This window comes from Abramis brama (genome assembly GCF_963993115.1).
Source record: "Abramis brama genome assembly, chromosome: 6".
NCBI lineage: Eukaryota > Metazoa > Chordata > Actinopteri > Cypriniformes > Leuciscidae > Abramis > Abramis brama.
The window spans coordinates 45,729,099-45,801,187 of record NC_139968.1 but is presented as its reverse complement, the minus strand read 5'-3'; the positions used below and the strand labels follow the sequence as shown (position 1 = coordinate 45,801,187).

General features: G+C 42.6%; 2 protein-coding genes across 2 annotated transcripts; both read right to left on the bottom strand.

Moving 5' to 3' along the window:
• Positions 1 to 26,675: 26,675 nt before the first annotated feature.
• LOC311085320 (uncharacterized protein) lies at positions 26,676 to 53,633 on the bottom strand. The gene is made up of 4 exons (XM_084117795.1): positions 52,978 to 53,633; positions 30,613 to 31,242; positions 28,947 to 30,386; positions 26,676 to 28,604 (listed from the first exon to the last, which is right to left on the bottom strand). The coding sequence occupies exons 1-4, from the start codon at positions 53,522 to 53,524 to the stop codon at positions 26,737 to 26,739; spliced, it is 4,485 nt and encodes a 1,494-aa protein (XP_083973921.1). The 5' UTR covers positions 53,525 to 53,633; the 3' UTR covers positions 26,676 to 26,736.
• Positions 53,634 to 56,207: 2,574 nt separating this feature from the next.
• On the bottom strand, positions 56,208 to 57,029 carry LOC311085957 (GTPase IMAP family member 3-like; the record flags this gene model as incomplete). Its single annotated transcript, XM_084118577.1, has 2 exons — positions 56,208 to 56,857; positions 56,981 to 57,029. The coding sequence occupies 2 exons, from the start codon at positions 57,027 to 57,029 to the stop codon at positions 56,208 to 56,210; spliced, it is 699 nt and encodes a 232-aa protein (XP_083974703.1).
• Positions 57,030 to 72,089: the final 15,060 nt, after the last annotated feature.

Here is a 72,089-nt window from a genome sequence, read left to right as displayed (position 1 = left end):
CCTGTGAAAGGATTATTGATATCTTAGATACTGTTGCCGTGGCAACGCATCAAACTTTAATATTCTTTTCGGATGCTTTTGAGACTCTTCACATGCTTGAAAATGCATGAAACTCGACAGACACATCACATTTATTATCCAGTAGACATGTGCAAAGTTTCAGAAACAGGCGTGGTGAAATGGCTCAGTAGCGCCACCTTTAGTCAAAAGTGGGGGGGTTAGTTTTATCAACAGCAACAAAACTTGGTATGTGTATTGTTCTCATCAAGACGGACAACTTTCTAATTTACAGTAACTAGCTCGGACCAAGAGGAAGAGAGATATTTTGGTTTGAATGTGGATTTTCTGGAGAATTTTCTCTCCCTCTCTCTGTGTCTCTGTGTGTGTGAGGGGAGGGGGGGATTTGACTATTGCTTTTATATTGTTAATCAAGGTTTCAGGGGCTTTTGGGGTCCTTAACGTGCTCAAAAACTCTTGAAACTTTGCACACAAGTCAGAACCCCCTGGCATCAGGGCCGGGCTGAAGCTGGTACCCGGGCGTGGCAGGGGGGCTCAACAGCGCCCCCTTGAACTGGGTCTGAAAACTTGGTCCATAGATCAAACACGCTTGCATGAATTAACATGAAACTCGGTACACATATAGATCTCATCGGGCCGAACAACTTTTCCCCGGTCAAGTTTTACGCCAGCCCAACAGGAAGTCGGCTATTATGGGTTGTTTGGAAAACGCTTGCTGTGGAATGCGAAGTACTCCTCCTAGAGAATTCATCCAATCCCCATCAAACTCGGTGTGCATGAAGTCAAGTCATTGAGGATGCTAAATTGCGGAAGGATTTTTGATATCTCGAACGGTTTGGCCGTGGCGAGGAAACAAATTTATGGCGAGAAAAGAGAAACACGAAGCGGTATAACTTCTGCATACATTAACTGATCTTGATGAAACTTCACCAGTGTGTTCGTGGTAAGAGGCTGATCAGATGGATGTAACTATTGTGAGTCAAAGTTATAGCACCACCAACTGGCAGCAGGAAGTGTGTCACTTTCAAAATGCCTTTGACAAAAGTGGGGGGGTTAGTTGTATATACAGTAACAAAAATCAGTACGTACATTGGTCTCATCGAGCCGGACAACTTTCTAATTTAAAGTAATTTGCTCCGACCAACAGGAAGTCAGATATTTAGGTCTGAATGTGGATTTTTGGGATATTTCAGACTCTGAGTTAGCTACTCCTCCTAACTGGTTTATTTTTTTCACACCAAACTTTTTCAACACGATGAAAATACATTAAAGATGCTAAATTGTGAACGGATATTAAATATTTCAAACAGTTTTGATATAGTGAGGGATTAAAGTAATGTACAAAAAGGAAACGCTAAAAGCCTCATCTTCTAAAAATGTAATTATACACCATTTATTTCTATATAAAAGTATACAAATATCACAACTAAACCCATTTTATTCTTTTTTTTTTTCAATTTAAGAATTACTTATACGTTTAAAAATAGCAATTGTACTCTTTAGTCCCATAAAAGTCAAGTCATACATAGGGCTATACTGCCCTCTTGTGTTCAAAATCAGGTAGGCCTATTGTATCTATATAAAAATATACTAGGTATGTGACGGTGAGAATATTTTACCACCGGTTAATCAACGGGTTAATCAACGTTAATCAATGTTGTGGAATATTTTGAGTGTATCATAAAATCAGAATAAAGTAAGACAAGTAATATTTTCTGTCTTCTATATATATATATATATATATATATGTGTGTGTGTGTATGTGTATATATATATATATATATATATATATATATATATATATATATATATATATGTATGTATGTATGTATATATACTGTATATATATATATATAAATATAGCTGCGAGCAGCGATGAAGGGCCAAAGCCGGCGGCACCGCCACGGCACCGGGGTTGCGGTGCCACCGGCTTGGGCCCGTAATCGCTGCTCGCAGCTATATTTTTATTTTTATTTTTTATTTTTCTTCATTATTTTTTTTGTTGCCTTTTTGCCACTTTTGGGGCCCTTAACATGCTCAAAAACTCTTGAAACTTTGCACACAGGTCAGAACCCGCGGCCATCAGGGCCGGACTGAAGCTGGTACCCGGGCGTGGCAGGGGGGCTTGACAGCGCCCCCTGGAATGGGGTCCGAAATCTTGGTCCATATATCAAACACGCTTGCATGTAATAATATGAAACTCAGTACACATATAGATCTCATCGGGCCGCACAACTTTCGTGCTCTAAGTTTTACAAAAGCCCAACAGGAAGTCGGTTATTATACGTTGTTTGGAAAACGCATACAATGGAATGTGAAATACTCCTCCTAGGAAATTCATCCGATCGCCGCCAAACTCGGTGTGAATGAAGTCAACACATTGAGGATGAATTCTTGCGAACAGATTTTTGATATCTCGAACGGTTTGGCCGTGGCGAGGAAACGAATTTATGGCGAATAATGGGACACAGGAAGTGTGTTATAACTTCTGCATACATTATCTGATCTTGATTAAACTTCAGTAGTGTGTTCGTTGTAAGAAGCCGATCACATGGATGTGACATTTGTGAGTCAAAGTTATAGCGCCACCAACTGGCAACAGGAAGTGTGTCACTTTCAAAATGCTTTGAAATCACCCTCTTATTTTTACCCGATTTGCTTAAAACTTTATGGGCCCTATCTTGCACCCAGCGCAATTGACTTTGTACACTGACGCATGTATCATTCCTATTTTGCACCCGCGCAAAGCGCGCTTTTCCCTCCACAGAAGCACGTCGCTAAACTAGGGAATGAACTTGCGCTCCCTGGGCGGTTCAGCGCAAAAAAGGAGGCGTGTTCCGGCGCAAACGTTCCTTCATGCTATTTTGCAGGTTTAGAAAACAATTGCGCCACTAACCAGGAAAAAATAGTTTAAAGTCAGTGGCGCGTTGCGCATGTTATTCAGATGCTATTTTAAGGGCGCATGCTTGGCCATAATCAATGTAGCGTGTGCACAACGCGCATACACTTTGATTCTCTCATCTACACAGAAGCAGCAGTTTTCATTTTTGCAAATCATACATTATTATGATAGATAGATAGATAGATAGATAGATAGATAGACAATTTATTATAAAAGCATACATCTAGCTTACACATTTACCCAAATTATCATACGCCTTTTTAACCGAAGTTAATTTGGGTGGGTTTCTCCATCCCCAACGTCCCTGACGAGAGCGTTGCTCTCCTTGGCTGTGAACCGCTCCTGGCGCGCGTCTGGCAAATCCGCCGTTATAATAGGAATCCGCTTTAGAACAAAGCGCGTCTGCTCTTAAAGGGAATGTGAGATGACGCTCTGATTGGTTTATTTCACGTTACGCCCAAACCACACCTATGAATAATGAAGCTACTTCAGACCAACCCATTTTAGATTTGCGCCTGGCGCAAGAGTCATTTATCCCGCTGGGAAAATAGCAACAGCGCCAAGACCCGCCCACAAAGTTACTTGCGCTTTGCGCTTTGACACTTGCGTTTCAGATCGTTAAAATAGGGCCCTATGTGTATAATGTAGACTCTCAGCAGATGTAGACCTGTGAAAGGATTATTGATATCTTAGATACTGTTGCCGTGGCAACGCATCAAACTTTAATATTCTTTTCGGATGCTTTTGAGACTCTTCACATGCTTGAAAATGCATGAAACTCAACAGACACATCACATTTATTATCCAGTAGACATGTGCAGAGTTTCAGAAATGGGCGTGGTGGAATGGCTCAGTAGCGCCACCTTTAGTCAAAAATGGGGGCTTCGTTTTTCCTAGAATCACAAAACTTTGTAGGTGTATTGTCCACATCCAGCCGGACAACTCTCTAATTTACAGTCATTACCTCAGACCAAAAGGAAGTCAGATATTTTGGTTTGAATGTGGATTTTCTGGAGAATTTTCTCTCTCTCTCTGTGTGTCTGTGTGTGTGGGGGTGGGGGGATTTGTCTATTCCATTTAATTTTTGTTTTTCAAGGTTTCAGGGGCTTTTGGGGCCCTTAACGTGCTCAAAAAGTCTTGAAACTTTTCACACAGGTCAGAACCCACCCTCTTCAGGGCCGGGCTGAAGCTGGTACCCGGGCGTGGCAGGGGGGCTCAACAGCGCCCCCTTGGACACGGTCTGAAAACTTGGTCCATATATCAAACACGCTTGCATGAATTAATATGAAACTCGGTACACATATAGATCTCATCGGGCCGAACAACTTCCGCACTCTAAGTTATTAGCGCCGCCCAACAGGAAGTCGGCTATTATGGGTTGTTTGAAAAACGCATGCTGTGGAATTTGATGTAATCATCCTAGAGAATTCATCCAATCGCCTCCAACCTCGGTCAGCATGAAGTCAAGACATTGAGGATGCTAAATTGCGGACGGATTTTTGATATCTCGAACGGTTTGGCCGTGGCGAGGAAACGAATTTATGGCGAGAAAAGAGAAACACGAAGTAATATAACTTCTGCATACGTTAACTGATCTTGATGAAACTTCAGCAGTGTGTTCGTGGTAAGAGGCCGATCAGATGGATGTAACTATTGTGAGTCAAAGTTATAGCGCCACCAACTGGCAGCAGGAAGTGTGTCACTTTCAAAATGCTTTTGACAAAAGTGGGGGGGTTAGTTTTACCAACAGTTACAAAAATCAGTACGTATATTGGTCTCATTGAGCCGGACAACTTTCTAATTTACATTCATTAACTCTGACCAACAGGAAGTCAGATATTTTGGTTTGAATGTGGATTTCTTTGCAAAATCAGCCTCTGAATTTTTACCCACTCCTCTTAAGTGGTTTATTTTATTCCCACCAAACTTTTTCAACATGATAAAAATACATTAAAGATGCTAAATTGTGAACGGATAATACATATCTCAAACGGTATTGCTATGGCGAGGGATTAAAGTAATGTCAAAAATGGAAACACTTTTTTTTTTCAATTTAATAGTTGTTTTAGTTTAAAAACAGCCAGAATGTTTTTTTTAGTCCAAAAAATAAATAAATCATGTCATTCATAGTGCTATACTGCCCTCTTGTGTTCAAAATGAGGTAGGACTATTGTATCTATATAAAAATATACTAGGTATGTGATGGTGAGAATATTTTACCACCCGTTAATCAACGGGTTAATAACGTTAAAAGGTAAGACAAGTAATATTTTCTGTCTTTTATATATATATATATATATATATATATATATATATATATATATATATATATATATATATATATATAAATATAGCTGCGAGCAGCGATGAAGGGCCAAAGCCGGCGGCACCGAGGCACCGGGGTTGCGGTGCCACCGGCTTGGGCCCGTAATCGCTGCTCGCAGCTATATTTTACTTTGCATTCTGGGTCATTTTGATTGAGCAGGAATGTTTTACAGTATATTTTAGTCTTGCTGTAACCTAGCTGTAGTATGCCAGGCAATAATACCGGATTGCTGTATATTGCGCGCCACCTGGCGTCACATCACACTGACAGAACACAACTGATGGTGACTGGAGAAGCAGGACGCTGGATTTCTGGAAGTTTGGTAAGTTAATATTATTATTAGTTTTTAACATTATTATTGTGTACCTTGTTTTTAAAGTCCGCGTGAACCGGAAGTTGCAAACGACTTTTCTCCAGTGCTGTGACGTATTTCCCAGTGAAACGGAATATTGAACAGAGGGCAGGGATTTACTCTAGCGCTCCTCCTCTCCATCTCTCACTCATAGCAGACTAACGGTTTGAGGGGAGTGGTTAAGCGTTTCCCAAACCAATTCCTCAAACCTACGTCATCAGAGAAGGAACGCCATTCCAGACCGGAAGTAACTTTTCAGACTTTGATTAAAGATTACGACGGCAAACAATTTTTTTCTGTGTTTTAACTTGCACTGATTAATTGTTCACCACAAGACTAGTAATATGCACTAACAAAGTAAACAGGGTCAATTTTGATTTCAGTTGGACTTTAAGGTGGAATGAAACTGCAAATTTAGCCAGTGAAAGTTGCAAGCTCTTCCCTCGCCCTGTAATTTCTGGTCGAAAATACCGTTACAGAGTTAGACTGTCTACCCGCTGCTCTCCTGACATTTTCAAATCTAATAGTGAATTAGCTTAGCGTTTATTTCGACCAAACCAGAGTTGATGATAATTGGAACTGTGGAAAGACAAACCGAAACCTTTTTGGTTAATTTTTTGTTTCTGTTGAGTTTGAACAAAGTTTGTTTTACGATAGTGTGCGAGATAAAATTACTGTATGTCAATGGATTGAGGAGATTTGACAAATGGCCATTTGTGTTTAAACAAAAAAGATCTTACAATGAACAAAAATGTTTATATCTGTAGAGATCCTTTTAATAATGTTCCAAGTCTGTCATTGGCAAAAACAAGCACTTTTATAGACGTACATTGACAGTGCTTCGCAGAGAAAGCAGTTTCAGCGGTAGAGATACATAAATAATTATGGTGATCAGAGATATTGATTTCAGATTAAACTGTTTTAAAACCATACCAGTTAGTATCTTATAATCCAACAGTTTACAAAACAATAGACACAAAATGGCGGCAGCGTTTGTATCAAACGAGAGAGAGCGAGTCCACGATACTGGATGGCATAATTAAATAAAATAACAACAACAAAAACTGTACACAAAATATTGGTTCGACTGAGTTTTAATATTTTATTAGCTCACCAAACGCAAAACTTCCACAAAGAATTAATCAGATCAGAATCAAGTATTCCACAGAGCCGTGTAATAAAAATATATAAACAGGGTATAAATTAGCCTACTTTTAGTTCAGAATCACAGTTGCTAATCATCTATTATGCATCAACAACAAGTAAAATGCATGCCATGGCAAAATATTCAGCAAGGTCTAGCATAATGATTTTTATTAACCTAGATGTATTTGTCATGACGCACTGGAAAAAGGAAGCAAATGCAGGCGATCTCAAGAATGTATGTTTAATAAACACTTAAACACAGAAGTTCAGACTCAGGCAGATGGTGAGGGTCAGACGGCTGAAGCAGGGTGGCGCAGGGACTAGATGGTCGCGATGAATCCGGCGGTGAAACGGCGTGAAGGTGAAGACAGGATCCAGACACGAAGAACACACAGCACAGGACTCCAGGAAGAAACCAACTCACGGGAAACAGGAAACACAGCACAAACATCGACCAACGATCTGACAATGAGAGAAGAATTCAGTGAGTCTTTAAAGGAACTGGAGATGAGTGGCAGCTGGCGCCGAGCTGATTACAGATGAGATGATTGACTGATAATTGATCCCGTGACACCCACACACACACGCACATGGCACACAGACAACAATAACAAATGCACGAGACAAGCAGGAAGCAGCGCACTCATGAACCGTGACAGTATTGTTGGAGTGGATGAAATACATGTATAGACAATAGTGTATGTGTTACACATCCTCAACAAGTAACACATCACTGAAACAAATTTATTTTGATTTCTTTCAGGTCCACTTGTCTTTGCACCCTGGGAAGGGCATTGCTGTCACAAGGCAGTATATTCTTTTTTCTGTAAGTATTAGGCATAATAATACAGCTTTTTAAACTTTTAAAATTAGTCGCATTTTGTTTTGCTACAGAATTATGTTCACCATTTCTCCCTTATGTTGTCTGTACATCTTTATTGGTTTTGTCATACATGTCTCTGTGTGTATGTGTGTGTGTGTGTGTGTTGCGTGCGACATGACTTACAGTTGTTACAGTTTCACCACTGATGAGAAGAAACCCACTGCAGACAGGGATTGAGCAGAAGATCAGGACGGTGGTTCAGAGTGACGGTCATAAACCCGCATGTCAACAGCTTCATTCGGTCCACGATGGTGTTTAAATGGAAGATACACTGAGGGTCAGTTTGCCACCAACCACATGTCCTACAGTTATGGGTGAAGGTTGTGGGAATTTTTAAGATACGTAAAGCCTTGTCTTCAGACACTGGTTCCCAAACCAGCCCTCAAATTCCCTTCTCTTGCATGTGTTTGTCTATTTTATATTCTTGCACACTTAAGGCTTTCATGGCTGTAAATTGCAGATGCACTGTACTCTGGGTAACAAACACAGTACCAAACTATTTAGAACTGTTTTTAATAGTTTAAATATATTGATTGAATAAAAATATCTTTTGAAAATAACTCAAAGTATGGTAGTATTATAATATTACTAACTATCAGGGCCGGAGTGGGGCCACTTTTCAGCCCAGGAGTTTCAGGCCCAAGACCGGCCCTCTTTTTCCATGGTGGAATTCCAAATTAGCACTTTTTCCAAATTGGATAAATGAAGCAACAGTTCAGCTCTTACTATTGTGTAGTTTTTATTAATAACATGGTTCAACAAATAATGTAAAGGTTAAATAATAATTCACTTAAGCTGAGAAGTTAACAAAAAATGTTCCACTATTCCACAAGGATAGGTTGATAAATTAACAAAAGCAGAAAGAAAGAAAGAAAGAAAGAAAGATCCCACTCTTCCACAAAGAGGCATATTGAACTAATGTTTACAGATTTATTTGTATTCAAAAATATTCAAAAATAATGCTTTTTTAATCAAAAAACGTGATACCTAATGACATTTGAGGTTATTAAAACAGTAAGTCCCGCCCATCGACTGCCAAAAATAAAAGTGTTCGAGCGAGCAAAAGCAGGAGATCAAGAGCGTGGGGAATGATCATGCGCGTGCGAAGGCTTGTATTGCATGCAGAGGAGATGTCATGCGCGCGCGCAGGGTTTGAATGAGCTCGCGAGTTCCCGTTTCCTCGCTTGTAGATCTGTTATCCTCTCGCGAATGTCATTTACTGCGCGCGCGAAGCATCAGTTGTGCGCTCCGTTAATTTTGTCATTGATTTTCCGCCATAGGGCCGGCCCAGCTATCGTTAGGCGCTGGCGGTGCCGCGGTAGCCTACCTGAGAAAACGTTTTGGAAAAGACGGGCTATGGACCCAACCAACTCTATGGGAGGGGAGGGGAGAACTCCCTCTCATGGTACAACCCATGCAGAGGCTGCGCGCTGCGGTGTCAAAATGCGGAACGTGTGTAGCCTAATGTAACTAATGTAAAAAAAAAAAAAAAAAAAAAAAAACCTCGACCGGCCCAAAAGTGAAGCGGCCCAAAAGTGAAGCGGCCCACCGGGAATTCTCCCGATTCTCCCGATTACCCACCCCGGGCCTGCTAACTATAGATTCATGTCTACACTAGAGCTTAAACTCATTGAGAGTCATTGGCATGTGCTGGAGGAGACTTTACAGAGTGCTGGACTCTTGCATTGTCAATACAAGATCTTGACCAAAAATGTATGCACCTTATAATGGAAATAAATGTTCCCTTTCGTGGTCACTCCGAGTTACGTCGGATGACGACGATTGGGGTTTCGCTTAGAAGCCTATCACCTTCGAGTATATAAAACGAGCCAATGGCAATGAAATGCCATGGGTCTGCGGAATTTGCATAGCGTATCTCCGCCCACCGCAGGGGGTATATAAGGAAGTACGCTGCAATATTGCAGATATGTTTTCGCTTCGGAGCCGAGAACTTCTCCACTCCTGCAAGCCAAATATTCTGAGTTAGTCTTCTCATCCCTTCGAGACGAGCGAACTCTCCGGTGTTGGTGTGACGGCGATTTCAGCGAGTGCTCACTACCCTGCTGATCTGTTCAGTGATCTGACAGATAGTGTGATTTCTCCCTGTTCGCTTCAGCATCCGCAGAGTTTTTCCTCTCACAAAAAGAGCATTGCACGTGGCACGTCTTTTTAAAGATGCCTCGCCCGTGCACTTCTGGTTGCGGTCGCGACATATTTTTCTCTGATGGGCACGATCTCTGCTTAGCGTGTTTGGGTGTTGATCACGCTAGAGCAGCGTTTGTGGATGACTCATGTTCTCACTGCGGGAACATGACCATCTCCATGCTGCGGTCAAGACTCAATGAGCTCGTTAGAGTGAGAGTCCCCTCATCCACACCCCGATCTACGGTCTCCCCGGGAGGCTGTACTTCGGCTGGTGGCCAGGGTGACCTGAGGGTAACTGTGTGGGACATACCGCCGACACGTCCACGGTCCACACACCCCTCTTCAGCAGCGGGACCCGCGAGTGTCCAAACTGAAGCCGCTGGTCCCTCTACGGAGGCCCCGCGTGTTTCGTTTGGCGCTCCAGAGGAAGATACGATGTCGATCGCTGCATCACAAGGTGGGCGTGAGTCCTCGGGAAGTGAGGATTCGGCTGTGTTGCCGCCCTCGGGCGCGCCAGCATTGCCCGAGTCTGATCCCGAGCTGACTGCCATGCTGTCCCCGCCACCCGATCCAGTGCGCTGGATGATTGGTTTTTGAGGATTCGGCTGTGTTGCCGCCCTCGGGCGCGCCAGCATTGCCCGAGTCTGATCCCGAGCTGACTGCCATGCTGTCCCCGCCACCCGATCCAGTGCGCTCGCGGCTGGATGATTGGTTTTTGGGAGCGGCCGCTGACACTCGTCGCCGCCCAACCCCAATACCATTCTTCCCGGAAGTGCATGAGGAAGTCACGCGGTCCTGGAAGGCTCCCATGTCTTCCCGTGATCGTTCGTCGGCTTTCTCCGCCTTTCCTCCCCTCGATAAGGCTGATGCTTGTGGGTACACTGGGATTCCCACGGTTGAGCGTTCTGTCGCGATGCAGCTGTGTCCGGCAAGCGCTTCATCACGCGGTGATCCTAAGCACCCGTCCAAAGCCTGTAGATTCTCGTCCACCATGGTGGCGAAGTCTTACAGAGCGGCGGGACAGGCAGCTGCCTCTTTGCATGCCATGGCCATCTTACAGGTCTATCAGGCCAAGGTGCTCCGTGACATGCACGAGGGTAGGACAGACCCAGGGCTCTTCGATGAGCTGCGCGCCGCCACCGACCTCGCTCTCCGGGCGACGAAGGTGACCGCGCGCTCCCTGGGTCTGGTGATGTCCACAGCTGTGGTCCAGGAGCGACATCTCTGGCTGAACCTGGCTGATATGCGTGAGCCCGAGCGGACTCGTCTGCTCGACGCTCCCATATCCCAGGCCGGCCTTTTCGGCGGTGCGGTCGAGGACTTTGCCCAACAGTTCTCGACCGCCCAGAAGCAGACTGAGGCGATTAAGCACATTCTGCCCCGACGCTCCGCTGCTCAGCCGTCGGCACAGAATCCTCAGCTTGCTCGCCGCCGAGGGCGCCCTCCCGCGGCTCCCGCCCCTCCCGCACGGCCCCAGCAGCAGCCTTCATCTCGGCCGTGTCGTGGAGGAAGCCGCAGGAAGGCGCCACAGCCCTCTCCAGCCCCGCAGCCCGCTAAACGCCAGGCTAAGCGGCGCTCCTGAGACGGGCCGCTCAGGATTGGCTTTCCCTTCTGTTCAGGAGCTGGTAGCAGGGCCACTCCTTCCCCCGGTGGAGGGCCGGGGGAGAATCTTTTGTTCTCCACTCCCCGCTGCTCATCCAACGACGAGCAGTACCCTAATGTGGTTAAAGACAGAATCGAATTCCCCAATCCTGAGCCCACAGAGCCCGAGGGCCGCAGTGCGCGCCACCCTCGGGTCCCGCCACTGCCGCCCTCCTCTGTTCCAGAGGTGTGGGATGACAGCACGCGCCGCCCACGGGCCACGCTCCTCTCATCCCCCTCTGTCGCCAGACCCCTGCCAGAGCACGCCCCCGTGGGACGCGCGCCCTCCCCTGGTCTCCTTTGGCAGGACGCGGTTAATGACCGTGCCCCCGCACAGGGCCGCTATGCCACCCTCGCCGGTGCCGGTCATTCCGCCTCGCTGCCCCACCGACGGTACGTCTGTGGTTCGTATGACCCCGTTGGTGCACTTTCTGGAAGCCTGGCTAGAGCTTCCCAGACTGTCCCGCTGGGTCGCGAGAACCATCAGGCTTGGCTACGCGATTCAGTTCGCGCGATCTCCTCCCCTGAAGGGGAGTCCGCTTCACTATGGTCGGCGGCAATGCCCCTGTCATGAGAGCGGAGGTCGACACCCTACTGGCGAAGGGTGCGATCGAGATTGTCCCTCCAGCCGAGATGAAGTCCGGCTTCTACAGCCCTTACTTCATTGTACCCAAGAAGTCCGGTGGGTTACGGCCAATCCTCGACCTGCGCGTCTTGAACCGCTCCCTTCACAGGCTGCCGTTCAAGATGCTAACGGCCAAACACATCCTCCAGTGTGTGCGGCCGCAGGATTGGTTTGCAGCGATCGACCTGAAGGACGCCTACTTCCATGTCTCCATTTTACCTCGACACAGACCGTTTCTACGGTTTGCTTTCGAGGGGCAGGCATACCAGTACGCGGTTCTCCCTTTCGGGCTAGCCCTGTCTCCTCGCGTCTTTACGAAGGTCGTCGAGGCAGCCCTTGTTCCCCTCCGGGAACACGGGGTTCGCATCCTGAACTATCTCGACGACTGGCTGATCCTAGCTCACTCTCGAGATCAGGTTTGCGAACACAGGGACCTAGTGCTCCGGCACCTAGCTCGTCTGGGCCTTCGGGTCAACTGGGAGAAGAGCAAACTCTGTCCCGTGCAGAGGATCTCTTTTCTCGGTATGGAGATCGACTCGGTCGCCATGTGCGCGCAGCTTACGAGCGAGCGCGCGCAGTCACTGCTGACTTGTCTTCGCCAGTTCGAGGGCAAGAGTGCGGTTCCACTGAAATTATTTCAGAGGCTCCTGGGGCATATGGCATCCGCAGCCGCAGTAACGCCGCTGGGATTGCTTCATATGAGACCGCTTCAGCTTTGGCTTCGCGATCGAGTCCCGAGGTGGGCATGGCAACACGGCACGCTCCGAGTCCCAGTGACTCCAGCCTGCCGTCAGACCTTCACCCCGTGGACGAACCTCAATTTTCTACGGGCCGGAGTGCCCTTAGAACGAGTTTCCCGGCACATTGTTGTATCAACAGATGCCTCCACCACGGGCTGGGGCGCCATGTGCAATGGTCATGCTGCCGCGGGCTCCTGGACAGGACCCCAGCGCCTTTGGCATGTCAATTGCCTCGAGTTGCTGGCTGTACGTCTCGCCCTGCACCGCTTCCATGCGCTGCTCAGGGGTCAGCACGTACTAGTCCGATCAGACAATACCGCGACAGTAGCGTACATCAACCATCAGGGTGGTCTACGCTCCCGCCGTATGTCGCAACTCGCTCGCCACCTCCTCATATGGAGTCAGAAGCATCTGAGGTCGCTTCGAGCCATTTATATCCCGGGACACCTGAACCAGGCGGCCGACGAGCTGTCTCGAGTTCGGCCTCTCGCTGGAGAATGGCGACTCCATCCCCAGACGGTCCAGCTGATTTGGGATCAGTTCGGCGACGCACAGGTAGATCTGTTTGCCTCCCACGACTCGTCCCACTGCGACCTGTATTATTCCCTGACCGAGGGCACGCTCGGCACGGATGCACTGGCGCACAGCTGGCCGCGGGGCCTACGCAAGTACGCGTTTCCCCCAGTGAGCCTTCTTGCGCAGACCTTGCGCAAGATCAGGGAGGACGAGGAGCAGGTCATTTTGGTTGCCCCGTATTGGCACAACCGGACCTGGTTCTCCGAACTAGTACTCCTCGCGACAGCACCTCCCTGGCCAATTCCTCTGAGGAAGGACCTTCTTTCTCAGGGACGGGGCACCCTTTGGCACCCCCGTCACGATCTTTGGAACCTCCACGTGTGGCTCCTGGACGGGACGAGGCAGGTTTGAGTACCCTACCACCAGCGGTGGTGGCTACCATCACTTCCGCTAGAGCATCGTCCACGAGACATGCCTATGCGTTGAAGTGGAACCTCTTCGTCAACTGGTGTTCTTCTAAACATCAAGAACCCACGAAATGCCCCATCAGTGTCGTGCTTTCCTTCCTGCAAGAAGGGTTGGAGCGAAGGCTGTCTCCCTCCACCCTGAAAGTGTATGTTGCCGCCATTGCCGCACATCACGACGCAGTTGATGGTAAGTCTCTGGGAAAGCACGACCTGATCGTCAGGTTCCTGAGGGGAGCGAGAAGACTGAATCCTCCTCGTCCTCCCCTCGTACCCTCTTGGGACCTCTCAGTGGTTCTAACTGCCCTGCAGAGTGCTCCATTTGAGCCTTTGCAATCAGTAGAGCTTAAGTTCCTGTCTATGAAGACAGCGCTCCTGGTTGCATTGGCCTCCATCAAGAGGGTAGGGGACCTGCAGGCATTTTCGGTTGACGAAGCGTGCCTGGAATTCGGGCCGGCTAACTCTCACGTGATCCTGAGACCCCGGCTTGGATACGTGCCCAAGGTTCCTACCACACCCTTTCGAGACCAGGTAGTGAACCTGCAAGCGCTGCCCTTGGAGGAGGCAGACCCAGCCTTGGCACTGCTCTGTCCAGTACGCGCCCTTCGTGCTTACGTAGACAGGACGCAGTGTTTCAGGACCTCAGACCAGCTCTTTGTCTGTTTTGGTGGGAAGCTGAAGGGAAAGGCTCTCTCAAAGCAAAGGTTATCTCACTGGATAGTGGATACCATTGCTTTGGCATACTAGCAGCAAGGTCGTCAATGCCCCCTTGGTGTGAAAGCCCACTCCACTCGTAGTGTGGCTTCCTCTTGGGCTCTAGCGCATGGCGCCTCGCTAACAGACATTTGTAGAGCTGCAGGCTGGGCGACACCAAACACATTTGCGAGATTCTATAATCTCCGAGTAGAGCCAGTTTCTTCTCATGTACTCGCTTCAACCAGCCGGTACTAGATTCTGCTCAGGTGTCTTCGCTTGCTCGCCATTCCTCTCCACGGACGGGATACGTGCGATTATCTTCTCAGGTGAGTCTGATAAGCTCTGAGTTTCCTCCAGCACTGGTTACGTCAACGCCTGAGTTATGCCTATCTGCCATAACGCAGCTTTTGCACTTGACTAGGTGCCTCCATGTGCATGGTCCCTCCTCTAGCGACCCCCACATGTGTATTCCACTGTAAGTCTCTTTTGAGCGTGTGTCTTTCCCTTGGCAAGCCACCTTGCCACCCCTGGGGTTTAAATATTCCACCTGCGGCTGGACACCTCAGTGATACTCCATATGCATCCCTCCGGGTCATATGTGTCTTCCAAGTCCCTCCCTTACGGTTGGGCATAATTGCATATTTCCTCTGAGATATGCTTCCCAGTGTACCTTGGTATTCCTGTGTTAAGTAGGACAGACTTACGCAGGGCACTGGATGACAGCCGAGGTGGCGTGATTAGACTGGAACCCCAATCGTCGTCATCCGACGTAACTCGGAGTGACCACGAAAGGGAACGTCTCGGTTACGGATGTAACCCTCGTTCCCTGAGTAGGGAACGGAGACGTTACGTCTTCCTGCCACTTCCGCTGTATCGCTGAAAAACGCCTGGGTCCAGTCTCGACTCCTCAGCGAAGACATATCTGCAATATTGCAGCGTACTTCCTTATATACCCCCTGCGGTGGGCGGAGATACGCTATGCAAATTCCGCAGACCCATGGCATTTCATTGCCATTGGCTCGTTTTATATACTCGAAGGTGATAGGCTTCTAAGCGAAACCCCAATCGTCGTCATCCGACGTAACGTCTCCGTTCCCTACTCAGGGAACGAGGGTTACATCCGTAACCGAGACGTTATTTTTAAAAAAGTGTTATTTTCATGAAGAGGTACATACATTTTTGGACATTTTCTGCTCCGCGTGAGTAGCTTGTTTTGTGAGGAGAAACTTTTAATGGTGAATGAGTGATCAAATTCAAACACTATCCATCCTAAACAGTATGTGAGATTAAAATGAGTGTGTCCCAAAGCGTAGTATGTTGAAAAGAGTATGCCAGAAGTCCCTGGATAGTCTACTATTTCTGGTAGATTAAGTAGAGAGGTTAAGTAAAGAGATTTTCATAATATTAAACAATTCATCTAATTAAAAAATATATTTAATGTTATTCATGTTATATTTCATCTGCAACAACAGTGTGAACTTTTATAAAGATCTGTTTGGCCATTAACTTTAAAATGCATCATTATACAAAAAATATGAGGAGAGTTCTTCACATGAAACACCCAAAACTGGCTGAAAACATGCTACATCTTTTCTCTCCAATATGATTGGAAATTAAATGAAATATGGAGGATGTTAACTGTGACGATAGGCCAGTTCACGGTGACTGATGCGCGTAACGCAATTTAATGACATGATAGTTTGTCCCAAAACTTGTCTACTCTTCTGCTGCACACTCAAAAGTAAGTACTTTTTCCTCCACAAGGCCAATTGCATCAGCCGATCTAAACCCCTTCTTTCCACGTGTTGGACCAGTTCGAACGAAGAGACAAAAGGCTGAGGCTTTATTCTTTATTGTTTATTGTCTTTATTATTTATTCTTTGTTCTTTATTGTCGATCAGTAGAGAGAACAGAGTAGAAGAAAAGAAGAAGCAGAGAGAGTCTAAAGGTCCTTGCACACTGAGTCAGAAATTTTCGTATGCTTTTTTTATTCGTCATTCGGCGGCTCTGAATTGTCAAAACACCGGAGGTCGTATTTATTTTTTAACGTGCAAAAATTTCTGACGCAAATTTCTGATTCGGTGTGCAAGGACCTTAAAGGGGTGGTGGTTTAATGCCCTTTTCACAAGATGTAAAATAAGTCCCAGAGTGTGTATGTGAAGTTTTAGCTCAAAATACCCCACAGATATTTTTATATAGCATGTTAAAGCTACACTGTGTAATTTAAGTGATTCTTAGCAAAAAACACTTTCAAAAAGAATGTTCTTTCAAAATTATATGTGCTCATTCATGTGTAATTACTTAGACCAACTAATCAAGTATTCTCGTAAGCGTAGGGTCTGCCATTCAGAATACATACGAGCGAGTCGCTCGAATGACGGCAGCCATGTTGCGCCTCCATCTTGAAAATACATTAGCCAAAGAGGGACATACCTGGAAATTCAAGCTTCGCCTTTCAAGTTTTTACACTCAGTGGCACCGTGACGAATGCGAGGGGGAGATTACTCGCGACTGCCGGCAGATTTGAAAGCCTGTTGAAGATGGAGGATCACGCCTATTCTCAAGGACATGTAACAGAGTCGCCAAGGACACTACTAGGAGTCTATTTGTCACACATTTATGAGCCATATATCTTTATAAACATTTAAGTGTGTACTTTTAAATGATCTGATTCAAAGCAAAAAAAATAAAAAATTCTCTGTTTAAGTAATTTGTATAAAACCAACAAAATGTCCAGTTTCTCAAACCCTTGCTCATTAGTTTTAATGTGACCGTGACCACGCCCACGCGCGCAAAAGAGATTGACATGCAAATCGTCCATGCGTCACACGTACGCGCTCGTTACCTCAAACACAAAGCACCAAACTTCATCAGTCTCTGCTTTTCGTCGAGTTTGGAAGACACGCTGTGATCTTACATTGGATTTACCTCAGAAGAAGATGAACGCGATTTAAAGACAAGAAAGAGGTAAGGTAAGAAATGGATTCTGAATAATATAGACCAATTTTCAGTTGGTAAACATGGTGACTTTTTTTGTGGGCGGAGCTTAGGTGGTGGCAGAACGATCCCTCTGGCCGCTTTACTGACGTTAGTTTGCAAGTTTTGTTAGCTTGTTTTTTAATAATGACTGGAGAAAATCCGATTTTATCTTAATGTGCAAGGTCACTCACTGTCCAGGGCCGCGATTGTTATTTGCAAAAAAAAAACAGAATTAATGTTAACGCTGCCTCCGGTTGAGTGGCCTGACTTCTACACCTGCCCGATAGAGAAACTGAGCGTAAAGAGAAACTGAGGGCATATAAATCTTTAGATGCCTATAACTGTACTAAATGGTCACGTTACGTACAAGACTTGTGTGGTAAGTTAGCCTACGATCTGCATTTCTGCCTAGCCAGCGCCACGGCAAGGCACAAAGACGACAATGAATGTAAAGAGTGACATTACAGTGCAATTTTAACGATGTGAATATTTTCTAGAAATAAAAATTCCAGATACAGCATATTCATTTTTAAAACTATGTATTTGATTACCCTTTCTTACCAGGTTCCTCAAAAAGTAACTGTTATAGTCACAATCAGTCAAAACAATGAATGATGATTCTCAAATAATCACAATCATTTAGAAAACATTATGCGATAAAATTTCAAATTGGAGCCTGTACTCCGTCGATCTTGCACCCAACAACACAACAAGATGACATTTAATAACAATAATAATTTAAGCTCCTTATTATGTAGCCGAATCTGTGCTGGTTTGTATTGGCTGGCTCCAGTTTTCCATTCGTTTTGCCACCAGCTAACGCTGTGACGTAACTGTGACGTAGGCTCGAAATTGGTCTATTAGTTAATGTTATTGTTGCATAAACTTCACATTGCAGTTGAACTGTTGCTAGACTAAAATGTATGAAATCGACAGAAACATGTTGAAATATGAACTATAGACAGGCAGGCTACCTTTCAATGTGAAATTTATATTCATGTACGACACAAGGATGTTTTTATGTTCGATAATAAAACAGCATGATATAAAAGTAGGCTAGTGTTTACTGTTTAAAGTGTGAGTGTTTACTCTAATATGGTGAATATTATAATGTTTAGACCCGGGTTTACTGTTAAATACTGTGTTTGTGAATATCTGCTCAAACGTAGATATGTATAATATGGTAACCATAATGTTTCATAGTTTGGAGCGGCTCGATCGCTTCAGTAAATGTTCTCTGCACATTTGAAAAGCAAAATGCACCAAACATTTGGCTTCCATGTTTTTACTCCAATCTCATTTCATAACGTCATAATGATTGTAAACATTTGAAGTGACATATGATAATCAATATATTTTTCTCTAGTGTAGTGTTACTGAAGAGTTCCTTTTTAATGATTGATAGGCCACCTGCTATAAGCTATTGTTATTATTATTTTATGCAGCACTGCACGTAGCCTATGCCTACAACAAACCTGGTGTTCATTATATATATATGTGTGTGTGTGTATTTTGTCATTTTTAAAAAGCAATTTTAACCAGAAAAATCTAAAATATATTACCAAAATCGTGCAGCCCTATAGTTTCTCTTGATATCAGCATGTTCACAGGTGTTTTTTTGTTTTTTTACAGGGACCAGATGCCCCACTGATGAGTCCATGCTGACTTCAACAATTACATGAGTCTCTGTATATGAACATGGTAAAGTGAAAAATCAAACACCTTGGAAATGACAGGTATAAATGTCATTATCTCAAAACTACAAACTTTTACATACATGCTGCTGATATATTATTGTAGCAGAGTTTGTGCTGAATACAGTGTAATTAGACTTTAGCCATAAAAATGTCACAAGTAACAGAAATAACAACAGCGCCCCCTTGCACACGGTCTGAAAACTTGGTCCATATATCAAACACGCTTGCATGAATTAATATGAAACTCGGTACACATATAGATCTCATTGGGCGGAACAACTTCGGAACAAGTTATTAGCTCCGCCCAACAGGAAGTCGGCTATTATGGGTTGTTTGGAAAACGCATGCTGTGGAATTTGATGTACTCATCCTAGAGAATTCATCCAATCGCCTCCAAACTCAGTCAGCATGAAGTCAAGACATTGAGGATGCTAAATTCCGGACGGATTTTTGATATCTCGAACGGTTTGGCCGTGGTGAGGAAACGAATTTATGGCGAGAAAAGAGAAACACAATGTAATATAACTTCTGCATACGTGTAACTTAGTCCACTGAAGCAAGCGTATGTTGAACCCATATGCAGTTTAATGAAAATCAGAATCAGACATAGAAACAAAAAACATGGCAAGGCATGGCGAACACAAACTCAGGAACATGAACTTACTAAGTGGTTACATCAGCAATACAAGACCCCGACACACGGCAAACATGAGGGCTTAAATACACACAAGACTAATGACTAGACAAGGGACACCTGTGAACAATGATCAAACAATCAGACAATAAACTCATGACAAGACACATGGCAGGATCACATGACTACAAGGGATCACATGACAGACAAGGAAGCAAACACAAGAACAAAACCAGACCAAAACCGTGACAGAATCCCCCCCTCTAAGGGCGTCTCCCGACGCCCTGCAAAACATAAGTTCAGGTGGGTGGTGGAGCGGAGGCGGTCTTGGGGGAGGGATGGTGGGCCAGGTCCGTGCAGGGGGACAGGACATGGGACGTGGCATGGCGTGGACGGGCCTGGGTCGTGGCATGGCGTGGGCGGACCTGGGCCGTGACAAGGCGTGGGCGGACCTGGGCCTTGCGGACCTGGGCCGTGGCAAGGCGTGGGCGGACCTGGGCCGTGACGAAGCTTGGCCGGACTAGGGCCGTGACGAAGCTTGGGCGGACCAGGGCCGTGACGAAGCTTGGGCGGACCAGGGCCGTGACGAAGCTTGGGCGGACCAGGGCCGTGACGAAGCTTGGGCGGATCCGGCAGTGCAGGAAGCCAGGGTGGATCCGGCAGTGCAGGAAGCCAGGGTGGATCTGGTAGTGCAGGAAGCCAGGGCGGATCTGGCAGTGCAGGAAGCCAGGGTGGATCCGGCAGTGCAGGAAGCCAGGGTGGATCTGGTAGTGCAGGAAGCCAGGGTGGATCTGGTAGTGCAGGAAGCCAGGGTGGATCTGGTAGTGCAGGAAGCCAGGGCGGATCTGGCAGTGCAGGAAGCCAGGGCGGATCCGGCTGTGCTGGAGGCCAGGGCGGATCCGGCTGTGTGGGAGACCAGGGCGGATCCGGCTGTGTGGGAGACCATGGCGTTGCAGCCTCCATGGTCCCATCAATGACCCTATTACCCCCTCCCAAAATTTTCTTGGGGAGAGCCAGGGGGTATAGGACTGGCTCAGACGTGGTGAGATCAGGCACTGCCTGAGCAGACGAGGCGTGGTCAGGCGCTGCCTGAGCAGACGAGGCGTGGTCAGGCGCTGGCTGAGCTGACGAGGCGTGGTCAGGCGCTGGCTGAGCTGACGAGGCGTGGTCAGGCGCTGGCTGAGCTGACGAGGCGTGGTCAGGCGCTGGCTGAGCAGACGAGGCGTGGTCAGGCGCTGGCTGAGCTGACGAGGCGTGGTCAGGCGCTGGCTGGGCAGACGAGGCGTGGTCAGGCGCAGTATAGGCCGACCACACACACCAAATGGCTGTGGCAAAAATGGTGAGTGTGGCTGTCATTGAAGGCTCAGATGTAGCGGCAGCCATTTTGTCCGAAGACATGGCGTGGAGAGACTCAGGCATGGCGTGGAGAGACTCAGGCATGGCGTGGAGAGACTCAGGCATGGCGTGGAGAGACTCAGGCATGGCGTGGAGAGACTGAGGCTTGGTGAATATTGTGGAGTTGTGGGGTTCTTCATCAAACCTCACGTTCTCCACCTCACCCACTGTGTAATTAGAACCAGTTAAAAACAAAATAAAGTCTATTTGCTGGCATAGTGTAGAATGGTGATCAAATGAAGGCATTAACTCAGCAAGTTCATCATCCAATCCATTTTGAAAGCACCATTTTAAATAAGTCTCATCCCAAGATACCTGATCCGTGAAACATAGAAAATCCTTAATGTACGCTTCCAGGGGACGATTCCCCTGCCGTAGATTTAGGAGTGCAGCTGCTGGGTTCATGGTTGGTCTTGTATTATGTAACTTAGTCCACTGAAGCAAGCGTATGTAGAACCCATATGCAGTTTAATGAAAATCAGAATCAGACATAGAAACAAAAAACATGGCAAGGCATGGCGAACACAAACTCAGGAACATGAACTTACTAAGTGGTTACATCAGCAATACAAGACCCCGACACACGGCAAACATGAGGGCTTAAATACACACAAGACTAATGACTAGACAAGGGACACCTGTGAACAATGATCAAACAATCAGACAATAAACTCATGACAAGACACATGGCAGGATCACATGACTACAAGGGATCACATGACAGACAAGGAAGCAAACACAAGAACAAAACCAGACCAAAACCGTGACAATACGTTAACTGATCTTGATGAAACTTCAGCAGTGTGTTCGTGGTAAGAGGCCGATCAGATGGATGTAACTATTGTGAGTCAAAGTTATAGCGCCACCAACTGGCAGCAGGAAGTGTGTCACTTTCAAAATGCTTTTGACCGCACTGACATGGATAATGGTGCAGAGCGAGCGTTTTCAATGAATTCCTATGGAAGTAGGAATGAACTAAAAAACGTTCGCTCTTCTCTGCCCGTTCCCCGCCGTGGACGCACACCATATATATTATATGTATATAATGTGTATATATATATAAATATAGCTGCGAGCAGCGATGGAGGGCCCAAGCCGGTGACACCGCCACCCCGGTGGCTTTAGTGTAACTAAAGGCTCCAGGGTGGCAGTGCCACCGGCTTGGGCCCGCAATCGCTGCTCGCAGCTATATTTTTATTTTTTTCCCTTAAGTTCATTTAACATAATTCAATAATAAATAAACAAATAAAATCAAAATTACATGAATGAACACAAATAAATTAAAGGAGAATTTTAACATTGAGCTCATTTTTTTGCAAATTTGGAGTGCTGTCAGTACAGAGAACAACGACAAAAATCGGTGACAAAAACAAACCCTTCATACAAAAACTTCATTTTTATTCATATCTTTCACATCTACTGCAGTCAGATTCACCGTGTTTACTCTGAAGGAATCACTCACATGACCTGTGCACTTGTAATGACACAAGGATGTTAAGAGGCTAAAAGCAGGTTTAAAACTTGCCCTATTGAAGTCAACAGGGTGCAAATTTTAAAAAGAGGATAACAGGGTGTAGGCAACACCGATTTTTGTCGTTGTTCTCTGTACTGACAGCACTCCAAATTTGCAAAAAAATGAGCTCAATGTTAAAATTGACCGGAGTTCTCCTTTAAGGAATGAAAAATTACACTGCTGTATATGGACATTTTAAGTAGAGTACACTCTAAAAACTTTTTTTTGGTGAAACATTTTTACACTTAAAAATATTGATTAAATTTGAACACAATGAAACCAATTACATATACCATATGAACTGAGTAAATGTGAGTTAAAAAAAAAAAAAAATAATTGAGGAAAACATTTTTAAAAAACAATATTTATGAGTAATTTAACTTTTTATTTGAGTAATATTAACTTTTTTTAATTTCCTCTAAACCTGTAAAATACTCCACACAAACACAGGTAACGTTATACATGACATTGGCCTTTATTGTCGATGAGTACATAATATTTTATACTGTTTAAACATGTATACAACATTGCCTACATTTAAACTCATATAACAAACATATTAGAAGTAAAAACTTTAATTAAAAAAATTAAAATGTAATCAACCAGTCTGTTATCCAATTTCCACTGTGTCAGCAAACCTACAAGTGTATTTTTTATGATAGCAGTTTTGTTTTTATTTATTTTCATTTTAAGTTTAGTGAATTTAAATACCTCAAAAATCATTATTTTGTTTTTAGATTGCAATGTTACAGTGTTAAAATGTAATGTGATTTGACCCATTTTTTGCATAATAGACTGCAAGGTTACAGTCACTATGTTTGCTTTCATAGCCTTCAGTATGAACATTGTTTGTAGGACAATATTAATCAGGATATGATTTTTTTTTTTTTTATTAAATGCAGATTTTTTTTAATTTTAAATAGAAAAAAAATGAATAACTGAGATTATACAGTACATTGCCATTTAGCCCAAGAATACGTTTTTTTTTTTTTTGGCAATTGGTTATTGCGTATTGCCCAACCCTTATGGCATGCATTAAATGCTGAATTTTCTATTTTTAGCAAAGCAGTAATGATACATTATTATCACTGTTAAATGTTTTTTTAACAATTAGCCTACAGTCAGTCCTGCATTAATAATTCAGTTTGTTTGCGCCCACAAAAATGTTTTTAGCAGCAGCCACCACCAGTTAATATAGTAAATAAGCACGAATGAACTATATCTTGAAAGATACATTACAACTTGATGGAATGTATCATGTCTCATTTAATCGCTCAATCAGTGTTTCAAAAGTGGAATTAGGAAAATAAAACCACTTGAGAACAATATGTCTCCTAACAGGGTTTGAAATCAACTTTTTCACTCACCGGGCCAATTTGGCTACAAAAAAAGTTTTAAGTTACCGGCCATTCAGAACTTCTACTAGCCAAAAAAGAAAAGAAAAAGAAATTAACTAGATCAACTACGTCACAGCTTTTATATATATATATATATATATATATAGGGAGAGAGAGATTGTAATTAGTTAATCCGGTTCAATCTGGTTTATTTTTTTTGGCCAATTAATTAAATTTGGATTTCATACATTAATGTCTTATTCAAACACAATCGTGTCATCCAGCGTCTCCTAGTTCCTCTTTCATCCTCATAAATGTGTTTTAGGTGGACAGATTAATACAGGACAGAGAACATCAGAAATATGATGTTGTTTCTGTTCACCAAATGTGTTTTAATCTTCGCTGTTGCTTCAGTGCAAATGAACAAGCGCTGTTATTAGTTGTGTAGTGATGTGTGTGTTCAAGTGAGCAGATATGAGCAGATTCTGAGCAATACGCTGTATTTAATATATCATGATTGATTTACGAGTATTTGTGCTAAATCTGCACAGATTTGTCTTACACGAACTTCCCCAGTAAACTGAGTAAACATAATAACTAATGCGCCAGTGGCTCGTGATTTGACAGTGTTTCCCACCACAGTTCATTTTTACACACATTTGGCGGATGTTCAATTCAAACCCTGCATGTAAAGTAACATTTACCTCAGGAAAGCCATTTAATGACCACAACGTAACTAGAAAAATTAACTATTGCTAAATATATGCCCTATATTACACATTATAGTTTTACTCAATATTGTTATTATTTATTTATTACAACTAATATCTAACAAGAGGAATATAATTAATCTAATTATTATATTGTTATATCTATTATCAAATGCTATATTTTTATTTTTAATAATGAAAGTGTTGTTACAATTGTAATATTTCTTATATAGTTAATATTTTATTTAGCAATGATACAAAATAATCATAATTATTAATATTAGTCATATTAATAAATCAACACAGCATTTTTGGAATTTAAAATTTAAATTTTAACCAAGAAAAAAAAATATATATCGCAATTAGAAACTTTTCTTGGCCCCGGATCTCCGTAGAGGAACTGAAGTCCACCCCTCATAGTCTCACAAGATCATGTGGAAAACACTGGATGCATTGTTAACCATTAATGAGCAAACAGTGATCGTTTGATGTCACTAGTCTAGTGGTAATAGGTATTACAATCTGATCGGACCAGTCGTTTCGAGTGCTGTAGCTACTTAACTTTGGTTTGACCAATAAAAAAAAGAAAATCTGTAATTTCCAATATACACTCTGCTTAATTGCCTTTTTTTAATTTGAAGGTGCATCTTTTACAGTCGTTCAATAGAGTGAATGGTGTAAGTTCTTACGGTTCAAAAACAATGTTTTATGTTTTAAAATTTAGTCTCACTTCAATTAAAGTTATGTTGTAATAATAAATAGTTATTTTTTCAATACCTTTCACGCAAAGAGAGAAACTCAAAGAGTGGTTCAAATAAATGTAATTTTAAACAGGATGGGACTATAGTTCTAGAAGAGGTTTTGGGGCCTTCATATTCACATATGGCCAAACAGTAACAGAAGTTACAGGGGGCCCTCGTAGTTCTTTGTTTAAAATGCCCTGTATAGGCTATGGGACACATATATATTAGAGCAATAAGGACCCAGTTGGGTCCCACTTTATATTAAATGGCTTTAAGTACTATGTACTACCATTGAAATTAATAATTTGACAAAATGGACTTATTGTGTACATACATGCTTTTACATTGTACTTATATTTTGAAAATACCTGCATGCAATTAAAGCTGTAATTAATGTATGTAATTACATTTGTAATTACACTGTTGACCCTAACCTCATCTGTATCACACCTCAATAGCAGCACGAGTGTTTTACAATACAACATCAACGCAATAAGCACATTGTAACTGTACATATAATATAATATAAAGTGGGACCCACATTTGTTTTCATTGTTAATGGGTTTTCTGAACCAAACTGGATCGCGTGGCCTTAAACCCCATGCAGGGGTTTCTCTTGACGAGATAAAAGACGTAAAATACATTTGTATGTATTCTAAATAAAAGACACAGATTGTACTGAATTTCAGCTTGCTTATTTTGCTCACGATAAGGATTTATTGAGTCCACATGTGATGCAAACCAGAAACTAGAGCCGCCGCTCAAAACAAATTGCGAATGTTCGTTGGAATGACGGTTTCGGGAAACACCGACTCGTTGAACTGCTGATAACGACGGAGCTTGAGACCATAGTTGGTAACGATGCTTTCGGGAAACACCGCAGTTTAATTCTCCATTCTCAAATATTAGATAGAAATTTCACAAATATATTAAGTGTATTTTAAATAAATAATTGGTTTGTCAAATACTAAATTAACTGTTGGATTTTTAGTCAATTATTTTGGTTTGTTCAACTCAAACCATCAAGTAAATGATATTCGGAGACTTTATTAAGTTGATAAAGTTAAATAATACCGTTTTACTTTCTAAACCGCTGAATTATTTTTTAGAGTGTTAGAACAAAATGTGTGTGCATGTGTATGTGTGTGTATGTGTGTGTGTGTGTGTGTAAGCATGCTTAGTGTATTAAGTGTGATTTAACCCTTTCATTTCTGTATGTGTTTGTGTGTTAAGCATGTTCTCCATCGTGATTGTGTTATGGGAATGGGTCATTTTTAGCCCCATAACATTCTCCCAACGCCTTTAATAATAAGATTGAACCCCGATCTATTTTTCTCTTTATATAGTTGTTCAAGCCTCTCTTTGAGCTCCTGAACCTGCTGCTCTTTTCTCTCACTGAAATCATTCAATTCTTCTTCTTGTTTTCTGGCTTCATCTTGATGTTTCTTCTTCATCTTCTCGATTTCCTCTTCATGCTTCTGTTTCATTTCTTCACACTCTTTTTCTTTTGTTTTTATTATTTCTCTCTCCTCTCTTTCTCTTCTCTTGATCTCTTCTTCTTGCTCTCGTTTCAGATCCTCCATCATTTTCTCCCATCTCTTTCTCTTCTCCCCTCGTCTCTCTTCATCCTCTTGTTTTCTCCTCTTCCACTCCTCTTTTCTCTCTCCCTCCAGCTGCTCATAACGTCTCTTCATTTCAGTTTTCTTGTCTTCATATTCTTTCTTTTTTTCTTCTCTCTCTCTTATCTGTTTCTCTCTCTCCTCCTCTATCATCCGTTCTTCTTCTCTTTCAGTTTCAAATCTCTCTCTAATATTCTCCAGTTCTTCCTGTTTTTCTCTCAGTTGTTCCTTGTGTCTCGCTTTTATCTTTATTTCCTCTTCCTCTCGTTCTGTCATCTGTTGTTTCTTCTCTTCCTCCCATTTTCTCTGCTGTTGTTTAATTCCCTCTTTCCCTTCCTCTTTTATTTTTCTCATCCACTCTTCTCTCTCTTTCACTTCTTGTCCCTTCTTCATTTGTTCCTCTAAATCTCTCTTTTTTATCTCCTCTTCCTGTTTTCTTCTTAACTCTGCCATGATGTGTTCCTGCTCAGTTTTCATCTTTTCTTGAGCTTTTTTATAATCTTCTTCTCTCTTCTTATCTTCCTCTTCTCTTTCTTTTTGCTTTTTTTCATACTGTAATCTGTTATTTTCAATCTCTCTCTCCATCTCATCTATTGTTTGATCATATTCAGCTCTTCGCTGTTCTTCCTCTTCTGATCGTTTCTGATCCTCCTCCTCTTGTTTCTTCTGGTCTGATTTTTCTTTCTCCTCAAACTCTCTCCTCAGTGTTTCCTCTTGTCCTCTGAACTTGTTCTTCAGCCTCACTCTCTCCTCATCTATCTTTAGTTTCTTCTCCTCCAGTCTCTTTCTCATGAGTTTGATTTCCAGGTCATATCTGGCTTCTAATTCTTCAACTTGAGCCTGATTTTTTCTCTCATTCTCTTCTAGAATTTTCCTTCTCTTTTCAGTGGAGATCGCTGCCTCCTCAAACATCTCATTAGTGAAGTATCGGCCCTCATTAGATTTCTTCACCTCTTCTATCTTCTTTAACAGCTCAGTAACTTGCTTCCGGTCTTGTGTTTCTCTGTTGTTAAAAGCCAGGAATCTGTTTCCACATTCTCTGATCAGTTTCTTGAGTTCAGCATTTTTACTTTTCTCTACATATTCTTCTATTGTTTGTCCTCTCAGAGCATCTCCTCTAGTGAAGAGAACAATGCTGAAATCTGCTGCTTTTGGGCCAAAGATCATCTTTATCACGTCTAAAGTGTCTCTCTCCTCTTGAGTGATTCTTCCCAAACTCAACACAATGATGAACACATGAGGTCCAGGTGCGGACAGTGAAACACACTTCATCATTTCTTCAACCACTTGCTCTTTTGTCAGTGAGCTGTCAAAGAGTCCTGGAGTATCAACAACAGCTACTGATTTACCATCAACTTCAACATCTCCCTTCTTACAAGTAGTGGTCACCAAACGTTTCCTGGCTTCACTGTGAAACTGGTTGTTTCCGAGGATAGTGTTTCCTGTGGCGCTCTTTCCATTTCCTCTCCTCCCAAACAGCAAGATTCTCAAACATCCCGGATTTGATGATGAATCTCCGTTAACTGAAAATGACAATAATAGGGTTTAGAGATTAATAACAACTTAATCAATGTGAGACCCTGAGCAACTAATGTTAAACTTAAATCTAAAATTTAAACTATTTACAGTCCATCTCAGTGGTTCTCAACGTTTTTTGGTTCAACCCCCCACTCAATCCATTATCCAGGTCTCTTACCAACCTATTAAATAAAGTGTAGGTTACTCTCTTCCCTGAATATTCCCTGTGTTTAAAATAATAATAATAATGATAAATAGATTAAATACATTTTTTGTGATTTAAAAAAAAAATATCAAAAGGATAAACGATGCAGATTTATTTTCACAGCCATATTTATAATTCTGACCTTGAGGGTGTGTGTCTGTATTATGTGTTTCCTCTCTTCTTTGTCTTTCCTGTTGTTTCTGTTTGTTCCATTCCTCTCGTTCTCTCTTCATCTCCTCTCGTATCTTCCTCTCTTGATCCTCTATGTCTTTAATATCCCTTCTATATTGTTCTTCTCTTTTTATATATTCCTCTTCTCTTCTCTTTCTCTCTTCATCTTGATTCTGTCTTTCTTCCTCCATCTTCATCTTCACTCTCTTCATCTCTTCTTCATGTATGAACTGAAGATCTTCTTTCTCTCTCAGTCTTCTTTCTCTCTCTCTTTTGAGTTTCTGATAATATTCATCCCATGTTTCCTGTTCTATTTTTCTCCTTCTCTCATCCTCCTCTTCTCTTCTCTTTCTTTCTTTATCTCGAGTCTGTCTTTCTTCCTCTATCATCATCTTCAATCTCTCTTTCTCTTGATTATATTCATCCCTCATTGCCTGTTCTTTCTTTCTCCTTCTCTCATCCTCTTCATCTCTTCTTTGTCTTTCCTCTTGTTTCTGTTTCTCCCATTCCTCTCGTTCTCTCTTCATCTCCTCTCGTTCTGTCTTCATCTCCTCTCGCATCTTTCTCTCTTCGTCCTCTCTTTCTTTAATATCCCTTTTATATTGTTCTTCTCTCTTTCTAAACTCCTCTTCTCTTGTCTTGCTCTCTTTGTAATGATTTTGTATTTCTTCCTCCATCATCATCTTCATCTTCTTTTTCTCTTCTTTGTGTTTCTTCATCAGTTCTTCTTTCTCTCTGTTCAGTTTTTCCACTTCTTCCATTAGGATCTCCATCTGTTTTTCTTGTATTTCTCTTTCCATCTCTCTGAACATCTTACATGAGTAGTAACTGTCTCCGTTTTCTTTCACCATGTCGTCTATCTTCTGCAGTAGATCAGACACCTGTGTTGGGTCTCCAGTCTGATTATTATTGAACACATGGAATCTGTTTCCACACGCTTCAATCAGGTTTCTGATCACAGATCCAGGTTTTCCAAGCCATTGTTCAAAGGTTTTGTTCTTCAGATCGTCTCCTCTGGTGAAGAGCACAATAGTGAACATTAAAGATTTCTCACCGAATGTCTCTTGGATGATCTTCACTGCTGTTGCTTCTTCTTGAGTGAATCGTCCCACTGGTATCATTAGGAGAAACACATGTGGTCCAGGCAGGATCATGGAGATGCAGTTGCTGATTTCTCTCTGGATTTCCTCATTAGTAAGTTCAGTATCAAACAGTCCTGGAGTGTCGATCACAGTAACGTGTCGGCCGTTGATTTCAGCTCTTTCTCTCTGACACTCTTTAGTAATAGATTCATGAGATGTGTCTGATTTAAATGCTTCTCTTCCTAAGATGGTGTTTCCAGTTGCACTCTTCCCAACTCCAGTTTTTCCCAGCAGCACAATCCTCAGATCATCTGCTCTTTCTCTGGAATCTAAAGATAGATCAAATAAAAATTTAAAACAGTATATTGAATTTTAAGTCTAGATTGTTCATCATCCAGGTCATCAGAGAATATTGTGTATAATTTATACTGAAGCATCATGTGCCAATCATATTATTTTCTCTGAACTCTGCATGTAATGTTTTTCTGACATATCTTTGTAAACCTTTGCAGCCATGAAAATGTGTTTAATCCCTGCAGATTTTCTGATCATTACCTTTTGACTGAAACCACGTCTCTAATGAATGGATTTTTGTCTTAATTTCTTCAAATGTCTGCAGTTTTTCCATCTGTGCATCCAACAAAGTCTCTGTAGAGAAACAAACTCCATTATTTGCCTCCACCATCTGCTCTAGTTTCTCCATTAACATGGACACTTGTGTGTCGGGTTCAATGAAATTATGTCGTCCTCCAAAACTTTCAATGACAGACTGTGTTTCTTCATTCAGTTCTGCTGTCCTGTCTTCTGAATTCTGGTATATGAGGATCATGGTGTGTTTGTTGATTCTTGAGCTGAATATCTTCTGGATCTTCTCCATTTCTGCTCTGTCTTCATTATTAAGTGGAGCATCAGGAATGATGAGGATGAACACATGAACTCCAGGATCACAGAGAGACACACAGCGGAGCGTCTGACGCATCACTTCCTCCTCTGAGATCTGAGTGTTGAACAGAGCTGGAAGCTCCACCAGAGACACCAGACGTCCATGAAGCTCCACGTCTCTCCTCACACACCCTGAGCTGAGCTCTGATCTTCTGTCTCCCTGGTTCAGGATCAGGTTTGATATGAAGGATATTAATCCGTTACTCCCACACAGAACCAGATTCAGCTTCACACCCTCTGGATCTGTCAAAGGAATAAACTAGGTTAAAATTTGTGAATTTAACTGTTTTAAAAACCTTTCATGTCTTAGCTGAACTGAACTTAGTCCTGTGGAAACATTGAAGAGAAAGCTCTAACCTCTCCCATGTGATCGTTGTGAAATCAAGTAAAAACAGGTTAAATGGGTAGTGGCTTCGACAGGGAGTTCAATGGTCTTCATTTGAGATTTTCTACTTAAATGAAGGGGTCTCAGTCGGTCTGTGTTCTGTCATGAGCCTCTTGCGCTGATTACTCCAACTAAATCTACGATCAAAGTGCAGGCTGATTTCCAGCAGTGGTTCTCAATCTGAGAACAAATTGCTGTATTTTGCTGTTCATTTAATTCTACTCAATCTTAAAATGCTATAAATACACACCATCCAATCAAATTACCATATCTTTTGCAGTCAAAACTCACTGCATCCACACAAACCAGCAAATTGCACTACATTAGTGCTATTCTTGACAATATACCTTTGTAAAAGTGGGGATTTAGCACTTACTAACATGAACAAATATAGACACAGACCTAGACATAGACATAGATATCGATTAAAAGGTGCAGTGTGTAAAATGTATGAGGATCTATTGTCAGAAATCCATTAGAATACACATAACTATGTTTTGAGTGGTGTATAAAGACCTTACAAGATAAACTGTTCTGTTTTTAGAGGCAACTTGCATCGTCACTACGTTGAAGATGCACAATGAAGTAGTAGTAGTAACATTAGTAGTGAAATTTGAACAAATAAAGGACCACACGTATTATTTTGCACAAGAGCCGACTGAGCGTCAGTCTTCGTCTGCAAAGAAAAGCAAACATGATATAGCCAGACGAAGTCGGGACAAACGACTGCAATAATCCCGGATTAACAGCGGTGTGGCTTTTTCCAGATGGAATATGCTGGAGAAATGTTTTAAAAATGATGGCAAAGTTGCCTGTTTTCTGCTGGACAGGTAAATTAGTCCAACTTTAGCAATGTAACGTTAAGTGAAAAGTGTTGTTTGGTTTCTTTGGCTACAAAATGGACATAATCACCGCAAGAAGTAACGTTTCCCTATCATCTTCGAGTATCTACAGAATGAGCCAATGCACGTTAACATCGGTGTGGCTTTTTCCAGATGGAATATGCTGGAGAAATGTTTTAAAAATGATGGCAAAGTTGCCTGTTTTCTGCTGGACAGGTAAATTAGTCCAACTTTAGCAATGTAATGTTAAGTGAAATCTTCAAATATCTACAGAATGAGCCAATGAACATTGGCGTGCATGAATTGCGTCATGCAATTCTAAGAGGCTGATTACATTTTTGTTTGTATATCAGGTATGTTTATTGTTCTGTGATTTATTCCTCTTTGCATTGGTAACGCACTGAGAGAGTTAACGAAGGCGACATTCACTAAGAGGCTGATTACATTTTTGTTTGTATATCAGGAATAAAAGAACGGTGAAACTGCGAATGCTGTCTTGTTCTTCTCATACCAACCAAAACACAACGCAGACAACAGACCAGTTAATCGCTGGTTATCAGCGTTTTTTTTTATTTATTTTTTTTTTATTTATTATTATTACAGGGACAGTGCATATTATTAAACATTTCTGCCAATATGCCAGAGTTAGCCAGAAGGCTATTTTTCATCTGCAGTCCCCGGACAGATGTTAAAAGTCACCCTAAAAAAAAAAAAGAGTAAAATTTCATATAACAATAAAAAAATTGTACAATACATTTAGTAAGAAATCCTATTATGTTAAAAAATACAGTCGAAATACAGCAAACCAGCAATCAAGCAAACATCTGACAAAACATGACATATACACACACACAAGGCAAGAAGCCAGTGGATAGAGCAGGTCTAGAAATGTATTAATGTTGACAGATCTGAAATTCCTGCCCCGGCGGACTGCTGTTGCCTCCACCTCGACACTATGCCTTGTCACCCTCAGGCCCCTCTTCTATCGCCAGCAAGCAGCAGTGACTGTGTTCCGGACGCACTATCGCCTCCGCACACTCACTCTGCCCCTCGATGGAAGCAGGTACGTGTTGCACCACACTCTCTGACCCCACTTTGGGCCGCTATGGCGTCCGAGTCGGGTCCGTGCACAGTCACAGTCCTACTGGCGAAGGATGCAATCGAGCCGGTCACTCCAGCCGATATGAAAGTGGTGAAAGGTGGAGAGTTACGATCAATCTTGGACCTGCATGTCCTGAACTGGTCCCTTCACAGGCTGCCGTTCAAGATGCTAACGCAGTAACGCATTTTCTAGTGCATCCATCCCCAAGATTGGTTTGCAGCGATCGGCTTGAAGGACGCGTACTTTCATGTCTCGATTCTCCCTTGACACAGACCGTTTCTTCAGTACAAATTCTTACCCTTTGGGCTGGCCCTGTCACCCTGTGTCTTCACGAAAGTTGCGGAGGCAGCCATTGCTCCCATGTGCAACACCGCTCGAATTGCTTCATATGAGGCCGCTTCTCCATCACCCCGCACTGTCGCCAAACTCTCAGCCCATGGTCGGACCCTTCGTTTCTTTGGGCAGGTGTTCCCCTAGAACAAGTGTCCAGGCATGTTGTGGTCACCACAAATGCCTCTGCAACCGGCTGGGGGGCCACGTACAACGGGCATGCAGCTTCAGGTCTGTGGACGGGGCCTCAACTGCATTGGCACATCAACTGAGTCACATCAAAAGCATCTGAGGTCGCTTTGTGTCATTCATATTCCGGACCTGCTCAACCGTGTAGCCGACGAGCTCTCTCGGCAGCAGGTGCTACTGGGAAAGTGGAGACTCAATCTCCAGGTGGTCCAGCTGATTTGGAGGGGCTTCGGGACAACACAGGTAGATCTGTTTGCCGCTCCGGACACGTCCCACTGCCAGTTGATCTACTCCCTGACCGAGGGCACCCTCGGCACAGACGCACTGGCACACAGCTGGCCCTGGGGCCTACGCAACTATGCGTTTCCCCCAGTGAGCCTTCTTGCACAGACCCTGTGCAAAGTCAGGGAGGACGAGGAGCAGGTCTTGCTCGTTGCACCGTATTGGCCTAACCGGTCCTGGTTCCCCGAACTACTCCTCCTTGCGACAGCCCCTCCCTGGCCCATTCATCTTACAGAGAACCTCTCAGAGACGGGGCACCCTATTTGCATAAATAAAGTGTAACTTATTTGTTGGTATTGCTTCGCTACTGTGCACAAAAAGGTGTAATTTGATAATTCAAAGGTTAAATGCCTATTGAAAACATTTCATCGTCTTACCACAAACTCAAAGATGGCTATCAGTACTACAGTGGCAAACTAAAAAGACAATTAGGTAAGATTTGAGCAGATTGCTTATCTAATAGAACAATGTTGAGAGGACTCTTGATCCTCACCTGACTATTTCTATTATCTATTATGTCATTTATAATGGACTGTGGTACAAAAACAGTGACAATGTTTGTCTTGTTTTGGCCACTGTAGCTTCTTCAAAAGGGAGGGGTGAGCGGTGGGCTGAGCCGTTGAACTGCTAGGTGCCGCTAAAATCTACACACTGCACCTTTAAGACTTAAACTCTCACAGAAATATACCCTGTGCAAGTTCTTGTTTTTAATGTTGATCATATACAAGCAAGAATGCAATGCTTCCCGAATATCCACATGATTTAAAATATGACTTTGATTTTATACAACAGTTAAACAAACATAGGGTAATATTAAGTGATGTTCACTTTAAACACAGTATTGTCAGTATTTCTGCTCTATTTTGCAACGAAATAATAGTTGCAATGAAAGTAACATCTTAACTGCAGCACACAGGGGTGTTTCATGAATGAATCTGAGGCTTTGAACAAATCGTGAGAGCCAATGATTCAATGACCCATTCATAAATACAGACACTCGATGACTCACTCATAAAGACAGTGACCATTTAAAAGTATTACTTCGTTTTTACCATCATTGCATATTTCTCTATTGAATTTTTATTTTTATTTCAAGCATTCATTATTTTATAATGTGTTTATAAAAGCACTAGCATAGCCAGAAAATAGTCTCTGGGTGTGCATAAGAAAAACTGGGTGTGCCACATTTATTGTCAGATTAATGTGCAAAAAACCCAGACTCTGCGTATCACTAACTTTAAAGAATAGACTGGGCTGATGTGTAAAACTATACTCGGGCTCGGCACATAACCATAATACTATATAAAATATAACTCATGGCTCGACATTAAGCTTTTTCCTGTGCTTGTCCTTCGAACAAGTAAATCAATCATTAAATTTTTCAAGTAAAAAATCTTTTTTTTTTTGTCTTTTAAATATAATCTTATACAATAAATATATGCCTTATCTTTCATTTTAAATTCTTAAATTTGATCAATAAATTAAACTATATGGCTGTTACCAATCAAATTAAATAAGTTACACTGAAAAATTACAACTGCATTAAATAATGTTATGAGATATTTTTTGAATATACAAATATGAAATATTGGAAAGAATGATACTTTTAAACACAAACTAAACCACCAGTAGGTGACGGCAGGTGACCATCTTAATGAGTGAGTCATTGAGTCATTTATTGGGAGGATTCGTTCAAAAAGCTGAATCATTCAATAGTGAAAACAGCTTATGTGTTCCGGTGAGATGCAGTATGCTATGATCTTTGTTTGGAACAGTCAATATTGTGTCTAAAATGTAAGTGACTTAATATTAATTGCTTGTTCATTGAACTGTCATATGAAATCAGTGTCATATTTTCAATCGTGATGGTACGCAATCTTGGTCGTGTGATGTTGCTTAACTGTATCATATGTTATAAATATAAAAACTCCACATTCATTTTTACTGGTGTATGTTCACTGAGTTTCTTTGTGTGAGCTGTGCTCATTTGTTATAGCTTAAGCTTAATTGAATTGGTCTAAAGGGAAAAATTATAACTATTTTTGCCTAAAGACTACATATAAAATAGCTACCAAAATGAATATTGTTAACTGCAGTTTGACTGAAAGTTGACAATGCAATGACTTTTCGTCGACTAAATTATGAAAGACAAAAATGATTAAAATGTGACTTAGACTAATAAGCATTTTCGTCTGAAAATGAAGACTAAAGGCCCGTTCACACCAAGGACGATAACAATAAAGACTAAAAATCATTTTCAATATTAAAGAAAAGCAGAGTTCACACCTCTGTTATTACGATTATGATATAGAAAAACTATATTGTTGGGATCACTTTCGGAACGATTATTTTTCCCAGCTGTTGAACGATAAAACACTGACAGCCAATCAGAATCCATTCTAATTAAAAGGCTTGTGCATTTAAAATGGCCGACGACATTGCGGAGCAGTTAATCGCCAAGGTCCAGAAAAATCCACCACTGTTTGACAGTAAAGCTTCTTTTCAAGAAAATGGATATGGAAAACAATTGTTCATACCCTCTGAATAAACGACGAGAAGTATTACCTCAGGTATCCAACGCTCGTTTCAACATCATTGTCTTGCTTAGTTGCAGTGTAAAAGATTGTAGCTGTTGTTTTTATTCCACTATATCGACTACATCAGTTGTTAGATTATTAGATCGATTACACTAGCTCCACTCAAAACATAGCATGCTGAGGACATCTGCTGGTTAAAGCCTGTAAATGCAACAAGAACAGCAAAAACGTGTTCAATGACGTTGTACACACTTTGAAAACTGCAGAGCACAAGCTTAGAATAAACAGAACGTAATCGTTTGTTGGTGTGGACGCAAATATAGTTTCATTATAGTCATCGTTCTTGGTGTGAACGGCTCTTAAGACTAAATCAAAAATGGCTGTCAAAATTAACACTGACGGGCACTTTACAGTCTCTTGACTAATTATAAGGGACCTCTCTTAAAACCTCTGACACACTACTACACAATTTCTGTTAACTATAACTGTGCATTTAATGTCAATGTGAATTAATAACAACACAATAGAAATGTTCAGTTTACTCTTTTACCCATGCTATATGTATAACTTCAGTTAACCAGTAGTTGTCACTTGAATATAATCCACAGATGAACACAGGAGAAGCTCAGGGGAAAACCACAACTACGTTACATAGACGACACGGAACACAGAACTGAGTAAACTGAGGGCGTAAATACACACAGAGATCGTTAAAGTAACACACAACACCTGGCAACTGATTAGGCACACAGAAAACAATGAGGATTGAACTAAAACTCAATCGCAAACTAGACAGTGCATAACCCTGACAGTGGTAAACTTACTGAGACCACTTAGAATAAACAATCACTGTACTTATTAAAGCAAAACTGAATTTAAATGGGAAAAATTAAACCAGACAGATGTAAATAAACAATAAATGACTACTCTAAATGCACAATGAAAACAATTTAACTTTATATTCAATACCCTTTTCAGAATAGAAATAATAAATCATACTTTTCTTAAAGGGGTGGTATAATGCCCTTTTCACAAGATGTAAAATAAGTCTCCGATGTCCCCAGAGTTTTAGCTCAAAATACCACACAGATATTTTTAGCATGTTAAATTTGTCCTTTTTTGAGGGTGAGCAAAAATGCACCGTTTTGTGTCTGTCCCTTTAAATGCAAATGAGCTGCTGCTCCCGGCACAGGGGGCGGAGCTTCAAGAGCTTGTGTCCTTTTACCTCACACACACACATGCACTGACAATTTCAAAAACTTTTAGCCTTTTATGTTCAAACGAGTCAGACAAAGATGGAGAGACTCAAGAAGAAGAGACAACATGTAGAAGCAACAGGACATTTCTGAACGGTAGTTGATGAATTTATTAATCTGATGTGTGATCTTCTAGTCATTGATTAGCATATTCTGTCTTGATAATCTATAAATCGTGTTCCGGGGGCGGGGTTTATGTAAATTTTAGGGTTGGTGATGTCATTAACCCGGGAGAAATGTCATGTAGTCTCTACCAGCCGTTCGTTGTAGTCCTTAAAAAGCAATTTCTTTAAAAGCAAATGTCTCCCTTTGCCTTGAACTTTGAGCGTTGTAACTTTGCAGATGTTGTTTATGCTCAAACAGCAACATTACACATTAACTAAAGTTAGGAAAGTCAAATCATAATCAACCACCCCTTTAAGAAAATCCTATTGCAATAATAAAGTTACAGATAAACACATTAACTCGAATGGGCCCTGTCACACACAGACACACAATCACGCTCACCCCTCTTTGCAGGCCTGTACCATTGCTCGCGTGCGTTGTGGCCACGAAAATAAATAAATAATTGGTGCCTTCACTCCGAAGAGTAAAACAAACTTTAAATGTGGTACGTTAACTCCCAGGTCCTCCCTAGTAGAAAACTTAAATCGCTTACACAGTTTGTCACTGGGAGTGTGTCTGTGCCTTCTCACCGATCCCTGTCGATTCAGGGCACTACCTAGGTGGCCAGTCCCGCAGCTCCTCAGTATCACCGCTATTCACATTAATATATACAAAATAGTGACCGTATATATTAATATTGAAGTTCTATTAATATACAATAGTATTCAATAGAGAACTTCAGTATTAATATATATATGGCCACTGTTTTGTTGGTAACACTTTACTTGAAGGGGTGTGCATAAGACTGACATGACACCTTCATAATCATGACATGGCAGATGTCATAAATATGAAGGAGGTCTTATGCATGTTTATGACAACTGTCATTAAGTGTCATTCGCTCAGTTATGACATTTTTAATGCAAATATGACATTGTGTGAGATGTCTTTGTTATGACAACTTGACATAAAACAATACATCATAACCTGTCAGTGTCTTTGTCATGACAACTTGACATTACCAAGACAACATAAATTGTCATAAATATGTCATAAACATGACATAGCAGATTAACTATCAAACTTAAGAAACCACTTAGCTTTATGGGTTAATATTTCATTAAACTGTCAGGTGGTTGGTTTGACATTGGCTGTCATGAGGCCATTATAACTGTGTCATGAATGTTTTTCTTGACCTCAACTACAGTGGTACAAATTTAATTTGTCATTAAAATGTTATAATGGCCTCATGACAGCCAATGTCAAAACCAACCACATGACAGTTTAATGAAATGTTAACCCATAAAGCTAAGTGGTTTCTTAAGTTTGATAATTAATCTGCTATGTCATGTTTATGACATATTTATGACAGGTTGTGTTGTCTTAGTAAAGTCAAGTTGCCATAACAAAGACATCTCACACAATGTCATATTTGCATTAAAAATGTCATAATTGAGCGAATGACACTTAATGACAGTTGTCATAAACATGCATAAAACCTCCTTCATATTCATGACATGTGTCATGTCATGATTATGACGGTGTCATGTCAGTCTTATGCACACCCCTTCAAGTAAAGTGTTACCCATCTTTTCTCTTCCGGCCAACAAAAACTTTTGGGAAAACCAATCATATTAAACAGCAATCTGCTGAATAAACTACTTTCCATTCTTTTGTGCTATTCAAAGTAAATTAAACAATCAGTCGTGATTCTCTGACACGTACAGCAATGCCCTTGAACACACATACCTTTCCACATTTGCCTCTGCTCTCTCTCTTCACCCTTCCCCCAAAACCACAAAAACCAATAAGGTACGTCTACCTAGGTATTAGTCAAAAATATCGATATTTCGATATGGTTCAACCTGAAATATCTGAAACTGTTCCAATACTCCTTCGTTGCAGTACCGATACACCGATACCAGCTGTGCTATCTTGCTATCTTTCGCTCTCTTTTCTCTAACGATGAATTGACACACAAATTGACACACCTCTCGCTGAATGACCCTCATCTCATTCACTCGTCTCGTTTGCTTCGGTTGGATAGTGCTTGTATTACGCATAATTTTAGTAATTTCTGTAGGTTAAAGCGCACACACCACTGATCTATATAAAGCTGCATCTTAAACAGCTCACGAATACCAAACTGTGGCTTATTGTGCTTAAACGGTCAAATAGTTAGAAAATTATGTCAAAATGCCCATCTGGCAAGGTATTCATGTAAAAGTCAGTTCTCTTACGAGAGGTTCTCTCGTATTGCGTAAGTAGCTTACGCTTCGGGAAAGTTCTCTTTCTTCGAGATCTGAAGCCAAAAAAATTATCCTTAATTTTGCATTTATTGTCAACGCAGTGCAGCAGCAGGCAGACCGAAGCAAGCTGTATAAGCGTGCTCATTGGCTGCCAGGCGGCAACTGCTTAAGCCTATCAGTGAGCCCGGTGTGACGTCACACCCAATGAGGGCACTTCGCGCCCTCCACACCCTTCTAACCGTCAAGAAGGGTGTGGCCAGTGTGTATATATTGCGGGCTCACAGGCTGAACTCTGATTTTCTTGTCTTCAGCGAAGCTCTTCGCAACGCTGGATCTTGAGAAGCCGCCGCCGTTGAAACCAGCGACCAGCAAGCCTAGGACAGCGCCTGAGGAAGCCGGCCACCTTCGCCGCCTTCAGCCATCCGTGCCTGCTACGCTATCCGGCGACATATCCTTTTTTCTCTGCTTATTCTGTGTTGTGTGTGTTCGCCCTGCGACACGCACTTTCTCTTCTAAAAGAGCGCGAGGCGTTTTTATCAAAATGCCTCGTTTCTCCTGCGGTTCGTGCCGCGCCCCGCTCAGCAACGGAGACCGCCATCTCATCTGCGCTCTCTGCCTGGGCCGCGATCACGCCGCCGCCGCACTCTCTACGGGCGGCTGCCCTGAGTGCGAAGAACTCTCAATGTCGACCCTGCGGGCTCGACTTGAGGTTTTTGACCAGGCTGTCGCTCCGCATGTCCCTGTTGGGCCGCGCAAGAAAAAGCGCCGCTCGCAGCGACCACCGGAGACCGATGCGGCGTTCAGAAGCTCGCCGGAACCTCTCCCTCGAGCTTCTCTCTCGCCCTCTCCGCCCCCCCTCCCGGCCGCTCAACCGCCGGCTCTCGCCCGCGCCGCCGCCGTTTCAGGGGACGAGGCGGATGAGTCTGATGGACGTGCCGCTGACAGCTGCTCCATCCTGGCGTCTGACAGCGAGGACTGGTCCACCGCCTCCTCTACAGTCCAGGATTCTGGCCGTTCTCGAGCGGGCGAGGACGCGGAGCTTTTGCGCCTCCTTACCCGGGCTGTTGACCAGTTAGGCCTCGAGTGGTCTCCTCCTAAGGAGCCAGCACCAAACAGGCTCGACGGCTGCTTTCTCCATCGCCGCCGCCGATCGCCAGCTTCCAGAACCACGCCTTTCCTGCCTGAGCTCCACAGCGAGCTTTCTAAGTCATGGAATGCACCAGTTTCCGCGAGGGTCTCTTCACACGCCTCATCGACGCTCTCACAGGTTGACGGCGCCGCTGAGAAGGGGTATAATGCCATTCCCCCTGTGGAAGAGGCGGTAGCAGCGCACCTTTGCCCGCCTTCTCGTTGGCGCTCAAAGGCTGCCCTCCCGTCTAAGCCCTGCAGGACCACATCAGCCCTTGTCGGCCGCGCTTTCTCCGCCGCCGGTCAAGCTGCTTCTGTCCTTCACTCCATGGCCGTGCTGCAGATTCTCCAGGCCAATCTCCTCCGTGATATGGACGAGAAAGGTCTGGAATCTGCTTCCATTACGGATCTGAGAAGCGCGACGGACCTGTCCCTTCGCGCTACGAAATCCGCTGCCCAGGCCATCGGACGGTGCATGGCTTCTCTGACCGTTACAGAGAGGCATCTCTGGTTGACGCTCGCCGACATGAGAGAGTCTGAGCGCGCGGTGTTTCTCAACGCCCCTCTCTCTCCCACCGGCCTGTTCGGCCCAGCGGTTAGCGAGATCGTTGACCGTTTTTCGGAGGTACAGAAGACTACACAGGCTATGAATCTCTTCCTGCCTCGACGCTCTAGCTCTGCTGCACGCCGTCCTCGCGACCAGCCTGCGCAAAGTTCCACCCAGCGTCCAGCTCGACCTCCGTCATCGCAGCGACGACAGGGCGGCCGCCCTAGATCGCGCTCTTCCAGCCGAAACAGACCGCCTCCTCCCCGGGGACCCCGGCAGAGGATTACGGTGAAACCGGAGCCCGCTAAGACCTCCTAGCCCGAGGAAAGAAGCGACGGCTGTGTCCCGCTGCGGCCGGACCACCGTTAAAGCTTCATGTCCTGTCAGTCCCCGTTGCCACGGTTACTGCGAACAGCCCTGCGCTCACACATACTAACGAACATTTCGCCCCCGACGCCGCCCTCGCGCGTCGCGCCTCACGCTGTATGTTCCCCGTCCAAAGCCACCGGGACACCACGTGTAAAACGGCCAGTTATCGCTGTGTGCGATCCGCCGTGTCTAAGCACAGAGAGTGCGCGCGCTGCACCCGCCCCTCCGTTTCGAGCTCTCAAGCCCGCGATACGCGGCGATCAGAGCCCGGAGGCCATCCTGCCCCTGGCTGCACACGCAGAAGCGTGGGAGGCTATCCCAGGTGCATCAGAATGGGTGCTAAACACAGTAAAACAGGGCTATACTCTGCAGTTCGCTCGCCGCCCCCGTGCTTTCAAGCGCGTACCGAGACGAGAGTGAATGGGGAAGTAGCACATCTGCTTCGAGCAGAAATAGCGACACTTCTGTGCAAAGGGGCTATAGAACCGGTTCCCCCTTCTATGAGCGAGTCGGGCTTTTACAGCCGTTATTTCCTCGTTCCCAAGAAGGACGGATTTTGGATCTGAGATATTTGAACAAAGCTCTCATGCGAAGACCGTTCAAAATGCTCACAACCAGGCAGATCCTCGCGCAAATTCGCCCGAGGGACTGGTTTATCTCTCTCGATCTAAAAGACGCATACTTTCAGATCCAGATAATACCCCGTCACAGGCCATTCTTGAGATTCGCCTTCGACGGTCAGGTATATCAATACACCGTCCTACCATTCGGCCTGTCTCTAGCACCCCGTACATTCACGAAGTGCATGGACACGGCTCTCGCTCCCCTGAGAGGTCGGGGAATGCGGATTTTGAATTATTTGGACGATTGGCTGATTCTAGCACAGTCAGAGGCCGAGCTCATCGCTCACAGAACAGTGCTCCTCAGCCACCTGGAAAGCCTGGGGCTTACGGTCAACTGGACCAAGAGCTCATTGGTGCCCAGTCGTTCAACCTCCTTTCTGGGTTTGGAACTGGACTCTGTGGCAATGACGGCCCGTCTGTCGACACAGCGCGCGCGCTGCATTCGACGCCTGGCCGCTTCCTTCCGGTCGGGCAGCACCGCTCCTCTAAAGACATTTCAGAGGATGCTGGGTTGCATGGCCTCAGCTGCAGCAGTGCTTCAGCTGGGTCTATTGCGTATGCGCCCGCTTCAACGCTGGTTGAACGCCTGAGTGCCTCACAGAGCCTGGGCTTCCGGCGGCATTCGAATCAGAGTGACTCAGAGCAGCGTTTCAGCACTGAAGCCCTGGTTAGCGGCCGACTGGTACCAGCGGGGAGTGACAATGGGAGCCGTCTCGCGCCGCAAAGTTATCTCGACGGACGCTTCCACCTCAGGTTGGGGCGCTCTTTTCGAGGGCAAGCCGGCATTTGGCCTGTGGTCGGACCAGGAGAAATGCCTCCACATAAATTGTTTGGAGATGATAGCGGTCGAGAACGCGCTCAAGCGCTTCCTCCCATTCATACGGGATCACCATGTGTTAGTCCGCTCGGACAACATGTCAGTGGTATCCTATGTGAACCGACAGGGCGGTGTCAGATCCAAGAGCCTGTGCAAACTGACAGAACGCCTTCTCGTGTGGGCTCACCGCTCGTTGCGCTCGCTGAGAGCCGCGCACGTGCCGGGCCACTTGAATGTGGGACCAGACAGACTGTCCAGGGACATCATTCCCCCGGGAGATTGGTCCCTGCATCCTCAGACAGTCCAGCTCCTCTGGCGCCTATTCGGCAGGGCGGAGGTCGACCTTTTTGCGTCGAAAGACAACGCTCACTGCCCGATATTTTTCTCGAAAAGCGAGGACGCGCTGTCCCAGACCTGGCCCAGCCTCCCGCTGTACGCTTTTCCCCCGATCTCCCTGTTACCTCAGGTTTTAACAAGGATCAGGGAAACACAGCACCCAGTGCTCCTTATAGCCCCGCGCTGGGAGAACCAGATTTGGTACCCAGAGCTGGTGAGGCTGTCGCACTCACCCCCATGGCCGATCCCGGTGAGGAAGGATCTCCTCTCTCAAGCCGGTGGGTCAATCTGGCATCCCCATCTGGAGCGGTGGTCTCTGCATGCATGGGTAATCAACGGATATCCGTTGACCTGCCAGAAGGGGTCGTGAACACGATCACACAGTCTAGAGCTCCCTCCACGAGACGGCTCTATGCGTCTAAGTGGTCTGTGTTCTCTAAATGGTGCGCTACTAAGAGCTTTGATCCACGCACATGTGGGGTTCCGCAAGTGCTCTCCTTCCTACAGGAGCTGTTGGAAAAGGGTAGGTCCCCTTCCACGCTCAAAGTGTATGTGCCGGCTATTGCAGCGTTCGCTGAGACGACGAGCAGCCAGGCAATCAGAAGGAATGAGCTTATTATCCGTTTCCTCAGAGGAGCCAGGCGGATGAATCCCCCGCGGCCCCCCTCGGTTCCTATTTGGGATCTGTCCTTGGTCCTGGAGGCCCTGAAGGCTTTTCCTTTTGAACCGCTTGAATCTGTGGATCCTAAGTACCTTTCACTCAAAACCGTTTTTCTGATAGCTCTGTCTTCAGTAAAACGCGTGGGGGACCTGCACGCGCTATCTATTAGCCCTGCATGTCTTGAGTTCGGACCGAATGACTCTAAAGTCATTCTCAGACCGAGACACGGGTATGTTCCCAAAGCGATTGGTACCCCCTTTAGGGCACAAATCATCTCCCTCTCGGCTCTGCCAATATCCGATAACGGGGACAGTGATAACCTCCTATGCCCTGTTAGGGCACTGAGAGTTTATATCACGCGCTCCGCCGCTTTCAGGCAGCTCTTTGTTTCTTTTGGCGGACGCACCAAGGGTCTCGCCGCCTCGAAACAGAGCCTGTCCAGGTGGATAGTGGACGCGATTGCAGCAGCTTACGCCTCCAAACACCTGCAGTGTCCTTTGGGTGTCAGAGCCCACTCCACTAGAGGCATGGCCTCTTCGTGGGCCTGGTCCAGCGGAATTTCTATTCACGATATTTGTATGGCGGCGGGCTGGGCCTCCCCATCTACATTCGTGAGGTTTTATAACCTGGAAGTTCCCGCCCTGCAGGCTACACTGTTATCAGTATAAGTGCAGACTATGTCCACATACTGGTTAATTTTCTGGTTGGCACCAGGGGAAGGATTCTTTCCACAAATAGACCAGTGTTTCTGCTCTATTCCCTTTCCCTATACGTGTTTATGCACTGTGTGGGCCCGCGCTGCCGGCCACACCATTTACACTCATGTATACAGACCGGCTATGCCGCTCTATCATTTATGTGAAGTGAAGTGCTTGGTACAGGCATTGGCCCCACCGGCCACCTGTTTCAACGCTATGTTTTTCCCCGGTCTCCCTGGGATTCATGTGTTGGATGCTCGGCGCGCACGGCGTTGACAATGGGTTTCCGAAGCGTAAGCTACTTACGCAATACGAGAGAACCTCTCGTAAGAGAACGTACTCGGTTACCTAATGTAACCTCGGTTCTCTCTAGAAGAGGGAACGAGTATTGTGTAACCTGCCGTGACGCGCCACGAGCTTTTGCGCTTCAGACTATGAAAACCAGAGTTCAGCCTGTGAGCCCGCAATATATACACACTGGCCACACCCTTCTTGACGGTTAGAAGGGTGTGGAGGGCGCGAAGCGCCCTCATTGGGTGTGACGTCACACCGGGCTCACTGATAGGCTTAAGCAGTTGCCGCCTGGCAGCCAATGAGCACGCTTATACAGCTTGCTTCGGTCTGCCTGCTGCTGCACTGCGTTGACAATAAATGCAAAATTAAGGATAATTTTTTTGGCTTCAGATCTCGAAGAAAGAGAACTTTCCCGAAGCGTAAGCTACTTACGCAATACTCGTTCCCTCTTCTAGAGAGAACCGAGGTTACATTAGGTAACCAAGTACGTTTTGAAATGTAAATAGTTGTGAGAAAATGCATGTATAAATGCAGTATATTGGATCTGTGCATAAACTCTTAAAGTGACAGCAGTCTAATAAACCTGCTGCTGTCTGTTAAGGTAATCAATGAACAAAAGACAAAGAGAAAATCACTCACTGGTCTTGACTGAATAACTTTTGTAACTTTAATTGTACGCATTAATCTGTATTTAATTTTTACAACAAAAACTAACCCTAACCCAGTGTTATTTTACATTTAAAGGGGTGGTTGATTATGATTTGACTTTTCTAACTTTAGTTAGTGTGTAATGTTGCTGTTTGAGCATAAACAACATCTGCAAAGTTACAACGCTCAAAGTTCAAAGCAAAGGGAGACATTTTCTTTTAAATAAATCGTACTACAAGGACTACAACAAACGTCTGGTAGGGACTAGACAACATTCCACATTACATGAAATTTACATAAACCCCCGCCCCAGGCAACACGATTTATAGATTATCATGACAGAATATGCTAATCAATGACTAGAAGATAACTACACATAAGCTTCATAAATTCATCCACTAACCAGAAATGTCCTGTTGCTTCTACATGTTGTCACTTCTTCTTGAGTCTCTCTATTGTCTGACTCCAGATTGAACATAAAAGCCTAAAAGTTTTTGTACTTGAAAGTTCACTTGTAGCTCCGCCCACTGTGCCGGGAGCAGCAGCTCATTTGCATTTAAAGGGACAGACACAAAAACGGTGCACTTTTGCTCACACCCAAAAAGCTTTAACATGCTATATAAAAATAACTGTGGGGTATTTTGAGCTAAAACTTCACAAACACACACTGGGGACATCAGCGACTTATTTTACATCTTGTGAAGAGGCATTATACCACCCCTTTAATGACTCTAATTTTTGTCATATTTCTTACCTGAATATATAGACCCACCTGAAAAACTTAGTCATGTTTATTTCATTTGTCTCTTTATTGTAGTGGGGTTTTTTTTATATAAATGTAGTTACACAGTTTAAATAAAGCCTCCCAGTGCTGTGTGTAAGCTATTACAACAAAATTACCCAAATTACCAAAAAATGATGAGATAATAACAAATTATCTGTATGGCGGTATACAGTATATGGTATTTTTCCCTGTGGTATCAAAAAATATCAAATATCTTTATTTTTTAAGGTATAGTATCAAAGTTGGAAATTCCAGTTTTGTGACAACACTACTAGGTATTAGGCAGGCTTATGAAATTATACACCAATGAATCAGAGCTGCCAACTCTCACGCATTCACCTTGAGACTCAAGCGATTTACACTTTTCACACACTCTAACACCATTCATCCATTTTCTCATGCACAGAAAAATCGCAGAGCAAAGAGGACACGGAGACCGTCAGACTAGACAGAGCAGGTTACTTATGATAAAAAAAATCTCAGCTCTCAGATTCTGTCAATTTTATTACGAAATACATACAATAAATACCGTTTTGGCGCTTGTAAATGTGACGTGACAGATCCCTAACGGCACATGAACCGATCATCTCTACTAGCTAATAGTAAATAATAGGGCTGCACAATATATCAAAAAATTATCGTTATTGCGATAATACTAATAGTATATGCGATATCCGTATCGCAGAGAGGTGCAATAAACTGCATTTATTTTATGTGCCAAGCATTTGTGTGATGCATGCATGCATAGGTTGTTTCTCCAAATTCGACCAATCAGATTGGTCTTACTATCTTTATACCCGCCTCCCCAGTAGGTGCTATTATGCTATTGGCTAGATCGGGCCCAAAGGGGAGCCTAGTGGCTCAGAGCAGAGAGTGGAAAATAAAAACTAATGGCGGGAGTTAGAGACAAGCGAGGAAAATGACAACAGCGAAGAACCTGTGCCTAAAGAGAACTGTACATCTGAAGTATGCCAATATTTTGGCTTCAATAGAGAAAGCGTGTCATAAATGCATCCAGGTACTGTGAAAGGGGCCGTTCACATATTGCGTCTAAAAACGCATGGAAAGCGTTTTCTCCTTCTTTCCACAAGCGCTTGAGTCTGTCGTTGCTATGCAACCATGACCTGCCTGAGCTTGTGGGATTCTGAAAAGTTGAGATGTTCTCATCTCGTCGCGGTATAGGCGGGCCTGGAAAAATGTGCTTCCATTTTGCATGCAAAAAACGCCATATGTGAACCTAAGTGACGGTGTCACTAAGTCGTGCCGAAAAATGTTGGCCACACCGAGAAGAAACTAATCTCCACAGTCATCTGGAATGCAATCTCAGGGAGATATATGAAGACTTCAAAAAGTGTAAGCCCAAATCTACCAAAACTGCTGACAAAATGCCAAGTAACAATAACGGAGTCTCACAGACAACCATTAATCAAAGTGTTGCATGTGTAACATTAACTCTTTATGGAAAAACTAAAATATTCTTCTAAAGATCAGAAGAATATCTATTAGCCTACCTGTTTATTTTAGTATGATCATTACATATATAAATGATAAATAAAAAAAATAATAAAAATAGCATTTCTCTTAGGAAATGTAATACCGCAAGAAATATCGTTATCGCAATACTCAACAACATCGCATATTTTCCCAGGATCGTGCAGCCCTAGTAAATAAACACGAACACTGTTGAAAGATACATTACAACATACCGAAATGTATATTCCTCATACATGATATCGATCAATCAGAAAGAGGTCAATAAAACAGCTGGAGAACAATTACAGTGGGGCAAAAAAGTATTTAGTCAGCCACCAATTGTGCAAGTTCTCCCACTTAAAAAGATGAGAGGCCTGTAATTTCCATCATAAGTATACCTCAACTATGAGAGACAAAATTAGAAAGAAAAAAATCCAGAAAATCACATTGTCTGATTTTTAAAGAATTTATTTGCAAATTATGGTGGAAAATAAGTATTTGGTCAATAACAAAAGTTCATCTCAATACTTTGTTATATACCCTTTGTTGGCAATGACAGAGGTCAAACGTTTTCTGTAAGTCTTCACAAGGTTTTCACACACTGTTGCTGGTATTTTGGCCCATTCCTCCATGCAGATCTCCTCTAGAGCAGTGATGTTTTGGGGCTGTCACTGGGCAACATGGACTTTCACTCCCTCCAAAGATTTTCTATAGGGTTGAGATCTGGAGACTGGCTAGGCCACTTCAGGACCTTGAAATGCTTCTTACGAAGCCACTCCTTCGTTGCCCGGGTGGTGTGTTTGGGATCATTGTCATGCTGAAGGACCCAGCCACGTTTCATCTTCAATGCCCTTGCTGATGGAAGGAGGTTTTCACTCAAAATCTCATGATACATGGCCCCATTCATTCTTTCCTTTACACAGATCAGTCGTCCTGGTCCATTTGCAGAAAAACAGCCCCAAAGCATGATGTTTCCACCCCCATGCTTCACAGTAGGTATGGTGTTCTTTCTCCTCCAAACACGACGAGTTGAGTTTTTACCAAAAAGTTCATCTGACCATATGACATTCTCCCAATCCTCTTCTGGATCATCCAAATGCTCTCTAGCAAACTTCGGACGGGCCTGGACATGTACTGGCTTAAGCAGGGGGACACGTCTGGCACTGCAGGATTTGAGTCCCTGGCGGCGTAGTGTGTTACTGATGGTAGCCTTTGTTACTTTGGTCCCAGCTCTCTGCAGGTCATTCACTAGGTCCCCCCGTGTGGTTCTGGGATTTTTGCTCACCGTTCTTGTGATCATTTTGACCCCACGGGGTGAGATCTTGCGTGGAGCCCCAGATCGAGGGAGATTATCAGTGGTCTTGTATGTCTTCCATTTTCTAATAATTGCTCCCGCAGTTGATTTCTTCACACCAAGCTGCTTACCTATTGAAGAATCAGTCTTCCCAGCCTGGTGCAGGTCTACAATTTTGTTTCTGGTGTCCTTTGACTGCTCTTTGGTCTTGGCCATAGTGGAGTTTGGAGTGTGACTGTTTGAGGTTGTGGACAGGTGTCTTTTATACTGATAACGAGTTCAAACAGGTGCCATTAATACAGGTAACGAGTGGAGGGCAGAGGAGCCTCTTAAAGAAGAAGTTACAGGTCTGTGAGAGCCAGAAATCTTGCTTGTTTGTAGGTGACCAAATACTTATTTTACAGAGGAATTTACCAATTAATTAATTAAAAATCCTACAATGTGATTTTCTGGATTTTTTTTTTCTCATTTTGTCTCTCATAGTTGAAGTGTTCCTATGATGAAAATTACAGGCCTCTCTCATCTTTTTAAGTGGGAGAACTTGCACAATTGGTGGCTGACTAAATACTTTTTTGCCCCACTGTATGTCATATAACATTTACCTCAGGAAAGCCATTTAATGACCATAATATGGGCTATAGCAGTAGAAAGGAGTCACTTGCGCTTCAGCCTGGTTGGTGCTCACGGAACAGGACACAAAAATCAACAGAGGAAACCCAAGGGAACCAAGGAACAGGACTGGAGCACACAACGTTTTAAATAATTTATTATTGGTACAAAACGACTAACGTTTCGACGCCCATGTGTCTTCTTCAGAGTCAAACAGTCAATGGCAACGATGTACAGATTTTAAAAGAATCAAAGCTCAAAGCATTGGCCACTGGCCTAGATGGGTGTGGTACATCAATTAACCAATCCTATACAAGCACTCAGGTGTAAACCGAAAAGAAAAATATACTATATATAAATACTATAGCACTTTGGTTGGCTAGAAAAAAAGAGTAGAGAGTATTTTGCTAAATATGTGTACTATATTACATATTTATTATATTTTTACTTATATCATTAAATGAAGTTCTTATTATAATAAAAAAAACGCATTATATTTAACCTTAAATAATACCAGCTGATAGGGCTCTCTGTATGTTTACAGCATTAGGTTTTTTTTCTTGAGAAAAATTAACGCCTATCTTGTGTAATATTTATCCAAATGAGTCAATTTTGAATCAAATCACAAGAATTTAATTCAATTGAAATCGTGACATTTGTCAAGTAATAATAAAAAAACGTAGCTTACCAGAAATTGTACCATGTAAACATTGTAACATGGTGTCACTAAACCTAATAAAATTCAGTTTAGCTACTAAAATGTTTTAACAATCACAATACACTTATTGTGATGCAAGAATTTTATTCCCCCCCCCCCAGTCATATTCTAAATGAGTCATTATATTCCCTTTAAATCACAATACATATCGTAAAGAATAATGAAATCAGTACCCAATAAACATCGTTAGCAAGTGTTTTTTTAACTACTCCTTGTTAATTTTGGGGAAAAAATCTCACATTAAATATTGATACATTTATACATTAAATATTGAACTGAGTTTAAATGATTTTATCAGCTTTCTTGTGCATAAGCTTAAAGGTTCCGCAAACTGGTTGTGTTGATGTGAGAAATGACCAAGATCATGGAGTGATATGCGATGTGAGAGCAGCCCCACTACTGTATACGCAAAACAATAATGAGTCACGACCAAGCGGCAACCTTCCAATCTCTCTCTTGAATCTAACACTGAAGTGACTTAAACTGCAGTTCATCATTCATTTTTTTTTACAGTCTAAGGTCATGACTGATGAGCAGCTTTTATTCAGAAACATTTAACAAAACAGAATCAAGAATTCCAGAGAGCTGTGTAATAAGCTTTTTATAAGCTCATTAAATGCTACTTTATAAAAACATAGATTTTATTAAAATTGATATTGAAATATGAAATGTTTTTTTGGAAAAGAAATTAAATGATACTCTTAATTGTGAAACTAAAACTGCCAGTAGTAAGTCACTGTCTTAATGAGTGAGTCATTGAATCATTCACTTTAATGAATGATTCCAATTCATTTAAATGGCTGATTAATTAAGGAACAAAGCCATGCTCAATTTGTAGTCCCAATTTGCCTACTCATACTATGCCCTAAATGTATGTACTTTTTCTTCAGAAAAAAGTACATACTTTTGAGTGTGTAGCAGAAGAGTAGGCAAACTTTGGGACAAACTATTACTTCATAGCCTATATTTCATCATTAAAAGATGCTCTTTGTCACATAGTTATGTGCATCCTGTCACCGTAAACTGGCCTGTCAATCATCTTGTCACGATTAACATCCTCCACATTTCATTTAGTTTCATTTCCTACCATAGTCGCGGGTCTTTCATGCGGAGACTCTTCTCATTTTTTGATTAATGTTGAATTTAAAATTCAATGGCCAAAAGGATCATTATAAAAGTTCACATTGTTGTTGCAGATTAATTATAACATGGATAACATTAAATATGTTTTTATCAGGTTAAACATTGATTATTAGTCTCTCAAACTCCTTTATCTAAACATCTCAACTTAATCTCTACTCTGTACTAACCGTCAGTCAGGTCATGCACATCTGCCATGATTGTAGTTCTGAACCGAATCCTCCAAAGCACAGTGGGTTGTGTGCAATATTAGCCATTATAGTGAACACGGATCCACACTTCCAAAATCTACTGGAAATAGTAGACCATCCCGGGACTTCTGACATACTCTTTTCAACATACTATACTTTGAGACACATTAGTGACTGTTATTCTCTGTCACAAAGAGTTAATGAATAATTGTCTTAATTCATTTAGATTATATTTTTTAGTCAATTTTTTTCTCCTTGAAATTGGTAAAGGGTGTTTTTCAATGTATGGTACTGTACTGTAATAACATGTAAGCTTATTACTGTATTCTCACACATATGCTTTATTCAGAAAAGTAAATTAATTCACTCACCCAGTGTCTTGATCTTCTCCTGTAACTCTTTGATTTCATTATCTCTCACACTCAGTTTCTCCTCTAGTTCATCTCTGACTCTCTTCTCTGGAGCTCTCATATACATCTGAAGTGAATAGGGTTCAGTCTTCATGTTCTCTATACAATCCAGAATATTTGAGATCTCTCCGGAGTTTCTATCATCCTTTAACCCCATCATACTGTACCAACTCCCATAGAGACTCACGACGCTCTGCGATTCTGTGGATGTTACAAAATCTGACACACTTCGGTCAGCAGTGAGTTCAGTAATGAAAAGCACCATGAAGTGCTCATTAGAGTTAAATATTATTTTAATCTTCTCCATTTCTGCTTTGTCTTCATTAGTCAGTGAACCGACAGGAGTAACGAGGATGAAATGATGAACTCCAGGATCACAGAGAGACACACAGTTGAGAGTCTCCCGCATCACTTCCTCCTCTGAGAGCCGAGTGAGAGCTGGAAGCTGTATTACAGTAATCTGCCGTCCATGAATCTTCCCCTCTCTCTTCTCACACACTTTGCTCATCTCGTTCTGAGGTTTACTCGTTACCCCTCGAAATATTTTAGACACTGAGTTCTTGTGTGTTGTATTATATCCACACAGGACAATGTTCAGCTTTGATTTTCCAGAAGTAGTCACTGAAACAATATTTAGAGACAAATGACTCAGTTTAGCTTTGGTAACAAATGTACACTTCATTTAACAACAACAAAAATATAATATTATAAATAATATTAAATTATATTGGAATAATTCACCCAAAACTGACAATTCTGTCATCATATACCCACATGGTGTAACAATCACTTTTTTTTTCTATTTAACACAAAAGGTAGCCTGGCTAACGGAACCACATGTTCATTTTCTCGTATTTGAGGCTTGGTTTACGAATGCCCAGAGCCGTTTATTGGGCGCTACGAATGTCTATCAAATACGCCTGTACGTAGCTCATAGCCAATCATTTCAATCATTGGCTGGCCATGCTCCACCAAATAAGTTACTGTACTGTGGTTTTAAAAAAAAATTTAAAAGCTTTTAAACCTAAACAAAACAGATTCGATTTTTTCCTTGTCATTACCCGTACAGTATAACATTATAACAATATAAAAGTACAGTAAAAATACGGAAGGTGTAGAATGGCGGGGAAAAAGTTAAAGGACAAAAAATGTAGTTCATGAGCATATTCTTAGAGGTATTATTCTGAAAAAAAAAGACTTTAACAAACCTCCTCCATCACTTCCTGTTTTTGTGCTCCGATAGAGTTGTCCACTCCCTTTGTATGGAGGGATTATTGGGTCAGATTTAAAACTAAAAGTCTAAAACTAAAAGTCTTAAACGAAAACTAAAAGTCTAAATTTGAAACTAAAAGTCTAAGTCAAAAATGAATTTGGTATTTAGGATTGGGCATTTGGTATTTAGGATTGGGCATTTGGTATTTAGAATAGGGCATTTTGTATTTAGGATTGGGCATTTGGTCATTTAGGATTTAGGATTGGGCATTTAGGGATTTAGGATTGGGAATTTGGTATTTAGGATTGGGCATTTAATCATTTAGCCATTTAGGATATAGGATTGGGAATTTGGGGATTTAGGATTGGGCATTTGAGGATTGAGGAGTGTATGCAAATAAGGAGGCGTGGCCCAAATACTGGAGGCTGGGTTTGAAATGGCTGGTGCGCAGAGGCACTTTATGGACAGCAGAGGGAGCTCCCAGTGCTAAGGAGCACACTGTAATGAAACCAAACAGAGCGAGTGAGCAGGGCTGGAGCGAGGACTGTACTTTACAATGTGATAACTTCAACTTAATGACAGCGTTGTAACATTTATGTGGCCTCACACACAAAGTCACCAGTGAAAGGAGTGCTATCAGTCTGATGACGAGAATAACTATTATTATTATTATTATTAATAGTGAGTGCGCGCGCGCGGCCGGGTCTCTCTCTCTCTGCTCGTTCTTATATATGCCCTGTCAAGCGCGCCCTTGTTAAACTGACATGCAAATGATAAACTTTCACTCTATGATGGTTAAACTGTGCAGTTAATCCGATAATGATAGGAACCACCTGTTTAAGCATACGTTGTAATAGACAGCACACAGCACAGGTATAGTAATAAAGAAGCTTGTCTCTTGCCACGGCTTTCACAATATCACTGTGTACTGTTACAATAGATCTGCGCGCGCGCACTCACTATCAACAACTGTTGTCATTGTCAACAAGCGTCAACAAGCTTCCCCATACTTTTTGACAAGCGTCCTTGACAGGGCGGCCAGAGCTTCTTTGCAGCTCAATTCGGCTCAATTCGGTGGCATTGTGAACGTACAGTTACTGTTTCCTAACCTTGTTTTTTCTGATGCGTTGCATTAAAATATATATTTTTTTTAACTTGGCTTGGTTGAATTCCAATGTAGAATAACAGACCGCTGCAAAGTATAACACACCGTTGCCATGAAAAACAGAGCGTTGCTATGGACGCGGAACGGACTATTTTCTTTAGCGGAAGCAATACAATCGTTTTTAAATCAATAAACTCCTTTTTAAATCAATATTTTGTGTCAAATTATTTATGTATTTTGTAGGTAGCCATGTAATAAGTGGAATAATGTATAGCGAGGCGGTTGTTATAGTGAATAACAACCCCGACGACAGGCTGATTCAAGTTCAGCCTGTCGGGGTTGTTATTCGCTATAACAACCGCCTCGCTATACATTATCCCTTACATAAAGTACAGTCCTCGCTCCAGCCCTGCTAACTCGCTCTGTTTGGTTTCATTACAGTGCTCCTTAGCACTGGGAGCTCCCTCTGCTGTCCATAAGGTGCCTCTGCGCACCAGCCATTTCAAACCCAGCCTCCAGTATTTGGGCCACGCCTCCTTATTTGCATACACTCCTCAATCCTCAAATGCCCAATCCTAAATCCCCAAATTCCCAATCCTAAATCCTAAATGATTAAATGCCCAATCCTAAATACCAAATTCCAAATCCTAAATCCCTAAATGCCCAATCCTAAATCCTAAATGACCAAATGCCCAATCCTAAATACAAAATGCCCTATCCTAAATACCAAATGCCCAATCCTAAATACCAAATGCCCAATCCTAAATACCAAATTCATTTTCTACTTAGACTTTTAGTTTTCGACTTAGACTTTTAGTTTCAAATTTAGACTTTTAGTTTTCGTTTAAGACTTTTAGTTTTAGACTTTTAGTTTTAAATCTGACCCAATAATCCCTCCATACCTTTGTGATCAGACTTCACTGGATCACCCACTGACTCACCTCCATCCTCATACATGTTACAGATGAGAAATTCTTCATGTTCTTCCTGGAGCATCTTCTCTATCCTTATGTTCATCTCAGGTCGCCATCCTGGGTTTATTGCACCAAACTGAAGATGTCTTCCTCCACACTCCTTTATTAAATTATGAATAGGGTTAACCCATATCTTAGAAGCCAATTTGTATGTGCGTGTCTCTTCATCAGTAGTCAGTACTATAGTGTGTTTAATGGCCTTCTCACTGAAGAGGTTCAGCACAGTTCTCACTCTTCTCAGGTCCTCCTCACTGAAGTCATTATACTGCAGTACGAGTAAGATCACATGAGGTCCTGGAGCAGACTGAGACACACACTCTCTCACTCTCTGTGTGATCTGATGCTGTGAGAGATGTGGCTGGAGCAGGTGAGAACTGTTGATGACTATGAGGTGTCTCTCCTCCACCGTTCCACTGACTCTCACACTGTGCTGCTGTACATAGGATGAATGAGCTTCACTGTGAAACACTGTTGTTCCCAGTATGATGTCTCCCACTCGGCTGTTTTCTGACACATTCTTTCCAAGCAGAACAATCCTCAGATCACTCACTGAAAAAGAGCACACACACACACACACACACACACACACACACACACACACACACACATTGGGTTTGTTTTTATGTACTTTCTAAAGATATTATGATTTTATACTGTATTCTAGCCCCTAACCCAGCACTCGGAACCTAAGAGCTGCTCCTCGCACTTTTATAGAAATCATGTTGCTTGCCAGGTCTTAATTTAGGACTGTGTCATGAGTGGTGTGACTTCAGGACTTCAGGAGCCTGATCCAGACGCAGCACATCACCCGCGACGATTATCATCGTGTCCAGACCGCTTCCCATGTACCGACAAGGACATGAAAGGTTCAGTAGATTATTTGCTCTAAATGAATGGTTAATGTCATGGTGTAACGAACAGAAACTGCTCTTTGTAAATAATTGTAATCTTTTCTGGGAGCGACCTAGGCTTTTCCGTGTTGATGGCCTGAACCCCAGCAGAATCAGAGCAGATCTTCTGTCAGACACAGTGCCAGCCCGAGCCATTTGGAAGCAGAATTTGATTTGGGGGCCCCTCCCACCACGCGGAGTCACCTGTTTGACGATTATTGACACAAATGTCACACTATAATGTATATTAGTATATGTATATTAATAATATTAGCTTACAAATACTTATCACAATACCAACATTTTAAATTCCAAAATACAAAAAAAACTTTTGTGGAGTGACTGTTTCTATCAATGTTACTGTGACAATTCTGAGTTGTGTATAACCTAATTCTGTTGTTACAGGAGCTGAGTGCCTAAGGCAGGGGTGGATTGCTGGTGGTCTTTTCATCACGAGTGCTGTGTCATGAGTGGTGTGTGTGTACATATGCGTGAGTGTTGATGCACAGGTGTACGGAATGCTGACTTGCCGTGGATGCCTTATTGTGCCCTTTATTCCCTCCTGTCACGCCTTTCAGAATCATTCAAACTTAAGCTTAGTGACCTTAGGGAAATGTGAAATTGTTGTGGAAATGTAGGGTAGCGGCATACAAAATTCCTTATGAGTCTTGAAGTTGATTTCATTTTATGCCTTATTTTATGCCTCTTCAATTGTCTGCACTTCTGACTCCAGGTTTTCATTCATCAAATCTGGTCCTTGGGTCTTTAACTGTAAACACTATGACTAGTGCTGTAAGTCAAACCTCAAATCAGTCTTTGTTCACCCACTTAATTGATAGTAATGCATGTGAAGTCCATTCTATAGAGACTGTATATATTCCCCAAATTGTGATTTCAATAATCTACTATAGGATCTTGAAAAAATCTGATTGTGATTAACCCTCTGAGGTCTGAGCTGTTTTCTGGGCCCTGGAGGTGTTCTGACATGCTCTGACATTTCTGGTTATTTCTGTTACTTGTGACATTTTCATGGCTAAAGTCTAATTACACTGTATTCAGCACAAACTCTGCTACAATAATATATCAGCAGCATGTATGTAAAAGTTTGTAGTTTTGAGATAATGACATTTATGCGTGGTTTTTGAAAATACAAAAAAAAATTCTCACTGAAATAAGGCCATGAAACCCATACTGATTATTTCTTCACAAGACTTTTGAAAATTGTATGACGTAGCCTAGAATATTTGCTGCAAAACTATGTGAAAATCACCCTGACTGCTCATTCAGATAAGACAATATATTGATTTAAAAATTTTACGACGTGTTTTGTGTGAAAAAGCCTTATGCGAGAGCTCATTAATATGTAAGCTTTTCTCACCTGAGAAAGACAAAGAACCTCCCCTAACGGCCCTATTAGGAGCTATCAGGCCCCTATCATTCTGAGCAACCTTGCACAATACTGTAAATGAGGAGATTTAAAAAATAATGGCTTTTAAATTGTTTGGATTTATTTACAACACAACATAATCCAAAGATACACAACAAATGCCAAAAAAGCACTTCAAAGACAGAGACCTTTGTGCCATTCCTAAAAACATTGTACATACCTTTCATTTCCAAGATTTTCACTTTACCATGTTCACGTACTGAGACTCATGTGAATGTTGAAGTCCTCAGTGGCATCTGGGACCTGAAAAAAAAAAAGTGAACATACTGATATCAAGAGAAAGGCCTGCACGATTTTGGAAATAAATATTAGATTTTTCTGGTTAAAATTGCTTTTTAAAATTCCTTTTTAAAATTCACAGAATACACACACACACACACGTTTCCAACGATATATAATATAATGAACACCAGGTTTGTTGTGCCTTGTAGGCATAAGGTATATGCGCAGTGCGGATAAAATAATAATAACAATAAATAACCTATAGCAGCCTATAAATCTTCCAAAAGAAGCTAGAGAAAAATATATTGATTATCATGTTACTTCAAATGTTTCCATCCGTTATGATGATATGAAATGAGATAATAATAAAAACATGAAGCCGTTTGGTGCGTTTTGCTTTCATCCAAAATATGATACATTCAAACGCGATCGCTTGCAAAATATGATACATTCAAACGCGATCACTCTCAAATATAAAACATTATGGTAACCATAAACATATCTATGTTTGAGCAGATATCCACAAACACAGTAAACACATATGATACATTCAAACGCGATCGCTTGCAAAATATGATACATTCAAACGCGATCGCTTGCAAAATATGATACATTCAAACGCGATCGCTTGCAAAATATGATGCATTCAAACGCGATCACTCTCAAATATAAAACATTATGGTTACCATAAACATATCTATGTTTGAGCAGATATCCACAAACACAGTAAACACGGGTCTAAATATTATAATATTCCCCATATATCTAGCAACAGTTCAGCTGCAACGTGACATTTATGCAACAATAACAAACTAGGCTATGTAAGAATTTCTTACCTTATCTTTCTTGTCTTCAAATCGCGTTCTTCTTCTTCTGAGGTAGCCTAAATCCAATGTAAGCTCAGGCACGTCTTTCAAACTCGACGAAAAGTGAAGTGAAGTGTTTTGTTGTTGAGGTAACGAGCGCGTTCGCGTTCCATGTGGAGATTTGCATGTGAATATCTTTTGCGCGAGTAGGCGTGGCCAAATTAACTGTAATGAGCAAGCGTTTGAGAAGCTGGACATCTTGTTGGTTTTATACAAATTACTTAAACAGAGAATATTTGTTTTCGTTTTGAATCCGATCATTTAAAAGTACACACTTAAATGTTTATAAAGGTATATGGCTCATAAATGTGTGACAAGTATTCGCTGAGTTTTGTTTCAGTTTATAGACGTGCTCAAGAAAAAAAAGTTCACCGCGACGGAGAGGCAGAACGCACACCCTGTTTATTTTCTTTATTTTACAAAAGCACAATGTTTTGATTTGATTGTAAGTGGACACATACAAAAGGAGAAATATCACAGATTCTTTTTTTATATTTCTTTTTTCTGTATGACCATAAATGATGGAGTAATTTAAGTTTATAGTGCTACAATGTGGAGAAAATCCGGCAAAACGCGTCGGCGCGTTTGTCGACCTCAGAGGGTTAAACCAGAAAATCAAAAACAATTGTGAACAAAACCAATTTCTAAATCTCGGGCTCCTAAACATTAGATACTGCTCAGTGTACCCAAACACACAAATTTGAGGAAATGGTTAGCAGTATGGGCATCATTTTCTCTAGTACATTAGAAACTGTTGCTCCGATCAGATTAAAATAGTTCAGAGCGAAAAGTAATGCACCATGGTACAACAGTGCTACACACACTATCAAGAGAAAAACTCATAATCTAGAGTGCAAATGGAGACAAACTCACTTAGAGGTCTTTAGAATCGCGTGGAAAGACAGTATTTCCCGTTATAAAAAGGCTCTAATAGCAGCCAGGGCTCGGCATGTCCCCAAACTCAGAAAATAACCAAAACAATCCAAGTGTCCCGCTCTGCTTAGTGTGGTAGGTGTAAGAGCATGATGAAGACGATTAATGTAGAAAAGGCTTTAATATCAAAACTCACATAACCAAACTCAAACAATGACTAATAAAATTAGAAACCATGGTGACAAATTAACAAACTAACTCAGGCCGGGTGACGGTGAAAACAAAGTTCAAACACAAGGAACTGTTACAGTACGCCCCCTCATGGAAGGCGTGACCTTGCGCCGTAACAGAAAGCAGAGGAGGAGGTTCGGGAGGCGGACAAAGAGTTGGCAAAGGGATGGAAACAGGTGGGCAGGCGGAACGGAGTGACCAAGGAGGTGCGGATGGTGGTAGGAGCAATTGAGCAGCGTTGCCGAAGGGAGGAGCCAGAGTGGTGCAGAGAACAATGTCACCATGGGGATGAATGACTATGACAGAGCCGATTAGGACGATGACGATGTCTGACCCAGTTGGAGCCAGTAGGCCGAAGGAGCCTGGTGTTCGTGAGCCCGGTGGTCCCCGGTGACGCAGAGGGAAGAAGGAGTGAATGGCTGAGGTGGAGACACGGGATCAGCTGCCAGAGGTGGAGCTAGGGGATCTCCCAGAAGAGTCGGAGATGGCTTGCAGGATGTTCTGAGTGAATTCTCGCCACAGAGAGAAGGCAGAGTATGAAAGTAGCTGACTGGAGACTGGGCTGGAAATAGAAGAGGAGGCGGGACAAGCCAATTTGAAGACAGTACTACTGAAAAGGTAGGGAGTAACAGGTGTACAGAACAATCCTCTCCAATTTCAAGCATTTCGTCAACCGTGTGCCGTCAGATTGGATTGGGGGTTGACACATAACAGCCTCCTTCCAGCTAATTCCTTTGTCTTGGAGATCTACTGACTGATGGTAATCGTGCCCAATCCAAAACAGACATTTTAGTGTCTCATCATCGTAATTAGTCTGTATGGCGTGACAGCGAATTAAGCTGCCGTATCCATTTTGGTTGTGAGTTCTTCTGTCATGCTCTGCTAAGGCCCCGATTTTTTTGCAGTGAGAGGCACCTTTTTTCAAATGTTTTCCTATGGCAGTGAGTGTTCTGTGCGCTGTATATGCACCTGCTGCGCCTCGTGTTTTTGCAGTTGAAAAAAAAGCAACTCAGAGCGGTTTTTTTCCACTGTCCAATCGAATGAATTGAGAGGTGGGCCTTCTGTTTTAGTGATGAAAGCCAAAGTTGCTTGAATGCCCGGAGAGTGCAATGATGGAGGATAAACTTGTGGTGCTCTCGAGTTTCCAGGAGCTTAACGACTTCACGAACCGTAACTACCAAAATGTAAACAGAAAGTAAATAAAGTTAATAAAAGGCTGATTTGACGTTTACTTGACTGACAGGACAGCTGTTTCAGTGGTTGCCTAGCAACATAAAAAACGCAGCGCCCTGCTCGTTCTGTGTGATGGGGCAGTGCTGTGTGCCTTGCTTTTTCGAACCTGAATCGGGGCCTAAGTGTGGTGTGTGAAATAGCATGATGAAGACGATTAATGTAGAAAAGGCTTTAATAACAGAAAACTCACATAATCAAACTTAGGGATAGCATAAACAAGGACTGACAACATAAGACTGAAACACAGCTAGAGACTATATATACATGAATCCAAGATGGCCACTGGTCATCTGGGTGTATAATTTGGGGGTACTCATCCATCAGCAAGCGGCACAACTGACCTGATTAGTTAAGATTTGGTTCTTGACAGTTGATGTCACCGTGACTGAGATCTTAGAGAAGGTCACTGTGGATAGACTACTTCGCACCCACCGATGCACTACAATATCCACAAATTCTAACAGAGCTAGTGGAGGCAGTGGAGCTGTCTGAGGCCACATTGACAAGGGAATCGGGAGAGAGAGCTACCTCCTTTCCTCGGAGGGGTACTGTGGAGCGGCAAGGGATGAACTGCACCCACAACTCGGTGAGCCTGGTGAGCCCTTTTCGAGCATGTGGACGGGATGAGCCTATGCCGACCGACCCAAATCCACCAAAAGCCTGAGCCTGGATGGCGGGATGCATTTTGCACCATAACATCCCCGTCGGAGCTCCAGAGGAGGAAGTCCAGGTGAACGGTCGTCGAGTTCAGGCCATTCTGAACATGGGCAGCAGTGTCAGCCTCATCCAACCCTAGCTTTTAGGAACCACAAAGCTTGGCCGGTCCCTCCTCCCAATCACCTGCGTTCACTGTGACATAAGGTATGTGCCGGCCCAAATCGTCTCAATTTCTGCTTCCCCAGGAACCTGGATGGTTGAATTTGGGGTGTTAAAGGACCTACCGGTTCCCCCCTGCTGGGGCGAGATTCGCCAGGATTGGAGCAACTTCTACGACGTCCCTGACCCAGGAAACCGAGAACTCGCCAGGCTTACTTCGCATCAGCAAGTGAGAGAGCAGGTGAGTCTTCTCAAACTAATCTTGAAGTCTTCTCTGATCTTTTCCTGCAGATCACAGGGAGCAGGTCCCTAGGATGAGAACAATGAGAGGATGATCACTTGAAATGGCTTAGTCAATGGCGCGAAAAGAAGCCACCACCCCCACCCCTCTCCACACTTCATTGTAAAGAAACTTAAGGAACTGCTCGTACTACTAAGGAGCAAAACAGAGATGGTCCTCCACCTGGCACTCCCATCCGCTTGCCGGCCACCTTGTCGCAGGGAACAGAGATTGCAGTGATAAGAGATCGCTTCAATGAATTCTGATGTGCGGCGGTACTGCCGGGCCTGTGCAGTAAGCCAACGAACTGCTCCTCAGAGACCTGACCCCGCCCCCCTGATTCCGCTACTGGTTATAGAGGTGCCGTTCTCACGCATAGGGATGGATATTGTGGGGCCACTGCCAAGTCTGCACAGGGCCACGAATACATTCTAGTCCTGGTGGATTATGCCACCCACTGTACTGAGGCCATTCCTCTTCGATGAGCCACTGCTGCTACCATCGCCCAGAAGTGGTTTGCCCTTTGTTTCCCGAGTCATGGCAGTCTGTATAAGTTGTAAGTAAGTCAGTGTACCACCCTCAGACAGATGGCCTGGTGGAACGCTTTATTCAGACCCTCAAGCAAATGTTAAAACAGGGGGTAACTGAGGACTGGCGCGACTGGGACCGAATGATCCCCTATGTGCTCTTTAGAATACGAGAAGTGCCCCAAGCTTCAACCTTTACCTCATTTGGGCTGCTGCTTGGACGACAACTCTGCAGGTTTCTAGACATTGCCCCCCCCCCAATCGAGAGATGAGAGAAAAGAATTAAACGGATAATGCCTTTGGTCAAGGACCACCTTATTGAATCCTAGCGTGCCCAGTGACTCTACAATCGGCCAGCACAGCCACGGGAGTTCCTTCCTGGCGACCAAGTCCTGGTCTTAGTACCCAATGTGGCCTGTCATTTTCTGGCCTCCTGGCAGGGCCCATACACCGTCGTTGAGAGAGTCAGACCCGTAAATTTTAGGCTGCGTCAGCCTGGGAGACGAAGGGGGTGAGCTGGTCTACCACGTTAACCTGTAAAAGCGCTGGGTCCAAGAGCGGCCGGAGTTGGCCTTGACGGAAGACAAAATCCACAGCTCGACCCACACCAAAAGAAAGAACTGGAAGCCCTGATCCGAAGCTTCCGTTATGTATTTTCTAACTGTCAAGGATGCACCTCCATCCTGTCACATGACATCCGGACCCCCCACGGTGTCAAAGTTTGGCAGCGGCCTTACCGAATTCCAGAATCTCGTCTGCAAGCCATTGAGGAGGAAGTGGAAAAAATAGTTATCAGTCAAATTAATTTTTACTTTGTTTATATAGTTTTTCTTTTTTACCCAACAAACATAAGGATACTGATAAACACAAGGCACATGCATTTTTACTTCTTGCGTACTCAATCTATGGAAAATTTTTGTGAAGGAAGACAAGCATGTGAAGTTTATCTGGTTTCAAACTGAAGCCAAACACTGTCTGAAGGTTTCCTGAAGAACTGAAAAGCTCTTAACCCTCTGGGGTCTGGGCTGTTTTTGGGGCCCTTGAGATGTTCTGACATGCCCTGACATTTGTGCTTTTTTCAGTTGCTTATAAACATATTAATGGCAAAGGTGTAAATTCACTCTATAAAGCACAAACAGGGCTACAATAATATGTGAGCCACGTGTATGTACATGTTTTCATTTTTGAGAGAATAATGTTTATGCATGGATATTGAAAAAACTAAAAACTAAAATTTCTGAAATAAGGCCACAAAACACATAGTAAATATGTGTCAATAAGACTTTTGACTAATGGATGTCCTCGCCTAGAATTTTTTCTTCAAAATTATGTGAAAATAGTCTTGCTTTATCGTTCACATAAAACCATACATTGATTTAAATTGATGTAAAACAGGTTTTGCTTGGAAAGCCAATATGCGAGGGGGGCGTGAACGAGGAGTGGTTTACACCTGAGAATACAATGTCCCACCCACTCTGCATAATGATGAGCATTCACTCAGGTGTGAAACTGACTGAGCCACAATGCAAGGACAAAAGATATATTTAGAAGAAGACTTATATTGACCATTTAAGATTTTGCTTACATCTATCTTGTAAATATGTTTTGCTATTTTATTAAAAAGGTTACAATTACAACAATAATTACAATTTCAACAATATTTCAAGTGTACTCTTTCTTTGTAAAAAAAAAATGATTATAGGCCTACATTTTATCTATGTATTCATTAGTTTGAATTTAGTCAACATTGGAACAGCTAACATCTTAGTTGATGACTTATTTTTGACAAAAATAGTAATTTATATATAGAAATTGCTAAACAAAAGCTTATTTGACGTGGCAGTATATTCTACAGTAAAAACTGTACCCAAATCTAGTCAACAAGATGTTGTCTTTCATATTTCGCCTGACTGTAACGTTGTTTCCATGAAATATTAGGGCATATTGTTAATTTGCAGTTTAATACGTTGCTTATACAAATAGCCTACATTTTATTTCAACATATTTCAGTCGATTTTTACTCATCTCAGTATAGCAATACAGTTTGCTAAAACACCATCATTCATTCACACACGCGATTTAAATTTAACTTCTGGCAAAGATGAAGTTGACAATAGGCTATTGACTCGCGATCTTCGCAGTAAGTCCAGGAAATTTGTTAATGAAAAAATTATTAAAATTAAGATACAATTGATACAAAACGAAATTCGTTTTAAAGAAAGGATTTGTACTTTCTGTTTTGAGGTCTCTGTGAAAGTTTGAAAGTCTTGTAGTGCTTTTTTTAGAGCGCTCGCGTCCATAATGGAGAACTGCCACGTAATATTGTTTTTTGCCAGCTGTGGTAAACAGCGCGCATCTATGCCGTTCATTCATTCATAAACAGAAACCCGAGAAGGAAAAACTTACTAGTAGGCTATTCCTCAGCTCGTATTCTCGTATTCCTCATTATTCCTCACAGCGCTGCGAGACGTTGTAAACAAGTAATGTTCTGAATAAACTTGTGTTTTGGTTTTCTCGAGCTGATGGGGGCGTTCACAGGATTGCGCGGATTACCTCAGCCATTTGCGTTTGAATAGCGTGCGCTCTCCGTGGGCGGAGTCACATTACATTTGAATTAGCTCTAATGAGGTCGACTGGAATCGCTCTCTTTTAATACAGATTTCACAAGATGAGAATATTTGTTTTTTATATAAATTACTTCATTTAAAAGAAGAGAATTCAAGCTTCATGCCTGTGTGTCTGTATGCCTGTTTGACTGAGTATTCACTGAGTTATTGCTCATTTTCGGATGCGTTTCAGAATGGACTTTACTGGCAGAGAGAAGGCAGAACTTGCTTCGTGTTTATTTTTCTTTATTTGGCAAAAAGCACAACACTTTGTTTTTATTGTGAGTATACACAAAAAGAATACACATTTAACAGAATCGATTGATGTATGAAACTCCTATGGAAAATCAAAGTCAACAGAGTATTTATGAGTTTCTTTTACACTGATAAAAAAAAAGCGAGCTGGTATCGCCGGCGATACCGTCGACCTCAGGGGGTTAAACCTATTGCCAATAAAGTCATGCAGATAGCAGATTTTAACAAAAAAATCAAGTGCAAATACAAATACAAAAATAAGATGAGTAAAGAAAACAGGGTTCTTAATTTTAATAATCACCCTTTATTAAATATATGAACACAGAAACCCCCTGTTAACAGTTAAAGGGGACCTATTATGCCCCTTTTCACAAGATGTAAAATAATTCTCTGATGTCCCCAGAGTGTGTATGTGAAGTTTTAGCTCAAAATACCCAACAGAATTTTATTTACAGCACGTTTAAATCATCATTTTTTGGGTCTGTGAAAAACGCACTGTTTTAGTGCTTCTCCTTTAAATGCTAATGAGCTGCTGGTTCACGTCACAGGGGGCGGAGCCTAAGCAGCCGCGAATCCCGCGATCAGAGCTACAACAGGGAAGATGATAATAATAAAACAGACAGTCACAGTAATGGTGTTAATTTCGACCATAAAAATGCCTACAGAGTCAGAGAATATATGCTGTATGGAGTTGGAAAAGGTATAGTTTAGCTTAATTACGATTATAACCTATTTGGCATTGCTTGTATACACTATTAATGCAAGCCTGCTGTAGGACTCCGTCTGACGATCTAATTGTCTGAATGATGACACAAAATATACTGATGAGTTTAATAAAGTTTACTGTATGTCACACAAAAGATGAAGCATCAGTTTTTCTTCAGAAAATCGCTGTTAGAGCTGAGTAAACAGTATAAGAAGTGCATAAGTAACTTACATAAATGTCTGTAGAGTTGAGGGAGCATTTTCTTTGAAAACAAAATGAATCCACCTCGTCTTCACTGGCTGGCAGATTTCAAGAGTAAATAGAGAGAGCTATGTGAATGAATACATCCAGCTACAACACCTTCAACGCTTGGGAGATGCTTCGACGCTTCTCGTGAGTGCATTGCTGCAGCAATGGCGGATGTGTACAACTCGCAGTGAACTCGATCAGGGCGGGTCTAAGTTATAACAGCAGTGTCAGTCAACACTCGGGGGCGGGGCCTGTGGCTTTAGTGATGTCACTAAAGCCACATTCTGAAAACGGGTCGTTTGGAGAGACTGCTTTTGATTTATGGAGATTTAAAAAAAAGGAGTGAGTGGATTTTTATCACTGTAGGGTGGTTGTGTACACACACTGCCAACACACATTTATGTCCAAACACCATACAAAAGTGAATTTTGCATAATAGGTCCCCATAATCACGTTTCCCATTCCATGACTAGTAAAATAATAGCCGCGTCGCGTCTATGGGCCCTTTCACACCTACCTTGTTTGGTCCGGACTTTCGGACTTTTCAGTTTGGCCCGAATCAAAATTACAGGTGTGAAACCTCCCCCGGACCACGGTCCGGACCAAACAGACGAAATTTGGTCAGACGAAAAGAGGTGGTCTCGGTTCGGATCAAACTGAACAAAGGTTTGGTTCGTTTCCAGTGTGAAAGCATTTTCTGTATGGTTCGGACTTTCAGACCATTTACAGGAAGTTCCGGTGTTTCCCGCGTAGCCTAAACAACTGAAGAAGAATATTTATGTGCAGTCCTGCCCACAGCGTTTCTTCCAGCTGATTCTCTCTCGCGCGCGCACACACAAACACACACACACACACTTGTCCTGTGTCCTGCCGGCGACGATAAAATGTTCGCACAACGAGGACGTTAATTTGGTGAATTTGAACTAGCCTCGAGTATAGTTGGTGGTGCTGCTGGGAGTAATGTCGAAATAATAAAAGTATAGTGGCAACGATATGCTTTTGTTCATTCATTCTTGTCAAAGTTACCAGCCGAATTGACAACACGCTGACGTTAGACGCACGTCCGTTTACAAACCAATCAATGTCAAGATGCAGCCCATATAGATGATGACGACAGGACGCAAATACGTCATGTAAAGTTCTTTAGTGCGCTCGCATAATTGCAATGTGAAACCAAACCAAAACTAACCTAATGTATACAATGTATCAAAACATGAACTTTGGTTCGGACCTTGGTGCGGACTTTCAGGTGTGAAAGGGCCCTATGACAACTCGAGGTATCACACACCGGACGCGCACTTTCTCAGTTTATGGCCAGCAATATCATTATGTTTAAGGACATTATGGAATTGAGATAATGTCTGTACTATGTTATGATTATACTGTACAATTAAATACAATAGTTGCTGAGTCTGTCATCTGAACACTTTACCTCAGAGCGTCCGTTAACTGAATGCATTGAGAATATCACCTGAAAATCCGATAACATCAGCAATTTTCATTCAAGCAGCTGATTTCTGTAAATAAATGTAAAATTAAATGTATATTGCAGCACAGGGTGAAATCATTTAGGATGATTTGAGACAAATATAATGTAAATTTAATATAAAACGATGTAAATGGCGCTCTGTGTCGCGGCAGGATTTTGAACAAGGTCCTGAGCCGTTGCCGCCGGTGTGTGTACACCATAGACTGTAAAAGGTGTACACTCATACAGAATGTGTTCTAATTTTAAAGACGTGGCGCTGCGCTTCTCGTCCGGTGTGCGACCATCTTTAATGTGCTGTTTTCTTTGATGAAGTCGAAGAACTCTTTTCGTATTATTGGCGAGCTTACTTTTTTCGGTTGTGGACAGAGTGTTTCACTCTAGCTGCGCGAGCGTGGACGAGCGCTGCGTCGTCGTCTTATTTGACAGGTGTTCGCGGGTGCAATACTGCCACTTGAGAGGTCAACCAGGTACTGGCGCTGTAGTATTTACGTGTCATGTTATCATAAGAGTCCTATTCATTTTAAACATTGTGGTTATTATCGCCAATACCGGTATATTGTCACACTCTAAATTAACACAATGTCGATATTTCATGCTTTGAATATCACGATTATCGTCAACACCGGTATATTGCGACACCCCTAATATATATATATATATATATATATATATATTTCAAACATAAATGTTACCATTTGATGCATTGTACCAGAGTTAGCCACAGGCTAATTTACATCTACAGTCCCCAGGCAGGGAGAAAAAACAAACAAAAAAAACATTAAAATAACACTCCCCCACCCCCTTAAAGGAGAAGTTCACTTTCAAAAAAACTTTTGCTGATAATTTACTCACCCCCATGTCATCCAAGATGTCCATGTCTGTCTTTCTTCAGTCGCAAAGAAATTAAGGTTTTTGATGAAAACATTCCAGGATTTCCCCCCATGCAATGGATTCTATTGGGACCCAAACGGTAGAAGGTCCAAATGACAGTTTAAGTGCAGCTTCAAAGGGCTTTAAACGATACCAGACGATGAATAAGGGTCTTATCTAGCGAAACGATCGGTCATTTCCAAAATAAATAAAAAAGTTTAAGTTTTATAAGCACAAATGTTCGCCTTGCTCTGTTCTGTGATGCGCGTTCGTGACGTCACGTAATACGCAATTACGTTGAAAAGGTCACGCTTGAAAAATTTCTGTCCTGAAGAAAATGTTCTTTTTGGCTTTTTAATATTAAAACACCCAGGATACGCACACGAAATGGGCATTTTAAACGATAAACTGACACAAATACATTTGAAAATGTGTATATGGTCCTCCTTCCGCACATTTGTAAACACGTCAAGTGTGACCTTTTCAACGTAATTGCGATTCAAGAAATTTTTCAAGCGTGACCTTTCACACCATCATCTCCAGCAAGCTCTGAATCGACAAAAACGCTTTACCAACCAGGACAACTAGTTTGGCTTTCCACTCGAGACATCCGTTTAAGACAACCTTGTCGCAAACTAAGTCCAAAGTACATCGGACCATTTCCCATCGAAAGACAAGTCAGTCCAGTTACCTACAAACTCCGTCTTCCTGTTCAGTACTGTATCCATCCCACATTTCACGTCTCTCTCCTGAAACCCCATCACTCAGCCGTATCTGTCCCCTCTACAGGTCCTATCCCAGACGACAACCCTTCCATACCACCCATTGAAGCCGATCCCATCTACACGGTAAAGGAGATTTTGGACTCCCGACGTCGAAGGGGTCGACTCGAATATCTGGTGGATTGGGAGAGTTACGGACCAGAAGAAAGGTGTTGGGTACCTCGTAATGACATCCTTGATCCCAATTTGCTCACTGAATTTCATGATCAACATCCTGAGAAACCTGCACCACGACCTCGAGGCAGACCCCCACGACGTCGAGGTCCAAGATCCGCTAATGCGGACTCTGGAGGGGGGGGTAGTGTCAGGGACCAATCAAGCTCGGTTCCATTCACCACACAGAGATCGCTCTCTCCAGAGTACTAATCACCCACACCTGATCACTATCAACGACCTCATTAACCAACACTTAAAACACTCACGATAGCTCCAGTATATGTCAAGCCTCCAACAGGAACTGACCTTATCCCGTTGTATCCTGAACTTCATAGATGTAACGTATACCCTCTTGAGAAATACTAACCTTTGTGACTTTGTTCCGCTGTCTCCAGATCTGATCTCTGCATGTCTGTGATCCTGCATTCTTCTGAGTTTCCAAGTCCTCGTCAAAACCGCTTGACTCCGATCACATCTGATAGAACGAAGATAAGGATTAACGAACTGAGACTGTTGTTTCAACATTCCTGAAATTATCAGGCTTACCTGCTGTTATCCCCGCGCTGAGAGATCGTCACAGAATCTGCACCTGAATTCACAATACTCACCTTGCACTTTTGTCACCTGTAAATAAAGTTGTGTATGAAATTCACTTACCTCAATCTCCGTGCTTGAATCCTGACACTAATAAAGTCAAATAATGGTATGCGAAAGAGTCATTGGTAATTTCATTGTGTTCCTGTCGATCAGTGTTGGAGGAACAGTGTAACAACTTGGGCCTAGCCTGACAGTTAGCCTGCCCTGGACCAGGTTAGTTTCCCAGCATAAGTTGCCTGGGTGACTGAGCTTGAGGTATGGTAAATTTGCTTTATGAAACCAAATCATTTGACAATGAGTCAGACTAACTGAAATAAGCCTGGCTTATTTGGTAAACTTGTTTTATGAAACAGCCCACAAGGTTCTTGTTTAGAACAGTGGCTAGATTAACAAAAAAACAGACATCACCTGAACTGAATATTCCATTACAGTTTAGTAGTAAGGACTTGAATGAATTTCTTCACTGAGAACATTGAAAGCATTAGGAATGCAATTGTAAATATAACATTTTGACAGCGTTTTATGATTTAGCCTCAATTATCGAACCTCAAGAACAATTGCAGTTCAATTCAATTCAAAGTTTATTTGTCACATACGAGTTATAAGGTGATACAACAAGCAGTTAAATGTAAATCTGACATTTCTTGTGCAATAAAAATATACAAAATACATTATATAAAGGATAC

Excerpts from the sequence above, each read along its gene's own strand:
- LOC311085320 (XM_084117795.1), bottom strand. The coding sequence starts at position 53,524 with ATGAGCAAAGTGTGTGAGAAGAGAGAGGGGAAGATTCATGGACGGCAG. Across the intron at positions 31,243-52,977 it reads GGAGAAGATCAAGACACTGG|ATCCAGAGGGTGTGAAGCTG; the intron begins GTGAGTGAATTA and ends TTCCTTTGACAG. Across the intron at positions 30,387-30,612 it reads GACGTGGTTTCAGTCAAAAG|ATTCCAGAGAAAGAGCAGAT; the intron begins GTAATGATCAGA and ends ATCTATCTTTAG.